General features: G+C 40.2%; 3 protein-coding genes across 4 annotated transcripts; 1 reads left to right on the top strand and 2 right to left on the bottom strand.

Annotated features, from left to right (window-relative positions):
• Positions 1-22,589: 22,589 nt before the first annotated feature.
• Positions 22,590-27,354, top strand: LOC124276748 (heat shock 70 kDa protein C-like). Its single transcript, XM_046712400.1, has 2 exons — positions 22,590-22,879; positions 23,922-27,354. Exons 1-2 carry the CDS (start codon positions 22,757-22,759, stop codon positions 24,555-24,557), a joined length of 759 nt encoding a protein of 252 aa, XP_046568356.1. The 5' UTR covers positions 22,590-22,756; the 3' UTR covers positions 24,558-27,354.
• Positions 27,355-28,620: 1,266 nt separating this feature from the next.
• On the bottom strand, positions 28,621-38,162 carry LOC124276747 (endoplasmic reticulum chaperone BiP-like). 2 transcript variants are annotated; one of them, XR_006898650.1, is made up of 9 exons: positions 38,000-38,162; positions 36,157-36,353; positions 34,456-34,687; positions 33,208-33,455; positions 32,364-32,518; positions 31,717-31,952; positions 31,208-31,357; positions 29,754-30,456; positions 28,621-29,398 (listed from the first exon to the last, which is right to left on the bottom strand). XR_006898650.1 is itself a non-coding variant. In XM_046712399.1 (8 exons), the coding sequence occupies exons 2-8, from the start codon at positions 36,306-36,308 to the stop codon at positions 29,812-29,814; spliced, it is 1,818 nt and encodes a 605-aa protein (XP_046568355.1). In that variant the 5' UTR covers positions 36,309-36,353; positions 38,000-38,161; the 3' UTR covers positions 28,621-29,811. The 2 variants fall into 2 exon arrangements, 1 of the variants encoding a protein (XP_046568355.1); XM_046712399.1 differs by having other exon boundaries at positions 28,621-30,456; positions 38,000-38,161.
• Positions 38,163-42,036: 3,874 nt separating this feature from the next.
• LOC124276749 (endoplasmic reticulum chaperone BiP-like) lies at positions 42,037-49,868 on the bottom strand. The gene is given in 8 exon segments (XM_046712401.1): positions 42,037-42,874; positions 43,362-43,438; positions 43,441-43,510; positions 45,223-45,458; positions 45,976-46,130; positions 46,974-47,221; positions 48,436-48,667; positions 49,674-49,868. Coding segments are annotated over 8 exon segments (1,986 nt in total). The 5' UTR covers positions 49,808-49,868; the 3' UTR covers positions 42,037-42,040.
• Positions 49,869-64,093: the final 14,225 nt, after the last annotated feature.

Raw genomic sequence — 64,093 nt, 5'->3', positions numbered from 1 at the left:
TTTCTATCAGTCGTAAGTGAGAGGGCAGGTTCTGTAAATTCTAACAAACTGCGGCAAATTGTAATAACAAGCGCGGTAAATTGTAATAAACTGCGGCAAATTGTAATAACTGGCGCGGTAAAATGTAATAACATCTCTGATTCCTTCTAATTTCCAAAGAAAGTCGAATTCCATTGTTTGTTTCCCTTCATTATGGTCAGATCCATCACTGAGATGTTAAATGAATGAAAAAAAAACCTGAAATATTTTGGGATATTTTCTGTCATTCAAACTGAGAGGCTTGAGCCGTAAATTCTAACAGACTGCGGCAAATTGTAATAACAAGCGCGGTAAATTGTAATAAAATCTCTGATTCCTTCTAATTTCCAAAGAAACTCGAATTCCAGTGTTTGTTCGACTTAATCATGGTGACATTCCACCACTGGCGTGTTAAAGAACGAAAAAGGCAATATTTGGGATTATTTCTATCAGTCGAAGTGAGATGCAGGTGCTGTAAAATTCTAACAAACTGCGGCAGAATTGTAATAACAAGCGCGGTAAATTGTAATAAACTGCGGCAAATTGTAATAACTGGCGCGGTAAAATGTAATAACATCTCTGATTCCTTCTAATTTCCAAAGAAAGTCGAATTCCAATGTTTGTTTGCCTTCATTATGGTCAGATCCCATCACTGGGATGTTAAATGAATGAAAAAAAACTGAAATATTTTGGGATATTTTCTGTCATTCAAACTGAGAGGCTTGAGCCGTAAATTCTAACAGACTGCGGCAAATTGTAATAACAAGCGCGGTAAATTGTAATAAAATCTCTGGATTCCTTCTAATTTCCAAAGAAAGTCGAATTCCAGTGTTTGTTCGACTTAATCATGGCTGACATTCCACCACTGGCGTGTTAAAAGAACGAAAAAGGCAATATTTGGGATTATTTCTATCAGTCGTACTGAGAGGCAGGTTCTGTAAATTCTAACAAACTGCGGCAAATTGTAATAACAAGCGCGGTAAATTGTAATAAACTGCGGCAAATTGTAATAACTGGCGCGGTAAATTGTAATAACATCTCTGATTCCTTCTAATTTCCAAAGAAAGTCGAATTCCATTGTTTGTTTGCCTTCATTATGGTCAGATCCCATCACTGGGATGTTAAATGAATGAAAAAAAACCTGAAATATTTTGGGATATTTTCTGTCATTCAAACTGAGAGGCTTGAGCCGTAAATTCTAACAGACTGCGGCAAATTGTAATAACAAGCGCGGTAAATTGTAATAAAATCTCTGATTCTTTCTCATTTCCAAAGAAACTCGAATTCCAGAGTTTGTTCGACTTAATCATGGTCACATTCCACCACTGGCATGTTAAAAGAACGAAAAAAGGCAATATTTGGGATTATTTCTATCAGTCGTACTGAGAGGCAGGTTCTGTAAATTCTAACAAACTGCGGCAAATTGTAATAACAAGCGCGGTAAATTGTAATAACATCTCTGATTCCTTCTAATTTCCAAAGAAAGTCGAATTCCATTGTTTGTTTGACTTCATTATGGTCAGATCCCATCACTAGGATGTTAAATGAATGAAAAAAAATTGAAATATTTTGGGATTATTCTTCTATCATTCAAACTGAGAGGCAGGAGCCGTAAATTCTAACAAACTGCGGCAAATTGTAATAACAAGCGCGGTAAATTGTAATAAAATCTCTGATTCCTTCTAATTTCCAAAGAAAGTCGAATTCCAGTGTTTGTTCGACTTAATCATGGTGACATTCCACCACTGGCGTGTTAAAAAGAACGAAAAAGGCAATATTGGGATTATTTCTATCAGTCGAAGTGAGATGCAGGTGCTGTAAATTCTAACAAACTGCGGCAAATTGTAATAACAAGCGCGGTAAATTGTAATAAACTGCGGCAAATTGTAATAACTGGCGCGGTAAATTGTAATAACATCTCTGATTCCTTCTAATTTCCAAAGAAAGTCGAATTCCATTGTTTGTTTGCCTTCATTATGGTCAGATCCCATCACTGAGATGTTAAATGAATGAAAAAACCTGAAAATATTTTGGGATATTTTCTGTCATTCAAACTGAGAGGCTTGAGCCGTAAATTCTAACAGACTGCGGCAAATTGTAATAACAAGCGCGGTAAATTGTAATAAAATCTCTGATTCCTTCTAATTTCCAAAGAAAGTCGAATTCCAGTGTTTGTTCGACTTAATCATGGTGACATTCCACCACTGGCGTGTTAAAAAGAACGAAAAAAGGCAATATTTGGGATTATTTCTATCAGTCGTACTGAGATGAAGGTTCTGTAAATTCTAACAAACTGCGGCAAATTGTAATAACAAGCGCGGTAAATTGTAATAAACTGCGGCAAATTGTAATAACTGGCGCGGTAAATTGTAATAAAATCTCTGATTCCTTCTAATTTCCAAAGAAAGTCGAATTCCATTGTTTGTTTGCCTTCATTATGGTCAGATCCCATCACTGAGGATGTTAAATGAATGAAAAAACCTGAAATATTTTGGGATATTTTCTGTCATTCAAACTGAGAGGCTTGAGCCGTAAATTCTAACAGACTGCGGCAAATTGTAATAACAAGCGCGGTAAATTGTAATAAAATCTCTGATTCCTTCTAATTTCCAAAGAAAGTCGAATTCCAGTGTTTGTTCGACTTAATCATGGTGACATTCCACCACTGGCGTGTTAAAAGAACGAAAAAGGCAATATTTGGGATTATTTCTATCAGTCGTACTGAGATGAAGGTTCTGTAAATTCTAACAAACTGCGGCAAATTGTAATAACAAGCGCGGTAAATTGTAATAAACTGCGGCAAATTGTAATAACTGGCGCGGTAAAATGTAATAACATCTCTGATTCCTTCTAATTTCCAAAGAAAGTCGAATTCCATTGTTTGTTTCCCTTCATTATGGTCAGATCCATCACTGAGATGTTAAATGAATGAAAAAAAACCTGAAATATTTTGGGATATTTTCTGTCATTCAAACTGAGAGGCTTGAGCCGTAAATTCTAACAAACTGCGGCAAATTGTAATAACAAGCGCGGTAAATTGTAATAAAATCTCTGATTCCTTCTAATTTCCAAAGAAAGTCGAATTCCAGTGTTTGTTCGACTTAATCATGGTCACATTCCACCACTGGCGTGTTAAAAGAACGAAAAAAGGCAATATTTGGGATTATTTCTATCAGTCGTACTGAGAGGCAGGTTCTGTAAATTCTAACAAACTGCGGCAAATTGTAATAACAAGCGCGGTAAATTGTAATAAACTGCGGCAAATTGTAATAACTGGCGCGGTAAATTGTAATAACATCTCTGATTCCTTCTAATTTCCAAAGAAAGTCGAATTCCATTGTTTGTTTGCCTTCATTATGGTCAGATCCCATCACTGGGATGTTAAATGAATGAAAAAAAACCTGAAATATTTTGGGATATTTTCTGTCATTCAAACTGAGAGGCTTGAGCCGTAAATTCTAACAGACTGCGGCAAATTGTAATAACAAGCGCGGTAAATTGTAATAAAATCTCTGATTCTTTCTAATTTCCAAAGAAACTCGAATTCCAGTGTTTGTTCGACTTAATCATGGTGACATTCCACCACTGGCGTGTTAAATGAACGAAAAAAGGCAATATTTGGGATTATTTCTATCAGTCGTACTGAGATGAAGGTTCTGTAAATTCTAACAAACTGCGGCAAATTGTAATAACAAGCGCGGTAAATTGTAATAAACTGCGGCAAATTGTAATAACTGGCGCGGTAAAATGTAATAACATCTCTGATTCCTTCTAATTTCCAAAGAAAGTCGAATTCCATTGTTTGTTTGCCTTCATTATGGTCAGATCCCATCACTGGGATGTTAAATGAATGAAAAAAAAACCTGAAATATTTTGGGATATTTTCTGTCATTCAAACTGAGAGGCTTGAGCCGTAAATTCTAACAGACTGCGGCAAATTGTAATAACAAGCGCGGTAAATTGTAATAAAATCTCTGATTCCTTCTAATTTCCAAAGAAACTCGAATTCCAGTGTTTGTTCGACTTAATCATGGTGACATTCCACCACTGGCGTGTTAAATGAACGAAAAAAGGCAATATTTGGGATTATTTCTATCAGTCGTACTGAGATGCAGGTTCTGTAAATTCTAACAAACTGCGGCAAATTGTAATAACAAGCGCGGTAAATTGTAATAAACTGCGGCAAATTGTAATAACTGGCGCGGTAAAATGTAATAACTTCTCTGATTCCTTCTAATTTCCAAAGAAAGTCGAATTCCAATGTTTCTTTGGCTTCATTATGGTCAGATCCCATCACTGGGATGTTAAATGAATGAAAAAAATGAAATATTTTGGGCTATTTCTTCCATCATTCAAACTGAGAGGCTTGAGCCGTAAATTCTAACAAACTGCGGCAAATTGTTATATCAAGCGCGGTAAATTGTAATAAAATCTCTGATTCCTTCTAATTTCCAAAGAAACACTGAATACCAGTGTTTGTTTCGCTTCATCGTCGTCAGATCCCATCGGTGGGATGTTATATGAGTGAAAAAAGGGAAATAATTTGGATTATCGCCTTGTGAAAACACGGGATTATTTACTATTTGTTGTATTGGTGTCGACACAATCTGTCGACAAGTGAAAAATAGGATGTTGCTAACCGTGGACAGAACAAAAGGGACCGAACAAAATACCTGGTGCGTCGACATCACGTGGTCAACATACCGTGACGGTGTTAATTAATGAAAGAGAATGTTTGCTTAGTGATTTGCAAGTGGCTGTGATGGTTATGTTCGATTCATGAGTAAATGAATTAAGTTAAATATAGAGAATGTCTTTTTTAACAATTTGTAAGACAAGGTTGCAAACAGACTAGTATTTTATGTTATGCGAGTGGAAGAATTACCATTTTGGAGTTTAACATGCAAAAAAAATACCCGAAATAAACAGAGAGCTTATACATTATTTTAAATTTTGGGAGTAGAAGGATTATCGAAATGCTGTTGAAAATATTTATTCGAATGTTTGGATTATGTTACTACCAACTTGATAGAAGGCCAATTGCAATGGACGCAGCCAACTTGGAATCATTTTGAAAATGATGGTCACAGAACTAACAATAATTTGGAAAGTTGGCACAACAAAATCTACAAGTATGCCATAAAGACACATCCCAATGTATTTGAGGTTGTGCGAATGCTGCAAAAAGAACAGTCAGCTACTGAAGTTAAAATTCAGCAGATCCAAGGACAGCAGAGAGAATCCCGTCTGTAGACGTCGCTACCGAATCATCGATGCTAGGATTCGATCTTTGAAGGCCGACCTTCTTGCCGAGAGACTTACTGACTTGAACTACACAGACCATGTGTCAAGAAGAAATATCTGGACTCATCTTTTGTACATGTATATTTACTGCTTATACACCAGCATAAATCACTTATTTCTATAACACACACACACACACACACACACACACACACACACACACAAATATATTGTGTGAGCTTTATGAAATATATGTACAAATATGTTATACTCAGTGACATATGATACATACATGTTGTTATATTGACTAAATAAATATATTGTCTTTTATATATATCGCACTCTGTTTTAATTGGTTTGTTAATATCGAGAACACTGGGAGTGAAGTCACTCATGTAGAACATCATCTCCCTTTGCCCGGACTGTCGACAAGTTGTTTGGACGGATTATTTGTTGTTGTCGACAGTCCGGGTATAAACTGTTGTATTCATACATTAATGTAATGGAGATGTAGTCAAATAAACCATTTTACAAATCCTTGATCAATGTGTTTTGAATAAAATATGCTTACACTATATTGTGTAATTATGCATACATCTTGACTACATGTTTTCACTCGATTTTACCCTTATAATTCTTCTGCAGCTCCATGGTTGTATTGTATTGTTCACTGTTAAAAATCATTTAGTCACTTAAATAAATTATATCTCATAAATCATTTGAGACGGTGAAAGAACTGCTCACCAGGGTATGGTATTCTCATTGTGTTTGTTTTTATTTTCAATAAAATAGCTCTTAAGATTTCAAATGGATTATTTCAGTTCTTTTAGCCGATGTCACGCTTTTGTGTTTCCTTCGACGGAGAAGTTTCTGAATAGGTTGTATATAAAAATGGGGACTTTTATCCACAGAGGCTTTTGTCATACACTCTTCCAAACTTCAAACAAATACTTGGTATCTTTTACCCTTATTAGTATAAATCCGTTTCCGGCAATAATTAGGCTATTAATGCGTGTTTAATTAATACCGCGTGCACACACACTGGTATGAGTAAAATTCATTTTCATTTCGGTACTAAGTTACTGCAAAACAACAGTAAAGGAATACAGAGACAAGGTTCGAGAGACGCTGGATGAGCACATACTTCAACGTCAAACCACATACATGTATACAAATTTCATTTAAACCATACGTGTCAATTTAGTTGACCATGCTCTTCCTATCGCCTGTCGAAACACATCAATTTACGATACAAACAATATATGGTTATGCCGTTTTAAACATAATTTATTCCTGAAAATATACAAGTCATGTTTGATTACCAACACGCTCCGAGGAGCTGATTTGAAGACCGTACCCAGATAGAAATACATGTACATGTACCACTAAATATATAATCAGATGACAAAGTAATGATACAGAAACAGAAGCTGTTATAACATTTGAGACATTTTACAACCCACCAGTATATATTATATTACTAGTACATATATTATTGTATTGTGACTTTTTTCCTGTGACTTTTGTTATCCGTGACTTTTTTCCTGCGACTTTCTTTCCTAAAGAAAAAGAATACCAGCGCCTTGAGCATGTACTAGTTGCATGGATATGTGTGCTTTATAAATATCTATCCTACTTAGTGCTTGTGAAGGAATAATGTACAGCATTTGAGGGTCAAATCACTTCAACGGAGCCTGAGGCGAGAATGGATAATTTGGCATTTTCTTCAGCTATTGTTTATGTCAATGATAATAGTTTTCCTATTAGGTCTGCATAGCGATGTTTTGAATGAGGATAAGGTATCAATATTTTGAACGTCAGGACTTGGTGAATTCCATAGTTTTCCATTTTATCAGGTAAAAAATGATGTCACATACGTCACCGTTCTACATTTAACGCTGAGCGCGTCACTGAGTTGGGTTTTACGCCTCTTTATCAATATTCCAGCAATATCTACGGGCGACACCAGAAATGGGCTTCACGCATTGTACCCACGTGGGAAATTGAACCCGGGTATACGGCGTGATGAGCGAACGCTTTAACCACTAGGATCGCGCTAATGAATTTCCTCTGAGGTTATAACCATTAGTAGGTAGTACAGGTAAGAGGTTACAGGTTTGTTCCACGGACAGCGCCGTATTGTTTTAATGGCATCTACATGTAGTGTTTATAAAGTAAGAGCTTGCTGCTCTGTACAGTTGTCCCAAATATGAGAGCAGTCGTCACAAATAAGAAGAATAGGATTTGTTCATAGTCTCTAGTGTTTTCCTAAACAAGCGGTGTTTGAAACGGATTAAACAATTAATCATGGGACTAACATCTCAGTATGTGGACCAAGGACCTTTCCATTCATCCTTGGAAAGGTCTAGTTATGTGATCTCTTTCCTGCACTAAGCATACTAAATTAAGTTTATTCATGTCTGAGTTGATAGAATGATCGTTGTTTGCGATCTCTATCAACGAAATAGCCAAAATTGCCTAACAGGTAATAAATGCTTTGTGTACGTAACGGTTGACGACCGTCGTGTCCGATAATTAGTAGGTGATTTATCCTTTGATCCAAGAATCCGTCGGGGTGCGAACGTACGATTTGCAGCTCAATCCTTTCATCTTGAATCAGCTCACTTGCATAATTACATCCGTATATACACAAGGAAGGGCAGTCCTGATTAAACAATGACCAGTGACACTGATTAGTGACAATATCTTAGGTACCAATATTTGATCGGGTAAGGGGATAAATACAACTCTATCATTCTAGAATACTATTGCGAGAGCCGGAGACACATCATACTTTCCACAGCATACTCCATAGACATCAGATAGTGCACAATTTCACCCAGAGTAGACAGGTTTCAAACGTACCACCAGCGATAGGAAAAGTTCTTAACCAGATGAGAAGAACTTTCAGTGAGAGAAAGCCAGTGAGCGGTACTTCATCAGGAATAAAGAACTTTTTGTCTGTCTGTCTGTCTGTCTGTAAGAGGTCAAATCAAGCATTTTATCAAGCAAAACTAGACGGTAAGCTTACAATCTTTACATATATACTGTGTATACTTATTGCTTTGTACCGATTATGGCTTTTCAGCAAATTTTGACATCCGTTATTGAAAAACACATTTATGATATTAATGTTCGGATCATACTGCTAGTTTTAAGCATTCACACAATTACAGCCTTCCGCTATAGAAACAGTGCCTTGCTAATGTTTATGTATAATGATATTAATGCTTCTAACCATTCTTTAGCAAAACGGCAGCCTTCCGCTATAGAAACAGTGCTTTTGCTAATGTTATGTTTAACGATAATGCCAATTTCTAACCATTCTGTAGCAAAGCGGCAGCCTTCCGCTATAGAAACAGTGTTTTTGCTAATGTTTATATTTAATGATAATGCTTCTAACCATTCTTTAGCAAAGCAGCAGCCTTCCGCTATAGAAACAGTGCTTTTGCTAATGTTTATGTTTAACGATAATGCCAATTTCTAACCATTCTGTAGCAAAGCGGCAGCCTTCCGCTATAGAAACAGTGTTTTTGCTAATGTTTATATTTAATGATAATGCTTCTAACCATTCTTTAGCAAAGCGGCAGCCTTCCGCTATAGAAACAGTGCTTTTGCTAATGTTTATATTTAATGATAATGCTTCTAACCATTCTTTAGCAAAGCGGCAGCCTTCCGCTATAGAAACAGTGCTTTTGCTAATGTTTATATTTAATGATAATGCTTCTAACCATTCTTTAGCAAAGCGGCAGCCTTCCGCTATAGAAACAGTGCTTTTGCTAATGTTTATATTTAATGATAATGCTTCTAAACATTCTTTAGCAAAGCGGCAGCCTTCCGCTATAGAAACAGTGCTTTTGCTAATGTTTATATTTAATGATAATGCTTCTAACCATTCTTTAGCAAAGCGGCAGCCTTCCGCTATAGAAACAGTGCTTTTGCTAATGTTTATATTTAATGATAATGCTTCTAACCATTCTTTAGCAAAGCGGCAGCCTTCCGCTATAGAAACAGTGCTTTTGCTAATGTTTATATTTAATGATAATGCTTCTAACCATTCTTTAGCAAAGCGGCAGCCTTCCGCTATAGAAACAGTGCTTTTGCTAATGTTTATATTTAATGATAATGCTTCTAACCATTCTTTAGCAAAGCGGCAGCCTTCCGCTATAGAAACAGTGCTTTGCTAATGTTTATATTTAATGATAATGCTTCTAACCATTCTTTAGCAAAGCGGCAGCCTTCCGCTATAGAAACAGTGCTTTTGCTAATGTTTATATTTAATGATAATGCTTCTAACCATTCTTTAGCAAAGCGGCAGCCTTCCGCTATAGAAACAGTGCTTTTGCTAATGTTTATGTTTAACGATAATGCCAATTTCTAACCATTCTTTAGCAAAGCGGCAGCCTTCCGCTATAGAAACAGTGCTTTTGCTAATGTTTATATTTAATGATAATGCTTCTAACCATTCTTTAGCAAAGCGGCAGCCTTCCGCTATAGAAACAGTACTTTTGCTAATGTTTATATTTAATGATAATGCTTCTAACCATTCTTTAGCAAAGCGGCAGCCTTCCGCTATAGAAACAGTGCTTTGCTAATGTTTATATTTAATGATAATGCTTCTAAACATTCCTTAGCAAAGCGGCAGCCTTCCGCTATAGAAACAGTGCTTTTGCTAATGTTTATGTTTAATGATAATGCTTCTAACCATTCTTTAGCAAAGCGGCAGCCTTCCGCTATAGAAACAGTGCTTTTGCTAATGTTTATATTTAACGATAATGCCAATTTCTAACCATTCTTTAGCAAAGCGGCAGCCTTCCGCTATAGAAACAGTGCTTTTGCTAATGTTTATATTTAATGATAATGCTTCTAACCATTCTTTAGCAAAGCGGCAGCCTTCCGCTATAGAAACAGTGCTTTTGCTAATGTTTATATTTAATGATAATGCTTCTAACCATTCTTTAGCAAAGCGGCAGCCTTCCGCTATAGAAACAGTGCTTTTGCTAATGTTTATATTTAATGATAATGCTTCTAACCATTCTTTAGCAAAGCGGCAGCCTTCCGCTATAGAAACAGTGCTTTTGCTAATGTTTATGTTTAATGATAATGCTTCTAACCATTCTTTAGCAAAGCGGCAGCCTTCCGCTATAGAAACAGTGCCTTGCTAATGTTTATATTTAATGATATTAATGCTTCTAACCATTCTTTAGCAAAGCGGCAGCCTTCCGCTATAGAAACAGTGCTTTTGCTAATGTTTATGTTTAATGATAATGCTTTTCTAACCATTCTTTAGCAAAGCGGCAGCCTTCCGCTATAGAAACAGTGCTTTTGCTAATGTTTATATTTAATGATAATGCTTCTAAACATTCTTTAGCAAAGCAGCAGCCTTCCGCTATAGAAACAGTGCTTTTGCTAATGTTTATATTTAATGATAATGCTTCTAAACATTCCTTAGCAAAGCGGCAGCCTTCCGCTATAGAAACATTACTTTTGCTAATGTTTATATTTAATGATAATGCTTCTAACCATTCTTTAGCAAAGCGGCAGCCTTCCGCTATAGAAACAGTGCTTTTGCTAATGTTTATATTTAAAGATAATGCTTCTAACCATTCTTTAGCAAAGCGGAAGCCTTCCGCTATAGAAACAGTGCTTTTGCTAATGTTTATGTTTAACGATAATGCCAATTTCTAACCTTTCTTTAGCAAAGCGGCAGCCTTCCGCTATAGAAACAGTGTTTTTGCTAATGTTTATATTTAATGATAATGCTTCTAACCATTCTTTAGCAAAGCGGCAGCCTTCCGCTATAGAAACAGTGCTTTTGCTAATGTTTATATTTAATGATAATGCTTCTAACCATTCTTTAGCAAAGCGGCAGCCTTCCGCTATAGAAACAGTGCTTTTGCTAATGTTTATGTGTAATGTAATACTGGTTCCTAAACGTTCCTAAACGCTGGTTTAGTGGTAACATGTGCATGGGAATAGCGTTTGTACTATTGATTTCACTTACTGTTGATTTCTGTCTTCAAACGTGATGTGTTATGGTAACAACTCAGGGGCGAGCGTGGCTAGACTGAATGAATGACAGGTTTATTCGCGGTGTATAAATTTTCGCGCTAAAACGTTTTGCGCGAAAAGCGCGAAAATAAAACCTGCGCGAAATATAATACGTTTACAGTAACTGGACCCACAGGTCCTAATTAGACATGTTGTTACTGATTCTGAACTTTAAAATACCTGATACAACTCTCCCCTACCGCAAGCAATTGAAAGGTCACCCAGACCTAATATGGGTCATCACCCAAGAGGGTTAATGTATAATGTCAGCTATTATTCACCTGACGAAAGGGCAAGGAATAGCCAAGAAACGTTGTGCATACAATAGAGAAGAAGTTGAGATCCATAATAGGTGTCGTATATCATTACTGCGTATATATCAGTTCTACCGAAGACAAAAAACCCCGCCAAGACAATATTTCGAATCGTTTAAAATAATGTTATCCCTCACTCCACATGGGTTAATCAATACAAATGGTGATGCACTGCCTAAGATGGTCCGGATCTATAGAGCAGAGTAATTTGTTACAAGTGCATTACTATTTCACAGACACTTGTCACTCTCACATTTACAACGTAATATCGGAGCATTTGGAATATTGTAGAAATTATTCAAAAGGCATATAGTTGAATCTTCATATTTTCATATATATGTGATCCATAATGTTTGGTGGAAACAACCGTACTCTGAACAGTTTTAGTAAACTCATTTGTGACTCTAACATAATAAGTTTGTGAATATGAAAACTATTATAACATATTAACGTTACTACTTTATCCGAATTGTTCTGCGCAGACACCCGTTTATGTTTATGATGCCATATGATTACATATTTATGTGTTTCTGAAAATACAGAAGTAAACGCTGCACCGACACCAAACAGAATCCAACCCATACCGACAGTGTCAAGTTACTTTACACATGAATTAACGTTCATTAAGTTCATTTCTGTCTTACCATCTTCTCGATGTTTGCACACAGACGGTGGGGTAGCCTAGTGGTTAAAGCGTTGGCTCGTCACGCCGAAGACCCGGGTTCGAATCCCCACATGGGTACAGTGTGTGAAGCCCATTTCTGGTGTCCCCCGCCGTGATGTTGCTGGAATATTGCTAAAAACGGGGTGAAACCAAACTCAGTCAGTGAGTTGCACACAGACAAAAGTCTATTTCAGTCTCTCTACTTATACATCTTATCATAAAAGGTATAGACAAGCATAAAAACAGCACCACTCCTTCGCAACATTGCCATGTTTGTCAGCTTACGCTTTCTGTAAACTAGATCAAAATACGCCTGTGTCTTTCTTTGATATAATTGATTTCTTATTTAATGAACGTATTCTTTCTCTTTATTTATCCAATGTCTTCTTTTATTCATGTTTTGTATTTTGCCAATTTCATTATATATATTACAAATGATTATTATTCCTGTCAGCATCCGCATGCAGGAGGGAGTAAATCTATTTACTATTATAAATGTAGAATCACTTGCATTCCTGACTTACCGAACATATGAATTCCAGACTTTCCGAACATCTTAATTCAGTATTCAATTCAAATTCACTAAATCTTGGTATGCTTCTAGAGGACTTGGTGTGGGGCAAGTGTATCGTGTACTTGATAACAATTGGTGACTAAATATGTTAATGAATCGCTCATAAACCCCTGGTCACATTGTAGAATATATGCATTTGCTTCACAGCAGTGGCATATCGAAAGTTGAGGTGATCACGTCACATAGAAGTGAGCAGAAGTAAAATATCAAATGCATGATTGCAATGAATATACTGTTCTGGATTGTGTCATAAGTAAGTACCTGTGTAGGCGAGAGGTATCAGTAGGCAGGGAACATGCTACAAAAAATTACTATATCAACAGTGCTAAGCCTTTCTCCCTGTACAATGTTCTCATAATTCCCTCAGGAAATGAACAGACTGACAGCGAATTATTTGATAATAATATATTGATATAATATATGTTGATTCTCTTTCGACATGCACTCAAATAATAATAGTTTGTAATCTGCAAAAGCCATAACATACATAACCAAGCTGACCAAAGTTCCATTTAAAACCTTGCATCTTACAAAGCATACTCCAAGTGACTCTTGCATTTTATTGGCAATCAAAGCAGCATCTTGCGTTAATGTATCAACAAATGCACAAGCGACCCTCTCCAGGAAACTACTTTCTTCGCGCTTTTACGTTTTCCATCATTGACCTGAACTGATTGGTTTCTCATTGTTGTGTAAAGTTGTTTGGTGTAAATGATATAATATGTGAAGTTATTACTGTTAAATTATTGTTTTACAAATGTCGCAGAGTTTACATCGGTCTTTTAAGCTAACCCCCTTAAATAATACTTCATAGATACTGTATAATCATACGCAGTTATATTCTTTGTCTCCATAAAATCTAAACTTAGATTTAAAGATATGTCTTCACTTATACGTTTGCATCGATGTATGTCTAAATTCACAAATAAGTTGTTGCTTTTTTCCAGTGATGCCCAAGTAGTCCAAATTTTGTTGGCGAAGGATATATATATTTGACTGATCTCGACTTTGTTCAAGGGGCGCGGACGTACATTTCCAACCATGCGAGCATTCGTTGTAGCAGTTCTGTGCTACCTGACTTTGAACTGTAACGCGGCAGGCAAGGGATACACGCATTGTTTTGACGAGGAAACGTATGATACTATTCTCTCACTTGTGCAAGGTAATTTTCAAACACCAGTTTCCGAAAAGAACCAGAGGTCAACGAAATGCCATTATTCGGTACTGGAGAAGGAAACAGGACTTCTCCATAGGCGCTGAACCAAACAATATACTGTACTTCAGAGGGAAGCCAGTTGTGAAACGAACGGATGTTGCTCAGGTTGTCGAACATGCATTTCACAGTCAGAAATCAGCAGGCTACAGAAGGTTATGGCATTTGACAGCTGATTCCATGTCAGGACTTACAGAGACCTCAATACGGAGAGAGCTACGGACGAAAGAGAAGTATTCCATTCACACCGCCAAGTTTACAAATAAAGCTATCATCAGACCAGTGAGAGCAAAGTCTGTGCAATCACATCATCAAGTTGATCTCGTAGATTTCAGCAGAAATGCTGTTAGATGGAAAGGGAAAACATATAAGTTTGTACTGTCTCTTGTAGATGTATTCAGTAGGTATACATGGCTTGTGGCGCTGCAAACAAAGAAGAGCAGGGGTGTAGCCACTGCTTTGCGCGTGATCTACGAAGAACATGGTCCACCTAAGAAGCTGCAGATGGACCAAGGTGTCGAATTTAAGGGGCATGTAAATGAACTTTGTAAAAGCCTTAAAATCAAACCAATACGCAGTAGACCGTATCATCCCCAGTCTCAAGGAAAGGTGGAAAGATCACACAGACAACTGAAAAGGAAAATAATGTATGACTTTGTAACTATGGGCACTAAGGGTGTAAACTGGGCATCACATTTGCGAAGATATGCCTCAATAATGAATAATGAAAAGAAAGAATGTTTAGGTTGGCAGAGTCCATTTGAAGTGTACTTCGGAAGAAAATCAAACAATGTTCTAGAAATAGATTCAGGTGACTTCAATACTGATATTGTAGATGAAAATATTCAACAACCTAATGCCAAGGACAGATTGAGGCAAAGTAAGTATGTTACTCGGACCAGAAGACGGGCTAAAAGTCGCGACAAAGAAATCAAATAGACGCAGTGTGCAGAGACAACGAAGACTACACCCCCGTCAGTGTACAACGTTGGCGACGACGTTTTATGCAAATATAGTTCAAAAAGGAAAACTGGCTCCTAAGAAACAGTACATTGTAAAAGGAAAGTACTTGCACGGAAGTTAAAATCATCGATGTATATGATTTCATTCACAAATCCCATAACAGGAAAGGAGCACACGTCTGAATGGATGTCAGTCGATAGGTTGTCAAGTTCCACAATTGATGCTGAGGTAAAACGAAAGCAACAGGCGTCGTCCAGACCACAGCGCAGGCATCACCGATCTAAGTATCGTATACCATTGTTGGATACCGAAAGACCATTTGCATCTCAAGGTCACATCGTTTATGATCCCCCAGGAAACGGCAACTGTCAGTTTGCAGCCTTGTGTCACCTTTTAGCTAAAATTGGTATATTCCGCTCCTTTAGAACACTTCGAGAGCAGGTTGTGAGTTATCTCGTTGAGCATCCCTACACGCCAGATGGATTCCCCTTGGAACTTTACACCGGTGAAGAATGGGACACATACATATCTGGTATGCTAGATGATGGTACCTACGGTGACCATATAACACTACAAGCAGTCTCAGATATGTTTAATATCAACATAATTGTACACTCATCGCTTGGCATCGATGCTACTGTTACCATAGTTCCCACGCACAGTGTAGCCATCGATACACTCAATCTTGGCCATTTTGCTGAAGAAGAAGGCGAACACTATGTTGCGCTTCAGCTGCATGAAACACAAGACGTACAGCAACTACATGAGGATCAGCTGCCAGTGGTAACAGAAGCAACAGATGTGCCAAGACAAGATCGTGTAAACAGCAGTGATGACGAAGAATTCATCTCCCGAGAAATACATTCACCATGTGATGATCGAAGTTCGTCTGAATTGGAAGAAAACAGAAAGAAAGAACCAAGACACAGCTTTTACAGAAGAAGTATCAGCGACGACGAACAAGGGCATTCTCCGCACATTGAGCAGGAACCTATAGGCACTGATGAGTCAAGACAAGTGTCTGATGACAACGGCAGCGATGAAGAATACAACTCTCTACAAAGTCATTCACCATTTGATGGTCCGAGTTATTCTGACTTGGAAGGGAAAAGCAAAGGAAGGGTCAAGAAAAAGCGATGAAGAGCAGGGTCCTTGTTCTGTAGACATGGAACATTCAACACAAGGCTCTGACATGACGATGAACGATGAAGAGCATAATGTACCACGACAAGAACGAGGTCTTTCGCCATGTGATGTTCAGGAACTTTTTTAGACTCGGAAGGAAGTGGAAATGAGATGTCAAGACGAGACGTTCAAAGCTCAAATAGTAGCGACGAGGAAGTGAAAATCTCACGTAGAAAAGATCGTCATATGGAAGGAATCGATTATGACGTTTCACAAGATGACCAGGTTACATTTGCTGACTTACCAAACGAAGTTGTGCTTCATATCATTGAGCTATCTTTACAGATAGCCCAGCAGTCTTCTGGCAGAGTACTATGCAAAACAATATTATCTTTCTTGCAAGTTTCACATCAATTTCAGGCATATACTAGGTCATTTCTCCATTTGAGACCGCGAATTTACTGCCCACATATCACCCTACAAAAGAATTGTAAGTGTGCGTAGACTAATAATGACCTATGGTAAAAGCAGCGGCGTTGCAATAGAACTCAGAAGAATTGTGAGTCATGTCAGGTGGATCAACGCATGGCTACTTATAGAACAAAATCCATGTGGGTGGTACACAATAAAGAACGTATTTTGGAAAAGGTAGTGTTCAAAAGACTCCACTATCATGTATTGAAATACATGTGTTTGGATTGACATGGCATGTTGAAAAAACACACACTATTTTTAGTTTTAGCCACCATTCGTTTGCTTCATCTAGTCCTATTGTTGACACATGATGAACATGTCATCATTACAAATTCCTCAAATGTAAGTATGAATGTCCGACTTCAGGAAATGACTTGGGTGTATTTTTCATTGGCGGTCCATCACTTGAATTGACGTTGTTATTGGAATATGAAGGCACTAGTCATCTGAATATGACAGTCTAACGAGATGAGTTTGAAGTCACGTAGGTTTGAACAGTTTTCAAACATTCATTCAGTGTCTTTGCGGCAGCATACTTGAAGGTTCTCTTCCAGTAGCTGGCCGCTGGTAATAAGTTCACTGAAAACGTTATACATGTATGTGCATTTATGAATTCAGTGTTTTGGAAGTCAGCTCACAATGTCCTTAGTCGCACATTATTAAGTTCATGTATGTTCCCTTGTAGCGTAGCAAATACATATAATTTTCATTACGATTCACCTCTGTCTTAAGCACCGAACATATCATTAAACTTAAAACCTGAAATAGAAAGGATTATTCCAGTTGTTTCCCAATTGAATTGATAGTGGTGGGAAATGGACATGTTAAAATCAAAGAAAGACTGGAGTTCCAACTACTAAGGGATTAAAAGGAATAAAAGCCATTATTACAACTTACCGCACTTGTTATTACAATTTGCCGCAGTTTGTTAGAATTTACGGCTCAAGCCTCTCAGTTCGAATGATAGTAGAAATAGCCCAAAATATTTCCATTTGTTTTCATTCATTTAACATCCCAGTGATGAGATCTGACCATAATCAGGCCAAACAAACATTGGAATTCGACTTTCTTTGGAAATTAGAAGGAATCAGAGAAGTTATTACATTTTACCGCGCCAGTTATTACAATTTGCCGCAGTTTATTACAATTTACCGCGCTTGTTATTACAATTTGCCGCAGTTTGTTAGAATTTACAGAACCTGCCTCTCAGTACGACTGATAGAAATAATCCAAAATGTTGCCTTTTTTTCGTTTCTTTTTAACATGCCAGTGGTGGAATGTGACCATGATTAAGTCGAACAAACACTGGAATTCGACTTTCTTTGGAAATTAGAAGGAATCAGAGAAGTTATTACAATTTACCGCGCCAGTTATTACAATTTGCCGCAGTTTATTACAATTTACCGCGCTTGTTATTACAATTTGCCGCAGTTTGTTAGAATTTACAGAACCTGCCTCTCAGTACGACTGATAGAAATAATCCCAAATATTGCCTTTTTTCGTTCTTTTAACATGCCAGTGGTGGAATGTGACCATGATTAAGTCGAACAAACACTGGAATTCGACTTTCTTTGGAAATTAGAAGGAATCAGAGATTTTATTACAATTTACCGCGCTTGTTATTACAATTTGCCGCAGTTTGTTAGAATTTACGGCTCAAGCCTCTCAGTTTGAATGACAGAAAATATCCCAAAATATTTCAGGTTTTTTTTTTCATTCATTTAACATCCCAGTGATGGGATCTGACCATAATGAAGGCAAACAAACACTGGAATTCGACTTTCTTTGGAAATTAGAAGGAATCAGAGATGTTATTACAATTTACCGCGCCAGTTATTACAATTTGCCGCAGTTTATTACAATTTACCGCGCTTGTTATTACAATTTGCCGCAGTTTGTTAGAATTTACAGAACCTGCCTCTCAGTACGACTGATAGAAATAATCCCAAATATTGCCTTTTTTCGTTCTTTTAACATGCCAGTGGTGGAATGTCACCATGATTAAGTCGAACAAACACTGGAATTCGACTTTCTTTGGAAATTAGAAAGAATCAGAGATTTTATTACAATTTACCGCGCTTGTTATTACAATTTGCCGCAGTCTGTTAGAATTTACGGCTCAAGCCTCTCAGTTTGAATGACAGAAAATATCCCAAAATATTTCAGGGTTTTTTTCATTCATATATCATCCCAGTGATGGGATCTGACCATAATGAAGCCAAACAAACATTGCAATTCGACTTTCTTTGGAAATTAGAAGGAATCAGAGAAGTTATTACATTTTACCGCGCCAGTTATTACAATTTGCCGCAGTTTATTACAATTTACCGCGCTTGTTATTACAATTTGCCGCAGTTTGTTAGAATTTACAGAACCTGCATCTCAGTACGACTGATAGAAATAATCCCAAATATTGCCTTTTTTCGTTCATTTAACACGCCAGTGGTGGAATGTGATCATGATTAAGTCGAACAAACACTTGAATTCGAGTTTCTTTGGAAATGAGAAAGAATCAGAGATTTTATTACAATTTACCGCGCTTGTTATTACAATTTGCCGCAGTTTGTTAGAATTTACGGCTCAAGCCTCTCAGTTTGAATGACAGAAAATATCCCAAAATATTTCAGGTTTTTTTTCATTCATATATCATCCCAGTGATGGGATCTGACCATAATGGAGTCAAACAAACATTGCAATTCGACTTTCTTTGGAAATTAGAAGGAATCAGAGAAGTTATTACATTTTACCGCGCCAGTTATTACAATTTGCCGCAGTTTATTACAATTTACCGCGCTTGTTATTACAATTTGCCGCAGTTTGTTAGAATTTACAGAACCTGCCTCTCAGTACGACTGATAGAAATAATCCCAAATATTGCCTTTTTTCGTTCTTTTAACACGCCAGTGGTGGAATGTGATCATGATGAAGTCGAACAAACACTTGAATTCAACTTTCTTTGGAAATTAGAAAGAATCAGAGATTTTATTACAATTTACCGCGCTTGTTATTACAATTTGCCGCAGTTTGTTAGAATTTACAGAACCTGCCTCTCAGTACGACTGATAGAAATAATCCAAAATGTTGCCTTTTTTCGTTCTTTTAACATGCCAGTGGTGGAATGTGACCATGATTAAGTCGAACAAACACTGGAATTCGACTTTCTTTGGAAATTAGAAGGAATCAGAGAAGTTATTACAATTTACCGCGCCAGTTATTACAATTTGCCGCAGTTTATTACAATTTACCGCGCTTGTTATTACAATTTGCCGCAGTTTGTTAGAATTTACAGAACCTGCCTCTCAGTACGACTGATAGAAATAATCCAAAATATTGCCTTTTTCGTTCTTTTTAACATGCCAGTGGTGGAATGTCACCATGATTAAGTCGAACAAACACTGGAATTCAACTTTCTTTGGAAATTAGAAAGACTCAGAGATTTTATTACAATTTACCGCGCTTGTTATTACAATTTGCCGCAGTTTGTTAGAATTTACAGAACCTGCCTCTCAGTACGACTGATAGAAATAATCCCAAATATTGCCTTTTTTCGTTCTTTTAACATGCCAGTGGTGGAATGTGACCATGATTAAGTCGAACAAACACTGGAATTCGACTTTCTTTGGAAATTAGAAGGAATCAGAGAAGTTATTACAATTTACCGCGCCAGTTATTACAATTTGCCGCAGTTTGTTAGAATTTACAGAACCTGCATCTCAGTACGACTGATAGAAATAATCCCAAATATTGCCTTTTTTCGTTCATTTAACACGCCAGTGGTGGAATGTGATCATGATTAAGTCGAACAAACACTTGAATTCGAGTTTCTTTGGAAATGAGAAAGAATCAGAGATTTTATTACAATTTACCGCGCTTGTTATTACAATTTGCCGCAGTTTGTTAGAATTTACGGCTCAAGCCTCTCAGTTTGAATGACAGAAAATATCCCAAAATATTTCAGTTTTTTTTCATTCATATATCATCCCAGTGATGGGATCTGACCATGATTAAGTCAAACAAACACTGGAATTCGACTTTCTTTGGAAATTAGAAGGAATCAGAGAAGTTATTACAATTTACCGCGCCAGTTATTACAATTTGCCGCAGTTTATTACAATTTACCGCGCTTGTTATTACAATTTGCCGCAGTTTGTTAGAATTTACAGAACCTGCCTCTCAGTACGACTGATAGAAATAATCCCAAATATTGCCTTTTTTCGTTCTTTTAACACGCCAGTGGTGGAATGTGATCATGATGAAGTCGAACAAACACTTGAATTCAACTTTCTTTGGAAATTAGAAAGAATCAGAGATTTTATTACAATTTACCGCGCTTGTTATTACAATTTGCCGCAGTTTGTTAGAATTTACAGAACCTGCCTCTCAGTACGACTGATAGAAATAATCCAAAATGTTGCCTTTTTTCGTTCTTTTAACATGCCAGTGGTGGAATGTGACCATGATTAAGTCGAACAAACACTGGAATTCGACTTTCTTTGGAAATTAGAAGGAATCAGAGAAGTTATTACAATTTACCGCGCCAGTTATTACAATTTGCCGCAGTTTATTACAATTTACCGCGCTTGTTATTACAATTTGCCGCAGTTTGTTAGAATTTACAGAACCTGCCTCTCAGTACGACTGATAGAAATAATCCCAAATATTGCCTTTTTTCGTTCTTTTAACATGCCAGTGGTGGAATGTGACCATGATTAAGTCGAACAAACACTGGAATTCGACTTTCTTTGGAAATTAGAAGGAATCAGAGATTTTATTACAATTTACCGCGCTTGTTATTACAATTTGCCGCAGTTTGTTAGAATTTACGGCTCAAGCTTCTCAGTTTGAATGACAGAAAATATCCCAAAATATTTCAGGTTTTTTTTCATTCATTTAACATCCCAGTGATGGGATCTGACCATAATGAAGGCAAACAAACACTGGAATTCGACTTTCTTTGGAAATTAGAAGGAATCAGAGATGTTATTACAATTTACCGCGCCAGTTATTACAATTTGCCGCAGTTTATTACAATTTACCGCGCTTGTTATTACAATTTGCCGCAGTTTGTTAGAATTTACAGAACCTGCCTCTCAGTACGACTGATAGAAATAATCCCAAATATTGCCTTTTTTCGTTCTTTTAACATGCCAGTGGTGGAATGTCACCATGATTAAGTCGAACAAACACTGGAATTCGACTTTCTTTGGAAATTAGAAGGAATCAGAGATTTTATTACAATTTACCGCGCTTGTTATTACAATTTGCCGCAGTTTGTTAGAATTTACGACTTCTGTCTCTCAGTTTGAATGATAGAAATAGCCCAAAATATTTCAGGTTTTTTCATTCATTTAACATCCCAATGATTAGATCTGACCATAATGAAGTGAAACAAACATTGGAATTCGACTTTCTTTGGAAATTAGAAGGAATCAGAGAAGTTATTACATTTTACCGCGCCAGTTATTACAATTTGCCGCAGTTTATTACAATTTACCGCGCTTGTTATTACAATTTGCCGCAGTTTGTTACCGTTTTCGATTAATGCCGATGTTTTCAAAGTCCGGGGTTTGATTTTTGTAAAGCTGGAATTCGACCTTCTTTGGAAAGTAGAATGATTTAGAGATGCCGATGTTTTCAAGGTCCGGGTAGGGATTTTTATAAAGCTTAGTCTCACATTTTAGCATCATGAATGTTTCCTTTGCATAATAGGCAATGAAATGTATTTTATTACATTTTACCGCAGGGGTTATTACAATTTGCCGCAGTTTCAGTTATTACAATTTGCCGCAGTTTTTATTACAATTTACCGCGGCTCAGTTATTACAATTTACCGCGTTTTTTATTACAATTTACCGCGGTATTACATTTTACCGCGGTGTTATTACAATTTGCCGCAGTTTATTACATTTTACCGCGTTATTACAATTTACGTATTGAGCAAAAGCTGCCTGATGTTCTCTGACCAGTCGGTTGATAGTCGATGGGTTACAAGCAGTATCTCTTAATACACAATAACTAAGGTATTGAGGCAGTTGAATGATGATGCATCATCATATTATATCTAATTTGTTTACTTTTTCTTTTGTCAGGACCTGTTCAAATCAACTTTGAATTATATGCAGTCGGCTTTGGATGAGGCATATCTGAACAGGACGGATATCCATGAGATTGTTATGGTCGGAGAATCAAGTGAGATACCCAAGATTCAACAACTGGTGAAGGAGTTCCTTGATGGGAAGGTGAGTCGACCTCGGTGATATTAGAATCACTTCAGTGTCAGTTAAATTCAATAACATAACACTGTATTGTGACTTGCAAGACTGGACGTGTTTTAGCTGTGTTCGTTATATAGGTTCAGGTAGGTTAAGCGATACCTATTTACAGTTAGAGTTGACGGATTTTGGTTGGTGGAATAATACTTGAAGGTCAAGATCAGTTCCAAGAAGTCTCATCCATCCACTCACTGGCCATCTAACGTGGTTCAGGTACTGGGTATGTGACGAGACACGACTGCCTTGAGTACAGGTTGAGCATTGCCAGCACTGTTAGGTTGGTGGAATAAATATTCCAAAGTAATGATCAGTTCCCTGTAGTCTCATCCATCCACAGACGTGGTTCAGGTACTAAATACACGGCTACCTTGTGTACAGGTAAAGCGGGCATGGGATGTAGAGGCTAAAATTAACTTGATGTCTGAATGGTCTTCGAGCCCTGAAACAGATTTCGAAGTACAAATGGGCCCAAAGTCATTACGTTAGGTCGTGCATTTCGATACCCTGGCAAACTGTAAAGTCTTTCCACATTAACCACATTCACATATCTTTTATGTATATTTTTCACATACCTGAGAAGCATACGTTTGACATATACGTATCCATAAGTCCATTGTGTATAGTACGCTTCACATGTCTAGTTTTGACACGTCCATTATGCAAGTATTTGACATGTCCATTGTGAATACTTTTACGTATGTATTTAACATACTTTTCACAAATCCATTATATATTTTTTGACATGTTCATTCTACATAATTTAACATATTCATTTGTGTACCATATGTGCCAACTGTTGTTTTTATTGTATGCACTGAAGACCATTGTGTTATACTTTGATATACCCGGCATGACATATGATAGACGGCAATTTTGGTTTGATATGGCCTGACACTATGTGTACGTACCTGCAGGTTGATCAATTATTTCACATGTGGGTGGGTTATGGGTGTGGTCTCTGTGGTGAGTCATTACAAGGGGGACGCTTACTCTCTGACTTGTATTCCAGGAACCAAACAGAGGCATCAACCCTGAAGAAGTTGTAGCTTACGGAGCCGCTGTTCATGGAAGAGTCATGGCTGAGGATGGCGACAACGACATCATACTCTGCGACTCCAGCCCATTGAGTCTCGGAATTGAAACCATTGGCGGCGTCATGGCAAAGGTCATCGGGCGTAACTCATTTATTCCCACCAGGAGAACAGAGCAGTTTACAACAACAGAACACGACCAGGATGAAGTGACAATTCGGGTCTATGAAGGCGAGAGGGCCATGACAAAGAACAACCTTTTCTTGGGACAATTTGACCTTACAGGTATTCAGCCTGCGCCTAGAGGGGTCCCTCTGATTAATGTTACCATTGAAATAGACGTGAACGGTATTGTGTACGTAACAGCTGAAGAAATAGGAACTGGAAATAAGAACAACATTGTCATTAAGTATGACGTAGCGGAGAGGCCTTCTCCTGAATATTTGGAGAAGATGATTCAGGATGCTGAAGAGTTTGCTGATGAGGACAAGGAGATGATGGGGAAGACGGAAGCCGAACTCAGAGCTGGGGATAAACGGACAAGCAGGAAGGCTGTGAGAAGGAAACCCATCTTACCAGGTGACCCGGAGATCGTGTCCCGTGATGAGCTCTGAGGGAAGAATCGGAACAGGAAGATGAGACAATAATACTGGAAACTAAAGACACATGGATGTCGTGCGGATGGAACCACTGCATCTTATAATATCGGACAACTGAGAGAATGTTTAACGTGAAGAGATTTAAATATCTTTGGAACTGAATCAATATGGAACTGGTAGGGATATAGTGTGTATTGCCTGTTGGTATATGTGTCTGTGCGTGTATGTGTGTCTGTGTATCTCCCGCTGTGTGTCTGTTGTGTGTGTGCGTGTATGTGTGTCTGTGTATCTCCCGCTGTGTCTGTTGTGTGTATGTGTGTCTTTGTATCTCCCGCTGTGTGTCTGTCGTGTGCGTGTATGTGTGTCTGTGTATCTCCTGTTGTGTGTTTGTTCTGTGTGTGTGCGCGCATCCCTTCATTTAAACTGTGAACTGATGAAATGTTTCACATGTCCTGGCTTTATATAGAATATATTGTTTGCTGAGACGACGCATAATTTAGTGGACCACCACACAAGAAATAATCATTGATAAGTAATGAATCAAGTAATGAATGAAATTGTGACATAATGAAAGAAGGAATAATTTAATTAATGACTGAAGTAATGACGTAATGAATCAAGTAATCAAAGACGTAATGAATAAGATAATGAAGAGTAAAGAAGTAATGAAAGAATGAAAGATGAAATGAAAGAATAAAGGCAGTAATGAATGAATGGATGGATGAGTCATGTTTATCTAAACATATAATTAAGTAACAAAGCGCAACATACACACAAACACATGCATATATACAATATGGGAATTGTTAGGTTTTTTTTAATGAAAGTGTTATCAGTTGTTCAAGCATGCACATAATATATTTTTATGTTTTTATCAATGAATGAATGGAGTAAAGAAATAATGGATGAATGAATGAAGTAAAGAAGTAATGAATGAAGTAAGGAGTAATTGATGCATGAGGTAAAGAAGTCACAAAAAGATGTAATGAATGAATGAAGTAAAGAAGTAATAAATGAATGGATGAAAGTAGTAATGAATGAATGAAGTTGAGTATGACGTCATACTGAATGAATGAAGTAAAGAAGTACTGAAGGAATGAATAAATGAAGTAGAGAAGTAATGAATGAATGAAATTACGTAGTAATGAATCAAGGTCTACCCTTCGATTGCATGCATGTGTACATAGATGAATTCCCTACCTGCAACTGTAAGACCAGAATTGGAAGATGAGACAGTAGTGCTGGAAAGTAAAGACACATGGATGTCGTGCGGAAGGACACACTTCAACTTATACTATAAGACACCTCTGAGAACGTTTAACGTGAAGAGATTTAAATATCTTTGGAATTGAATTCATAGGGTAGGGAATGAGTGTGGAATTGCTTGTGGGTCTATGTGTCTGTACGTGTGTATGTGTGTCAGTGTATGGACATCTCCCTTCGTTTTAAACTGTGAAGAAATGAAATGTTTCACATGTCCTGGCTTTGTACAGAATACATTGTGTTTGCTGAGACGACGCTTAATTTAGTGAACGAGTCTGATGGGTTCTAGCATCTAGCCTTACGCCAAATATGAAATAATTAAGTAATGAATGAAGTAATGAATGACGTAATGAATGAAGTAATCAAGTACAGAATAGAGTAAAAAGTAATGAAAGAATGAATGATGAATGAAGTAAAGAAGTAATGAATGAATAGATGGATGTATGTATGGATAAGTCATGTTTATGTAATTATATGATTACGTAGCAACATACTCAACATACACACACGCATATGCATTATACAATATGGGAAGTGTAAGTAGTTTTAATGAAAATGTTATTAGTTTTTTAAGTATGCACATGTATTTTTATGTTTTTATTAGTAAAATGAATATAGTACAATTGTAATGAATGCATGATATAAAGAAGGTATGAACGAAGTAATGAATGGAGCAAAGAAGTAATGGATGAATAAATGAAGTAAAGAATGAATATGTGAATGAACGAATGCTGTAAAAAAGTAATAAATGGATGAAGGAAGATGTAAATATTAAATTATGAAGCAAAGAAGTAATGAATGAGTGTATACCATTCAGGTCCGAATACCTGCCTGTCTAATAGAAGTTGCCACGTGATGTACCTGCAACTGTAAAACCAGCGTAAAACCTCGTTCAGTCCATTCCATAAAGCTGCGAAATATACATGAAGTTGTACAATACTCCAGTTGATCTTGCTATGTCATGTACTTTCATCGGTCCGTTCTGTGGTGTGCAATCCTCTGTTGTATATGTGACCTGGTAATTTGTATCAGTTGCAGGTGAAGCAGGGCGTGAAGTCATCCCACAGAAGAGATCATAACCTTGTCAGTATGCTGACTGGGTATACATTTGTGATATGATACATTTGTCTTAACTGTCCTATTTTCTGATAAAGTTCACGATTAGTGGTTAGCTAAATGGTGTTCTGTTGTTGATATCATCAGGTTGATTACAAAGCTAGCATTGTCTTTATGTACAACCACATACTGACAAGAGGGCACACGCATACGCACACGCACACACGTCCTTGTGAAAGTGCTTTAAGTTTAAGATCAACCTCTCTCCGACTCTCCCTACCCCTCTCAACCCCCCATCCCCAATATCCACCCACACCCCGATATCTCTGATGATGCCCAAAAGCAAACACACTACGCCATAAGAATAATAGATGTCTGTATGTCGTACGTACATACTACCAAGCTGCTTGTGAGCGTGTGTAAATTATCGTTGTCTGTAGTTTATCTTATGACAGAAGTTATTGTTCACGGTTTGTCCACACATTGAGTTATTCAAAAACTCAGAGCCATACGATGTGGCCAGAATATATTTTCTCTCTTGGTAGAGGAAACACACTCTTCTGTATGCAATAAACGTGTTTCCCATTTTGAATTTGCATGCCATTATTCATATAGGATCACCCTGCTTACTGAGTTCTGATTTTGAACGTAACATGGTTGACATGGCAGTCATCTTTGGACTACCCAGTTTTAGTGTCAAGGGAACCACGCTGCGCATGTCCTCAGACTACAGGCTAAACCTTGACCATAGACTGCATTTCTCCAAACTAAGGCTTCAGGCGAGATGGGTACAGTGTGGACAATAGGCTGCATTTCTCCAAGCTAAGCCTTCAGGCGAGATGGGTACAGTGGGACCATAGACTGCATTTCTCCAAGCTAAGCCTTCAGGCGCGAGATGGGTACAGTGTGGACCATAGACTGCATTTCTCCAAGCTAAGCCTTCAGGCGAGATATAGGTACAGAGTGGACCATAGACTGCATTTCTCCAAGCTAAGCCTTCAGGCGAGATGGGTACAGTGTGGACCACAGACTGCATTTCTCCATGCTAAGTCTTGAAACGAGAGGGGTTTAGTGTGGACCATAGACTGCCTATCTCCAAGCTAAGCTTTGAGGCGCGAGAGGTATAGTGTGGACCATAGTGTGTTCTCCTACACGACCCTTCTTGTTTAAATTAAATTCACAATCACCCTAAACTATTCTAGGCGTCTTAATAAAGAGGCAAATGATATATAGCAATGTAAACATCGTGACATGTAGACAGAAAGCTCAAACAGTTCATACAGCACTAGCCCACATCAGTTACACCAACACCCTAAAATGAAAATGACAAACATGAAGAACCCAGTCATTCAGTATCTTGTGTACCCTCCTTGCGCGTCCAAGACACAGGTGCACCTTGTTCTCATGATCCTTATCAAGTTCATAAAGAAAGCTTGGGAATCTCATTCCTATTCCTCTGCTAGAGCTCTGCGGAATCCTGGGAGATTCACTGGTCCTGGGTGACGTTTGTATACACGTCGACCGAGTTCATCCCTTCCCTCAATTGGGCTGAGGTCTGGCGAGCACACCGTGCTGCCTTAGGAATTCTGTGACAATCCTGGCCCTATGAGGCCTAGCGTTGTCGGCTTGCAGTTAAGAGGGTCGACCATAAAGGCCATGCATAGCTTGCAGGAATGGTACTGCTAACGCCCCGATGACGCTGTCCGTACGATTACACATGTGTATATTTTTATCATTTGTTTTCTACGTCACACACGTCTACATTTATAAATCTTTTATTTTGTTCCTGACACACTTGTAAATGTACACACTCATATATTTTCTACATCACACACGTGTAAATTTACAAATCATATAGGTTCTACATCATACACTTGTAAATGTACAAATCATATATTTTCTACATAACACACGTTTAAATGCACATATCTTTTATTTTCTACATCACACACTTGTAAATGTACAAATCATATATTTTCTACATCACACACGTGTAAATGTACAAATCATATATGTTCTACATCATACACTTGTAAATGTACAAAGTTTCTATTTCCCACATCACACACGTGTTTGTGTACTCTTCGTTATTTATATATCACACATGTCCAGGTGTAAATGAAGAAATATTTTATTTTCTATATTACACACATGTACATATACACTCCTTGTATTGTCTACACCTGTATACCAAAATCTAAATACACAAATGAATGTACAAAAAATGTATAGATAAACTCTTCTCCTGGACAAACATGATGATTCGTTTGACGGGCAGGACTGAGAAAGTGTTTCATTAATGGGAAGCCCCATACCATTCGTGACCAACTCGTGTTATTCCGGGACAAGCCGAACAGCGTCCTGGAGGTTACGGAAAGGGCCGAGTGGTGACGAATGGCCTCATACAACACATACACATATATCAACTGAGCTATCTCTCACCTTCGCATTATGCATAGCATATGTCGTCGGTACAGAGCTAGGGATATAGATAAAACTCTCAACCATCCATTATCGTTGTAGTGTGTCCTTCCTCACTCTCTCTCTCTTTATTCATGTGAATGTAGGCCATCGGCCCATGATACAAAGTTATATATTAGCAGCCTTTAAGCTGCAGCGATGACAATTATTAGCAGAGAAGATGAACATGGCAAGATTTCTTAAGACCAGTGGACTATCATTACTCATCAGGCGGTTAAACTGACACAGGGTTGGATGGGTGGAACATCGACAGGGAAATCATGATAAGAAGTGCATATCAATAAGAAGTCGTACTCATTTTCTACATAGTTACAGGAACACATTTCACACAATCTTATTCAGAAATTTCTTGATGATTCAACACCAAAACTTAATATACATTGAGAATATAAATAAGTTTCCCCTCACAACATCCATGCATCTTTAGTTTCCAGCATCATTCTTTCATCTCCTTGTTCCAATTCCTCCCTCAGAGTTCGTCACGGGAAACATCCTCCGGGTCACCTGATATGATGGGTTTCCTTCTCACAGCCTTTCTGTTCGTCCATTTATCCCCGGCTCTAAGTTCAGCTTCCGTTTTCTCCGTCATCTCTTTGTCTTCCTCAGCAAACTCCTCAGCATCGTGAATCATCTTCTCCAGATCTTCAGGCGAGAGTGCATCTCCGTGGAGGTCCTGAATGGCAATGCTATTCTTATTTCCCGTCTCTACGTCCTCGGCCGTGACCGTCAATATACCATTCACGTCTATCTCAAATGTAACATCGATCTGGGGGTCCCCTCTCGCCGCTGGAGGAATTCCTTTGAGTTCAAACTTCCCGAGGATATGGTTGTCCTTCGTCATGGCTCTCTCGCCTTCATAGACAAGGACCTCCATCACATCCTGGTCGTCCTCTATTGTTGTGAACTGCTGTGTCTTCTTGGTAGGAGTGACTGTGTTCCGACTGATGATCTTTGACATGACGCCTCCAATGGTCTCGATGCCGAGACTCAAGTGATTGATTTCTATGATATCAAAACATTCATCCTTGGTCTCGTCGTAGGTAGCATAAAATGCTGCAACAAGGGCTGCTCCGTAGGCTACTGTCTCTTCCGGGTGAATGCCTTTCTTTGGTGCCTGGAATACAGGAGCCACAGCGTTAGCCTTGACCCAGGGAACTCCCAGGCAATACACATGGGTGGTTATTCCCATGTATGTGAGACAGGAACTGTTCAAACATGACATTGCATCGCTGGCAATACAAGGTGATTGACGAGACAGTATTCTTTTCACCTGTCATCGGGGCTGCGTTCGAAAGAGTGAATTCATTATGAGGAAAATAATGAATTAGGAACATGAGATGATATATCTTGTTTCGTGAGACACTATGCTAGCAAGAAGTATAATCATCAGTCGATTTAAGTCTGTCTAGCCATCAGTACCTATGCGCCGGTTGGATATTTGTTTGTTTTTGTTTAACACCGCACTCAGCAATCTTCCACTTAAATCGCCACGGTATTGAAATAATCGAGTCTGAACCAAACAGTCCCGTGACTACTGATGCTGCACTCAGCAATGTCCCAACGATATCTGGTGGTCTGTAAATAATCGAATCTGGACCAGACAATCCAGTGGTTGACACCATGAGCATCGATCTACGCAATTGTGATCTATCTACGGAATGTGTCAACCAAGACAGCGAGTCTGACGACCTGATCCCTTGGGTCGCCTCTTAGCCAAGCACGGGTAAATAAAATGGTAAATACATGTAATTCTAACCCGGATCTTCACTGGTGTGGAGAAGTCACAGAGCTGTGCAACTTACTCCTCTACGTTTTGAACGTAGCTGATATGCGATTCGTTTTGCGAACGATGTTATGTTGCTCACCTTCCCATCAAAGAATTCCATGGCCAGTTGCTGAACCTTGGGTATCTCACTTGCTGCTCCGACCAGAACAATCTCGTGGATGTCCGTCTTGTTCAAGTATTCCTCTTCTAAAGCGGACTGCATGTAGTTTAAAGTTGATTCAAACAGGTCCTGACAAAAGAAACCGTTATTTTAAAAGGGTTCATATGTAAATGCAATTGGGACACGATGATATGTGTCAACCAAGTCAGTGAGCCTGACCACCCAATCTCGTTAGTGGATCCCTCTTTCGACAAGCATTGGTTACTGAAGATCAATTCTAACCCGGATATTCACGGTTCAAAAGAATGTCTGCAACTTACCACCACTGCAATACCTATGTTATACCTATGTTATACTTATGACAATATTGTAATACTCCACCTGTATGACCAAGCACCATAATAGTGCATGTATATCACCTCACACCTTAATATGATCTAGCATCTGCAAGCACGATTATGTTATTCTATCAGTATAGCTGTACGTACTACGTACAGTTCCTCCAGCTTAGCTCTAGTGAGGTGTTCGGAGAAATCATGGCCGCCCATAAGAGACTCGATCTCCACCCGAGTCTGATGCTGGGATGACAGGGCTCTCTTCGCCTTCTCCACCTCACGACGCAGTTTCTGGATGGCCCCGCTGTCCTCCAGTAGGTCCTGCCCCGTCCTCGTCTTGTATTGTTTGATAAAGTACTCTATCAGTCTCTGGTCGATGTATTGACCACCTGACAGAGAATGTATGGAAGACATGTAATGCCATATACAATATACGGCACTATGTTGTATTGTCTTAAAAGTGATGTTATTTGTTGATAGAATAGTTTACACAAGAGAATAAATGTAGAGCAAACAAATTGGTATAGCGATGCTACGACAAACAAATTATTGCATGTTAAATAGACATGTGAGGAATGTGCAAAGCAATGATGGTATTACTAGTGTTCACATTGGTCAAACTCATCTGGATGAATCTGCGATTCGATCATATGATCATAGGTTCCTTGCTCGCCTAAGGGAAGTAACTCTACACAGTGACCACGGAGGATCACCTGTACCTATCATGTCAGTAGCCATGTGTTGCAGTAGGATGAGATCCAGGTGAACTACGTCGGCAGCAGCACTGTCCACATCCTTACCTCGATGCGTGTCGCCATTGGTGGCCACCAACTCGATAACGCCATTGTCGATGGTTAGGATTGACCCTTCAATCGTTCCCCCTCCCAAGTCAAACACCAGTACGTTCTTTTCTCCATCTAACTTGTCAAGGCCGTACGCTATAGAGGCAGCAGATCTACAATATACATGTTTGTATTAGGATCATCAACATCATCATCATCAACATCAACATCATCATCATCATCATCAACATCATCATCATTATCATCATCAATTCATATCAATTTATTAATACAGATATTGATGTCTCAGATTAAATAATTTCACCATTTAACTGAACGAGTTAAATTACTTGGTCGCTACATGAATAATAGGCCTTGTGCCAGGAGCTGATAATTGACATATTTGTACCACTGAGAGGGACCAAAACTGTTTATATATTCCTTTATGACTCTATAAATAAAAAAAGTATGATGGCCATCTCAAATTGGTAGCTCAAACTCAAGAGGCTAAATCAAGATGGCCGCCAAATTTGAATGGTAAGTTAAACATCATCTGCCTCACTCAAATACTCAAATATATACTACCAGCGTGTTTATATGCACTTGGGAATTGGATTTCACCAAACTGTTAACAACGTTATCATAATGTTATATGGCCGAAAACAGTTCGCGAAACACTGAAGGCGAAGGGGTGGGGTGGGGGTGGGGGTTTGCACCAGGAATGGGCTTCACACATTTTCCCCATGTGGGCATTCGAACCCGGTTCTTCAGCGTGACGAGCGAACGCTTCAACCACTAGGCTACCCCACTGCCCCAGTGATATAGATGTAGCGTTGATAGGAATATACATCACAATACTGACGGTTCGTTGCTAACACGTAGAATGTTCATCCCAGCCATGGTGCCAGCGTCTTTGGTTGCCATTCTTTGGGCGTCGTTGAAGAAGGCAGGGACGGTGACGATGGCGTGGGTGACGTTTTCTCCAAGGTAGTTCTCTGCTATCTCCTTCATCTTCGACAACACCATCGCTGCGATCTCCTCGGGAGCGAACACTTTGCCCTCTGAGCCAACTCTTACTTCTATGTACGGCTTGTTTTCCTTGTTTATTACCTGGTGGATAAACATGCATTCTTCTTTGACCAAATCTGATTGTTAATCTCTTGTTTATTACCTGGTGGATAAACATGTGTTCTTCTTTGACCAAATTTGATTATTAATTTCTTGTTTATTACCTGGTAGGTAAACTTGTGTTTTTCTTTGGCTTTGGCCCGTGTTTAAAAACATGTATTCTTCTTTGACCCCGTGTTTATTACCTTTATTACCTGGTGATAAACATGTATTCTTCTTTGACCAAACCGTAACCTGGCTCACCTGTATATTTGTGAGTTAGTGAAAATGGTTTTACGCCTCTTTTAGCGATATTCCAGCAATATCACGGCGGGGGATACCAGAAATGGGCTTCACACATTGTACCTATGTGAGGAATCAAACCCGGGTCTTCGACGTGACGAGCGAACGCTTTAACCATTACGCTACCCCAGCGCCCATTTTTCATACAGTTCCGATAGGCATTACATGAAGCCTTGACACACATTACATGAAGCCTTGACACACATTACATGAAGCCTTGACACACATTACATGAAGCCTTAACACATTACATGAAGCCTTGACACATTACATTACACACATTACATGAAGCCTTGACACACATTCATGAAGCCTTGACACACATTACATGAAGCCTTGACACACATTACACGAAGCCTTGGACACATACTAATACATGAAGCCTTGACACACAGTACATGAAGCCTTAACACACATTACATGCAGCTCTGATATATCTTGGATTGTACTGATGCTGTGGTTTCCACTCGCCTTCCATACAAGACATATAAAACTCGCGTAAGTAATTACAGTTAGGTAGACCAGAGTGGCGCAGGTCTTATTTAACTTGAAGATTTCGAGGCCAAAATTTTGACAGGATAGTCTTGCGATCACCGTTCAAAATACGCAATTTTTTCTGTGAGATGAGCGTGAGCGCACGCACGCACACACACGCACACGCACACACACACACACACACATATATGCATATTCCACCTACCTTGAAAGGATATCGTTGTATATTGCGCTGCACGGACGGATCATCCCATGTGCGACCAATCAGACGTTTGACGTCGAAGATGGTGTTCTCGGGGTTTGTGGTCATTTGGTTCTTAGCGGCGTGTCCGATCAGTATCTCCCCATCCGGGGTGAACGCTACATACGAGGGGGTTACCCTGTTCCCCTGTTCATTGGGGATGATCTCAACATGATCGTTCTCACCCACAGCTACACTGAAAGCACAAAACGTTAACATTTCAATGTTTTTCACTTGAATGTATACCATTTCCTTGTTAAAGAGAATACGTTAGCTATGTATTTTGGCACACTGGTGATCAGAGAGTACAGTGAGGTTGTCCGTTTATTTATTAACCTCTGCCAGAATCTCATATGGTCGTGGTTCGAATCCGTGGGTGACCCCAACTATGATTCTGTGATTTTCTCACCATACTGGGCATTCGTCCATTGCGCAGGGTCATCTCAGGACAAATGATGATTTATAGTTTATTGTCAATAACATATCTTCGTATAGAAAAAAACAACAGGTTTTTTAACCATTATCGAATCTTACACATGACCATCCTCTATAATCTCCAGAGTATACGTTACGATCACTCTCCACTATACCCTGGATGCATCCACGGCTTGGTCCGATAATTATATTACCTCCGTTTGCTGGCTCAGCATCCAGGGTATAGTGGAGAGTGATCGTAATGACACATGACTGACGTTCGTTTGTTTGTTGCTCCAGCTACCGTACGTACGCTTCTAACATTTACGAAGATAGATGCGCGTGCCTGACGTCCATAATTCCCAAACACAGTGACGTGTCCTCGGAAAAATTAGTTTGGCGATTAAAATTACAACAAACTTTACTTCCGATCCTATTTTGGACGAGATCAATTTAACTTTAAGACACTTCATGTACTAATGGACCAAGTATGTATGGATGCTATCTTACGTTTCCTTCAGTCACAGCCTGTCGTTTATCTAGACAGACGTCCAGTGAAATGAAAGGAGAGGACAAAATGGCTGCTAGCCACACAGTCAATCCAAGATGAAATCAGAAATCAGAACTCAGAAATATTCCAGCAAAAAGACGGCTGTCTGTAAATATTCGAGTGATTGATATCATGAACATGATCCGACGTAATTTAAATACAATGCAATCATCAGAGTGACCCAGCCTAACTACAACATCACCTTTTGTCGCCTTTAACGACCAGCAAAGGTTGTTTTGGACCTATTCCTTAAGCCTACACATTCCGAAACCTATGAATACACAGTGGCAAAATGTAACATGTTTTATTTGGGATTACATTTTCTCAGTTAAGTACAGATTCTAATTAGTACGTTTTGGGTTGAATCCCATCAGGGATTCGAACCCACACCCTCAGAGTCAGGCGCCTAATCGCCGGTACACAAAGTCGGCTATCTAACCCACTCAGCCATCGCGGTTTCCACCAAACTGGAAGTCAGACAACTGTTAATATAACTAGAATCTCTTTTACTGAGAATGTGAATGTTACACTGAAATCTGCCTTTCTGGTGCCTGCCGTTGAGAACAGCTTTATGTGTACAGATGGGCGTATCGCCATAAAATTTATTCATTTATCCGAAGTGTTTTTCATTGGGAATGGTGCAAATGGATTTTGTTTAAAACAAAATACGACTGAGTGTGGACCAATCAAAAAGGACCTACCAGGTATAGTCTGTTCCAAAATCTATTGCTATTACAGTTCGTAACTTCTCGGTGTTGTCGTTAGTGGAGGGTGTTTCACTGTTTGTAACTGCTTGCACGGGACTGCATGTTGCCCCTAGCAACAGCGCCACGCACATAGCCTCTGCGTACATGTGACTGTTACCTTCACGTAGCTCGCAGTAACAGCTTCTTGTATTCTGAAAAAGATTTCCATGGTGATTATACATGTGACAGACAGTGTGCGAAATAGTTTCCAAATGTTGCTAGTCAATCAGGGTAGCTATGCCTGAAAGTTACTTGCCCACAAAATAATTCACTCGCCCGAAATGTGAATGTTGACACGGGTTTCATCATTAAGCTGCTAATGTGGATGATCATTTTTACCAGGCCATAATCTTGTACGATTTAAAAGTTTATTATATCCTAACAAGTCAGAGAGAGTGATATATTTCCAAAATGACCCCATGAAAATTCACTAGCTAGTCGGGCCAGTGACTGGAGATTTACTGGCCCGACTGGATTTTCACAAGTCACAGGCCAACGGGCTAGTGGCTATTTCGCACACTGGTTACAGTCGACATTTTGGAGAGATGCATGTCAAATAACATGAGACTACATCTTTATTTTGTTTTCTTCACGCAGAATTTAAATCAGCAATATTTCGCGTATTTCTGGAAATTGGATTACTAAGTCCAGAGTCGAAGGGGCACGATGGCCAATATTTGGAATATTAATTCAGTATAATAATGAAGGAAAATGGCGGAAAATACGTAGAGCATTTATCATCTGTGTTTTCACATGGATAATATTAACCGATTAAAGGAGACTAGGTTATTATTTCATATTTTCCAAAACACGAGTGATGCATTCTATTGATGGTGTTCCCATTACTGTTACCCTTTTAAGAAATAAATCCATCAAAATGTAACATACAAAATGCGCAGATTACCTTACGTTCATATTGTGCGTAGTGATGCATATCTCCTTGACATATTCATTCGTTGAGTGGGCGGTGGATCGGGAGTAGCCTAGTGGTTAAAGCGCGCGCTCATCACGCCAAAGACCCTGGTTCGATTTCCCACATGAGTACAATGTGTGAAGCCCGTTTCTGGTGTCCCCCGCCGTGACTTTGCTGGAATATTGCTAAAAGGGGTCTAAAACTAAACTCCCTCCCTCATTCATTCGTTGAAAAAATGTTCCTTTTACTTAAAAGACACTTGATATCCCTGTATCTCCGATCACTGATATCCCTGTATCCCTGATCACTGATATCCCTGATATCCCTGATCGCTGATATCCCTGTATCCCTGATCGCTGATATCCCTGTATCCCTGATCACTGATATCCCTGTATCCCCGATCACTGATATCCCTGTATCCCTGATCACTGATATCCCTGTATCCCTGTATCCCTGATCACTGATATCCCTATATCCCTGATCATTTATATCCCTTTTTATACATTGTCTCCAACATCAAAGTATACATGCTATTTGAATGTTAAAACAATTTAGTTCATCAATATCATCAATACACGACTAGTTTCACCAGTGTTGTATCCTCCCGTAACAAGGATGTAAACTGACTCAAGAGATTCAGTATCCACCGTTTCCGTTAAGGAAACTGCCTCGTGAAAATGTCGTTCATGCCGTTGGAGTTAGTTGTGATTGACAAAAGCGGGGTATGAGACAAATCCCGTAAAGCCCACATCCTCCCTAACAAATTATGATGAAGAATTACACAGTCCACACAGTCAACATATTTCTTTCGTTTCGGGTACGATCCTAATTTTCACTAGTACCAGCATAACAAGTCAAATGCCGCGTTAAAATTAGTACACTTACCTCTGCGAATGAAACACAACTGAAGATGGTGGTGACTGCTGCTTCGTACTTGCATCATCTGTGCGTTTTCTCCAAAGATATTAGATCACAAACGTAGCGCCACGGTTATTTCTACAAATTCATTGTCAACAATGAATAAACAGCAGCCTCTATAAGCTGAGCCTTAATGCGACTAGTTCTCCACACAACACACCTCTAAGCAGCGTGGCATACATCGATTGGCTAGCACGCCGGTCAGACGCTCTCTGATTGGTTAGTGACAGTCACACTTCCTGAAACAGCTAGTACCGCCTACTGGTTCACTGTTTGTAAACAACGTGTAGCAACTGACGAAATTATCTGTACAGCTGAAGCAATACGGGGACGTTTAACACACCGAGCGTGGCATATTTAGTTGTGTCAGCTGGTATTGTGAGACGTTATCGACTGTTCGTTGTTTGATGGTTGGTTAACGCCACACTCAGTAATATTCCAGCTATATGGAGGCGGTCTGTAAAAAATCGAGTCTGGACAAGACAATCCAGTGATCAACATCATGAGCATCGATCTACGCAATAGTTGAATCTGAAAAACAGCATCCAGTGATTGGCATTATGAAATTCATCTACACAATGGTAATCGGGACATTTGTCAACCAAGTCAGCGAGCCTGATCATGACTACCCAATCCCCCCCAGTTGCCTCTTACGACAAGCATGGGTTGCTGAAGACCAATTCTAACCCGGATCTTCACGGGTCGGTTACCGACTGAAGTATAGGGATAGTTGTTCATATCATATTACTTTGAGAGATACGCTGTGGTCCCGCCGCTTGTGTAATAGTTCAGTGGTATCTCGAAGTATCAGCTTGATATCAGAGAAAAGACAGGTTTAACACGCCAAATTGAAGCTTCGACGTAACTATTTTTTCATTCATAACAAACTTAAATGCATTGAGGGAATGTAAACATTGCGAACGTTTGCCGTGCCGCTGTTTAATTGTGAGTCGAACTGAGACAACATATCCGTCGAAAAACTAAAACGCAATGTTTCCACCAGTGATCTTAGCCGAATGAAGCAACTGCAAACCAAGAAACGGGGTGATACGGAGTAGTTTACTGTAGGAGGCTGTACGAGGCGATGACAACTGACATGCATCGTGACGTTTCGTATAATTTCGTATGTAATGTGACCGAGTGTGGTATTTTATCTATTACCCACGTCTTACATACATTAAATTGACAAAATAGCGTATTTTTTATATTTTTATGGTTTCAAACTGAACCAGTTTCATAAAGAGGTTGGTGGAAGAGATTTGTACTGTAGTACAATATTTGCTTGACGTCACTGCTCTTTGTAATGACGACACTGCCTTGGTGACCGACGTCACCCATGCATCAACTACCCCTAGCTCTACCCCTCAACCATTACCCTACCCCTAGCTCTACTGCTCCCCTTCCCCTAGCTCTACCCCAACCTCTACCCCAACCAGGGCTCGGCGGGGTACCCTAATGGTTTAAAGCGTTGGCTCAACTCACGCCCTAAGACCCGGGTTCTAACTCCCCACATGGGCACAGTGTGTGAAGCCCATTTCTGGTGTCCCCTGCCGTGATGTTGCTGGAATATTGCTAAAAGCGGCGTAAAACCAAACTCAGTCAGTCAGTCTACCCCAACCCTTACTCCTAACCCTTAGCCCTAACTCCATCCCCAGCCCTACCTCTCTACCTCAACCCTTACCCTACCCCCTAGCTCTACCCCAACCCTTACTCCTACCCCAGCCCTAGCCCTAACTCTATCCCCGGCCCTACCTCTACTCTACCCTTATCCCTACCCCTACACTTTTCTCTCCCCTAGCTCTCCTCCATACTCTGGCCCTGGGCCTCTTACTCCTTAGCCTACCCCCAGCTCCCTACCCTTAGCCCTAGCTCCCACCTCAGCCCCACCCCCCTCAAACCTTACCCTATGTCTACCGCAACCATCATACCCCTAGCTCTGTCCTGAGAGCTCAACCCTTACCCCTACCCCTAGACTAAATGGTCTCTGACGGCCAATCTCCTGTGTCTTTGCTAATTGTGTGTCATCGTCAACATAAACCCTATTGACGTCTCATCACACTATCAACCACTGGTCGGCCTGCTTACCACCTAGCTGCCCCTAGATTGAGAACATTTGCTGACTTGTTCTTTAAGAGTGAGTGAATCAGTGAGTGAGTGTGTGAGTATGTTTTAAGCATGTTTTACGCCGCCTTTAGCAATATCCCAGCAATGTCACGGCTGGGGACACCAGAAATGGGCTTCACACATTGTACCCATGTGGGGAATCACAGTGACAGGCGAGCGCTTTAACCACTAGGCTACCCCATCATCCCTAAACAAACAAGAAATTACTGGATGATGGTATCTTTGATTTGGTGGTCAGTCTCTCAGACCCTATATTTAAAAAGGGACCATCTCAAGTCTAGTGTGTGAGTGAGTAAGTAAAGCTTTTGCTGCTTTTAGCAATATTCTAGCAATATCACGGCGGGGACACCAGAAATAGGCTTCACACATTGTACCCATGTGGGGAATCGTGACCGGCGAGCGCTTTAACCACAAGGGTACCCTCCGCCCTAGTCTGTCTCACTGTCTCTCAACCACATTGTTTTCCCTACTGTCTAGCCCTCCCGGCAATGCTAAAGCCCTCAATTAAGCAAGTCTAGATTTCCTAAGGTTCTGAATCTCCGGTCTCCCTGGGGCTCCTTTTCAATTTAAATGGGCTTGTTTGTTACTATCAAACTTATGTATATTCAGAGACTAAGCATTAGTCTACATGTACCTACCGCCCCGATTCTTCAAGATAAAGCACGTAATGAAGGCCAAGCAGTAACAGCTCTGTTGACAGCGAAAAACATTTATTGTCGACAAGACATTGACATAGTAGACATTAGGGCTGGCTATCGATATAAATAATAGAGATCGATAACCGTTAGATAAATATCGATCGATTATCGATAAATATCGGAAATTTAGCAAAATTGCCAAAGAAGTGTGAAAGAAATTAATATATTTCACATCACTTGTGAGTGGTGACATGTTTGGCATTGCTTACTAACAAGAGTGAGTGAGTGAGTTATTATTTAACGTCACATCGTACTAACAAGAAGCAGACCATGAATAAAAAAACTAACCTTGTGAAAAAAGCTTTTTTCGACCACAAACGTGAGTGTATGATATCATTGATAACACAAACTTCATATCGATGTTCATTAATATTATTTTATTATCGACGACATTTCCGATTATCGATCTATTTTGCCAGCCCTGGTAGACATTCAGCTCGCATTCATTCCATGACATAATGTTACGTGTGTGTATGTACATATTTTCGCCACGCATGCTTGTGAATGGAACGAAATGGTTGGTTTCATATCAGACACTCTCAATAATAAACATGAAATCTGTAATTTGTCAAGAAATGGCATGAAATTGTCTCGGTAACTTCATCCTCATTACACATTCATGACTACTAAATCAAACGTTACGGATCGGAATGGAAATTTATTGATGTCAACTTTTGTAAAATGAGAAACATTTTTACAGAAGTTGACCTTTGAATTTTCCCTTTTTGTGTATCACTTCTAAATGTCGTTGAAAGATGTGAAGGATCAGAGGTAAAGATGTTCCTTGCGATAAAACAGGTAAGTCCATAAGTTTAAGATTTAACTAAATAATGAAAATATCTTATTCGCCTCTATCATGATATTTGAGTAAAGTATCGTGTCATTTGAATAAAGTACCGTGACATTTAAGTAAAGTACCGTAACATTTCAAAAAGCGATTAGAATACATATCATTCCGCATCATTCAGCTAAAAGGAACTAACTCTAAAATGCTTTCGTGACCAACTCGTGTTATTCAACTTCTTGGAGTTTACGGAAAGAGGCGAGTGGTGACGAATGTCTAAAATGCACCACCATTATCTGACATCTTTCATACAAACTCGTGCCTTTCCGTAACCGGAATGACACGAGTGTATCCGAAATGACGTTAAACAAGGTGTAAGGGAGATAACTCAGAAACACTCCGTTATAAGTCTTCGTGAGGGTGGGAAGACTTGTCTTCTTTCTCTTCTTCAGGCTCTTCTCCGGCTGCTTCGTAGAGCTTACTCGTGATCGGCCTGACGACATCCTCCAGTTCCGTCTTCTGTTTCTGATAGTCTTCAGCTGAAGCATCCTCGTGACTATCCATCCATTTAATAGATGCGGCTACAGCTTTCTCGATCGTCGATTTATCTCCAGTGCCTAATTTGCCTCCAAGTTTACTTTTGTCGTTGATTTGGTTTCTTAAAGAATACACGTAATGATCAAGATCATTTCTCGCGTCAGTCCTCTCCTTCACTCTCTTATCTTCCTCAGCAAATTCCTCAGCATCGTGAATCATTTTTTCCATGTCTTCTGGCGACAGTCTGTTTTCGTCATTCTGAATGACAATATTATTCTTGTTTCCCGTTCCTATGTCCTCGGCCGTGACCGTCAATATGCCATTCACGTCTATCTCAAATGTAACATCGATCTGGGGGTCCCCTCTGGCCGCTGGAGGAATTCCCTTTAGTTCAAACTTCCCGAGGATATGGTTGTCCTTCGTCATGGCTCTCTCGCCTTCGTAGACAAGGACCTCCAGCACATCCTGGTCGTCCTCTATTGTTGTAAACTGCTGTGTCTTCTTGGAAGGGATGGCTGTGTTCCGACTGATGATCTTTGACATGACGCCTCCAACTGTCTCGATGCCGAGACTCAAGGAATTGACGTCGAGGATTAGCAAGTCCGGAGTTTTGCTGTTTTCGTCAGTACCGAGGACTCCTCCCTGAACGGCTGCTCCGTAGGCTATAGCCTCGTCTGGGTTGATGCCCCTTGTAGGTTCCTGGAATATAGTGAGTGAGTGAGTGAGTGAGTTTAGTTTTACGCCGCACTCAGCAATATTCCAGCTATATGGCGGCGGTCTGTAAATAATCAAGTCTGGACCAGGCAATCCAGTGATCAACAGCATGAGCATCCATCTTCGCAATTGGGAACCGATGACATGTGTCAACCAAGTCAGCGTGCCTGACCACCTGATACCATTAGTCGCCTCTACGACAAGCATAGTCGCCTTTTGTAAAGCATGGATTGTTGAAGACCTATTCTACCCCGGATCTTCACGGGTCTCCTGGAATACAAGATTCTTGAGATAGTCAAGAGAAAAAAGTGAATATCGATTATTTACAGACTGCCGCCATATAGCTGGAATATTGCTGAGTGCGGCGTCAAACAACAATCCAACCTAGCAAAACTTGGTCAACTAAAGATGTCAGGGAGTGCTTGGTCAGTCGTGTTCATGGTCACTCCTAAGATGTGTTAATGGAACGCACCCTTCCACTAAAGAACTCCTTCACCAGCTGCTGAATCTTTGGAATCCTGGTGGAGCCGCCGACCAGAACGATGTCCTGATGTCCGACACCTTCAGGCTCCCATCCTCAAGGGCCGACCTCACGGGTTTCAGAGTCGATTTAAACAGATCCTGGTTAAAACACACAACAATAGCATTAGCATCAGAATAATAGTTCATCTGTATGATCTAACGCCAGTGTAGAAATCCCTGTGTGTATGACCAAGCACAGTGAAATGATTTCTTTATATAACCCAGGACAGTCTTGTAATCCCTATACATGAACTAGTACCAGTGCAATAATCCCTGTATACCATCAAGGGTGGTGTAGTAATCCCTATACATGAACTAGTACCAGTGCAATAATCCCTGTATATCATCAAGGATGGTGTAGTAATTCCTGCAGATGACCTAGTACCAGTGCAATAATCCCTGTATACCATCAAGGATGGTGTAGTAATCCCTATACATGAACTAGTACCAGTGCAATAATCCCTGTATACCATCAAGGATGGTGTAGTAATTCCTGCACATGACCTAGTACCAGTGCAATAATCCCTGTATACCATCAAGGATGTACCAGTGCAGTACTGTCCTGCACATGACCTAGTACCAGTGCAATAATCCCTGTATACCATCAAGGATGGTGTAGTAATTCCTGCATATGACCCAGTACCAGTGCAATAATCCCTGTATACCATCAAGGATGGTGTAGTAATTCCTGCATATGACCCAGTACCAGTGCAATAATCCCTGTATTCGACCCAGCACAGACAAATATAGACTAACATCTAGTCTCTGAAATGAACATATTTTACAGAAACAGTTCCTAAATGATAATCATAAAATATAATAAAAGGGTCCCACAGACTTTGGAAATCTAGACTTGCTACATAATCATTCTTGGATATATTTGTTTCTGTGCCTCTATGACAGCCTAAGTGAGATAATCTCTTAAATAACCCAGCACAGTCTTGTAATCCCTATATATGAAATTCCTAGTGCCTGTGCATTAATCCTTGTATACCATGGTGTAGTAATTCCTGTATATGCCCAGCACCAGTGAAGTAATCCCCAGCATCTAACCCAGCAGTGAAATAATCTTTCTATATATCCCTGCAGACACTCATAATACCTATACATGACCTAGTACCAGAGTAATAATCCCTGTATATGACCCAACACAGTGTAATAACCCCAATCTATACGATCTAGCTCCAGTGCAATAATCACTGTATCTCATCCAGCGCCAGTGTAATGATCCCTGAATAACCCTGCACCTGTATATGACCCGGCATTGTGGAATAATCTCTGTATGTGACCTAGCACCAGTATAATAATCTCTGTATATGACCTAGCACCAGTATGATAATCTCTGTATATGACCTAGCACCAGTATAATAATCTCTGTATATGACCTAGCACCAGTATGATAATCTCTGTATATGACCTAGCACCAGTATGATAATCTCTGTATATGACCTAGCACCAGTATGATAATCTCTGTATATGACCTCGCACCAGTATAATAATCTCTGTATATGACCTAGCACCAGTATAATAATCTCTGTATATGACCTAGCACCAGTATAATAATCTCTGTATATGACCTATGATAATCTCTGTATATGACCTAGCACCAGTATGATAATCTCTGTATATGACCTAGCACCAGTATAATAATCTCTGTATATGACCTAGCACCAGTATGATAATCTCTGTATATGACCTAGCACCAGTATGATAATCTCTGTTTGTATATGACCCAGCATAATGTAATGATCCCAGCATATGACCTAGTGCCAGTAAAATAATCCCTATATATGACCTAGCACAATTCTTACCATGTTCAGTTCCTCCAGTTTAGCTCTAGTGAGGACTTCGGAGAAATCATGACCACCCATGATAGACTCAATCTCCACCCGAGTCTGATGCTGGGATGACAGGGCTCTCTTCGCCTTCTCCACCTCACGACGCAGTTTCTGGATGGCCCTGCTGTCCTTATGTAGGTCTCGTTTGGTCTTCTTCTTGTACAGCTTAATGAAAAATTCCATCACTCTCTGGTCGAAGTCTTCGCCTCCTGGAATATGGATGGATGACAGTGTTTTGACGTTTTGTACTAGAGTGTGTATGATTTTACGCAATATTCCAGGAATATCACGCCGGGGACACCAGAAACGTGCCTCGTAAATTGTACCCATGTGGAGAATCAAACTCAGGTGTTCAGCGTGACGTGTGTGAGTGAGTATGGTTTTACGCCGCATTTAGCAATATTCCAGCAATATCACGGCGGGGACACCAGAAATGTGCCTCGCTTATTGTATCCATGTGGGGATTCAAACCCGGGTCTTCAGCGTGACGAACGGACGCTTTAACCATAAGGCTACCCCACCACCCCTCAGTAATAGATGTAACCATATATTGAGACAATGTTATATACTCAAAGTTAAACTTTAATGAGTAAAACAGCCCAGTGTAATGCGATTTAAAATAGCTTTGATGGGACTGTCGAAATTGCAACTGCGGTATAAATGGGATCATTTTGTCACGATATCATCTTTGACATAAAATATATTTTATGCAAGGTAAGAATTTACCTAGATGTGTGTCTCCATTGGTGGCCACCACCTCAAACACGCCATGGTCGATTGTAAGGATTGACACGTCAAACGTTCCCCCTCCCAAGTCAAACACCAGAATGTTCTTTTCACCGTCGGACTTGTCAAGGCCGTACGCTATAGAAGCAGCGGTTCTGAAACATCGAATATTTCTGTTAGCATCAACTAATCAGCATCAACAACAGCAGCAACAGCATCGCCATCAACATCAACATCAGCAACGGCATCTGCAGCAGCAGCAGCAGCGTCAGCATCAGCAGCAGCAGCAACACCATCGCCATCAGCAGCAACATCGGCAACAGTATCTGCAGCAGCAGCAGCAGCAGCGTCAGCATCAGCATCAGCATCAGCAACAGCATCAACATCACCATCACCATCACCATCACAATCACCGTCACCATCAGCAGCAACAGCATCAGCATCAGCAACAGCAACAGCATCACCATCATCTTCCCATCACCATCAGCAGCATCAGCATCTGCATCAGCATCAGCAACAGCATCAACATCACCATCACAATCACCGTCACCATCAGCAGCAACAGCATCAGCATCAGCAACAGCAAAAGCATCACCGTCATCTTCACCATCACCATCAGCAGCAACAGCATCAGCACTAGCAACAGAACCAGCCGCATCCGCGGCACCAGCAGCAGCAGCATCTTTTTAACGTGTACAGTCAAGAGACAGCTTTGTACAATATTAATGTGAAAACAACCCGAGAGGATCCGGGTTAGAATTGATCTTCAGTAACCTATTCTTGTCGTAAGAGGCGACTAACGGGATCGGGTGGTCAAGCTCGCTGATTTGGTTGACACATGTCGTATCCCAACTGCCTAGGTCGATGCTCATGCTGTTGATCACTGGATTATCAGGTCTAGACTCGATTATTTACAGATCGCCGCCAAATAGCTGGAATATTGCTGAGTGCGGCGTAAAACTGAACCCAGTCACTCTATGTGAAAACTTTTCACGTACGGTTCGTTGATCAGACGGAGGACGGTGAGTCCAGCGATGGTGCCGGCGTCTTTGGTTGCTCTCCTCTGGGCGTCGTTGAAGTAGGCGGGGACGGTGACGACAGCGTGGGTGACGTTCTTGCCCAGGTACGTCTCTGCTATCTCCTTCATCTTTGACAACACCATCGCCGAGATCTCCTCGGGAGCGAACACCTTGTCCTCTGACCCAACTCTAACCTTGACGTATGGTTTGTTTTCCTTCTTTATTACCTGGTGGATAAACATGTGTTCTTCTTTGACCAAACGTTTACCTGAATCTCTTGTTTATTACCTGGTGGATAAACATGTGTTCTTCTTTGACCAAACCTTTACCTGAATCTCTTGTTTATTACCTGGTGGATAAACATGTGTCTTCTTTGACTTTACTTTCTTGACAAAACATGTATTCTTTACCCTTTACCTGAATCTCTTGTTTATAACCTGGTGGATAAACATGTGTTCTTCTTTGACAAAACCTTTACCTGAATCTCTTGTTTATTACCTGGTGGATAAACATGTGTTCTTCTTTGACCAAACCTTAACCTCAATCCCTTGTTTATTACCTGGTGGATAAACATGTATTCTTCTTTGACAAAACTTTAATCTGGATCTGTTACATATTATCTGATGAATAACTGTTTTACCTGTCAATACAAATGAACCATAAACCCAACCCATAAACTGCATACTACCTTGATAAACATATAAATAAACTTCTAAATATCCAACTGATAACATCCGTATTATAAACTCTAATTCCAGCCATATATATTGTGCCATGACATTCCGGTTAACCACCACGTACCACTAAAGACAAAAGTAAAGAGCCTGTTGTCATTTTGGCAGAATATTGTTGATGAAATTAATCACTCACTCACTCAACCACAAACTCAACCACTCATTCACTCAACTTCTCAACTATTCCACTACTCAACCACCCACTCATGTAAGAATATATCGACTGATTTTGCAGAAGACTGTTAATGAAATTAATCATTCACTACTCATCCTCTCACTCACTCAACCACTCACTCACTCACTCAACCATTCAAGCTCTGAACCACTCAACCACCCACTCATGTAAGAAAAATATAGACAAACTGTTGTCACCTTTGAAGAATATTGTTAATGAAATTAATCATTGACTCACTCACTCAACCACTCAACCTCTCAACCATCCACTTAACCATCGACTCATCGGCCCATCCACTCATCCGCCCACTCTATAACTCAGTCTCTCACTCACTCACTCAACCACTCAACCTCTCAACCATCCACTTAACCACCGACTCACCCGCTCATCCACCCATTCTATAACTCAGTCTCTCACTCACTCACTCACTCGCGCAAAATCACAACCCCTTCATGGTGGGCACTTAACGAAACACTCAAATCCATAGACATGCAGCTTCCACGTCATCCCACTTGGATGATGAAATAATCACCTTGAACGGATAATACTGTATATCATGCTGCACAGACTTGTCATTCCAGGGACGTCCAATCAGACGTTTGACGTCAAAGATGGTGTTCTCGGGGTTTGTGGTCAGTTGGTTCTTTGCGGCGTCTCCTATCAGCCTCTCCCCATCCGGAGTGAACGCTACGTAGGAGGGGGTGATTCTGTTCCCCTGTTCATTGGGGATGATCTCCACACGGCCTCTCCGGTACACCCCCACGCTGAAACACGAAACAATATAACTGAAAACTCGGTATCACCCCAAAGCATAAATGTTTTTGCATAAATCCAGACCTGTGGAATCTTCCAAACTGGGACGAGTGAGTGAGTTTTAGTTTTACGCCGCTTTTCGCAATATTCCAGCAATATCACGGCGGGGGGACACCAGAAGTGTGCTTCACACATTGTACCCATATGGGGAATCGAACCCGGGTCTTCGACGTGACGAGCGGACGTTTTAAACACTAGGCTAGCCCAACGCCCCACCTGGGACGAAACTGGACCGACGTTGGTGTCACCTTCTGTGTCTAAAACATGCCTTTCTACTCGGCATATAGCTTTCGTCGTTACAATACATCGAGAGTATATTGTTACCCCAACACAGTGATTGAGGATACGCGTTAAGGACAGGTGAGGTGAGGTGAGGTGATGGGGTTTAACGTCGTACTTAAGGATATTTCGCTCATATGACGACGTGCATACGTGTGTACGAGTGGCTGCTTGTACCAGCCCAGACTTAAGCTGGTTTTATAGTGCTAGCTCACTAAGATAACATGCTGCAGTTAATCATAAATACCCTACTCAGACACATTATACTGACTCCGAGCCGACCAGTCCATGCTGTACCCATTAATGCCGAGCGCCAGGCAGGTACATTAAGGACAGACAGATAAACTGTTAATCAACATCGAAGCATAAAGATAGATGAGTGAGTTTGGCTAATGCTTCTATTACAGCTGCTACTACTACTAATACTACTACTACTGCTGCTGCTGCTGCTGCTGCTACTACTACTGTTACTACCACAGCTGTTCCAAATACTGCTGCCCCTCCGTCATAATCTTGCTGGAATATTGCTAAAAGCGGAGTAAAACCCCACACACTAAGTGGGAATCGAACCCGGGTTTTAGGCGTGTCGAGCGAACGCTTTAATCACGGACCTACCCCAAGATAACATACAACAAATGTAAGTAAATATTATATGCAAATTGCCACTTATGTACTGACCAGGAGTAGGTTGTTCCCAGATCTATTCCGATCACAGTTCCGAAGTTCTCAACTTTCGGCTCATTGTCCTCTGATTGTGCGTTCCTACATGTTGCCACTAGCAACAGGATGACGTATGTTGGTATCGTCCCCATGTTTCTGTGTATATGGTGGTACGGTTTGACTTGTGCCGTGACAATGACCGTGTATTAGAGCACGACGACACGGGTATCGTGCTGCTGTACGCTAACAGTATCTGCCCCGTTTGTTGAACGTGACGGAGGGTACAAATCTGGTGTATGTGACGCTGCTTAGTTCCGTGTCACGATGTTTGCTTGTCTTTCTGTCACACAGTGGATCACTCTGTTATACGTGACACCATGTATCACCCAGTCGGGTGGCTGTGTCTGATGGCCTGTGCGTAATAAATCAATGAAAACTTATTAATGAAGAAACGCTATATTGCTAAAACAAATTACTACTTCTACATCGATTACAGAAGCTACTACTACTACTACTACTACTACTACTACTACTACTACTACTACTACTACTTCCACCATCACCACCACCGCTGCTACTACTACAACAACTACTACCATCACTACTTCTACTACTACTATATATACTATACTATACTGAAGACCGCCTCCGTGGTGTAGTGGTTAGAGCGTCCGCCCGGAGAGCGGAAGGTCGCGGGTTCGATCCCCGACCGCGTCATACCAAAAGACGTTAAAATATGGTTCTTGTTGGTCCCTGCCTGGCGGTCGGCATTAATGGGTACAACAAGGACTGGTCGGCTCGGAGTCAGTATAATGTGTCTGAGTGGGGTATTCATGCTTCACTGTGGCATGGTATCTCAGTGGGCTAGCACTACAAAACCAGCTTAAGTCTGGGCTATTACAACCAGCCGCATATACACATACACACGAATTGCACGTCGTAATATGAGCGAAATATTCTCAAGCACAACGTTAAATTTCACCTCACCTCACCTCACCTCACCTACTATACTATACACTACACTACACTACACTACACTACACTACACTACACTACACTACACTACACTACACTATCCTGTTACTATATAACTACTATTATTACTACAGCTTTTTCAACTACGTATACCATAGCACCATTCCCACCTCTCTTCAAAATCCATGCCATAACTGTTACATATAGCCCATTGAAATGAATTCTCATAATCAGAATTCATTTGTGACAATTATTCGTTCCGTTTCCAACTCGATCCTTCTTATCATGGTATTGATTTGGTCAGCCAATGAAATACCGAGTTAAAAATAGCTCACCGGCGTTATGAATGAAACGATAGTATGGTTACCGAATAGCTTGAGCGTATCTATGCTGGAAATTGTTCGATCGTGCGGCATCAGCTTGGACGTTTCCACAGCAGGTAGGAGCTGCTATTACAAGTGTAGTTTGGAGAATATAACAGCTATAAATATATACTGCGCTGTTTGTATGCGTGGCCTGAGTTGACTGGTTAAAGTTGTCTTCACGTTGTTTAATTGGCTATCGACAGTTGTAGAGAACATAGTATCTGAATGACACGTAGCACTTGCCGCCAAATGACGACAGTCTGGTGAAATTTCATGTCTACATCATGTGACAATGGTCTATTAACTATAATATTGAGCAGTCATGCATTCTGGTTTCGTCACTTTAATTGTCACGAATATGCGATTTAGTTCACCAAATATTTATATTTTAGCCGTTAAGTATTATTGTCATATTTTCATTCTATATATCAAATATATTTTGTAATATTATTCCAATTCGTTTGCTCCCTTCAGTCGGGTCCAATCTAATCACATTTTTAAAGCAATGACCTAGAATTATTTTTTTCCTAGTAAGTCTATTTTTGTATACACACATATACATACATTTATTGTTTTGTACATAATGCGCGATTTGTAATATGGCTGAGTCTTGTATAAATTTTCTTCGTAAAAAAATAATTAAAATTAAAATAAATTATCTTCGTTAAATTTGATAACTACTTCTGTGGCTATCAGTACATTTAGTGTATTTCATTTTAGTGCACAAATAACCGGTTTTCAGTTTAGATGAAAATATTACCCGTGAAGGTCTGGGTTAGAATATTGATCTCCAGTAACCCATTCTTGTCGTATGAGGCGACTAACGGGATCGGGTGGTCAGGCTCGCTGACTTGGTTGACACATGTCATCGTATCCCAATCGCGTAGATCGATGCTCATGCTGTTGACCACTGGATTGTCTGGTCCAGACTCGATTATATACAGCCCGCCGCCATATAGCTGGAATATTGATGAGTGCGGCGTAAAACTAAACTCACTCACTCTCTCTCTAGTTAATAAAATCAGTTTGGAATTACAAATAACAGAAATATCCACCAAATCTCTAATGTTTGTACCCAATAATAAAATAAATGTCAAAATATACTCAAAAATCACAGCAAGTATGTAGATAGATGCTCATTCTGTTGATCACTGGATTGTCAGGTCCAGACTAGATTATTTACAGACCGATGTCATATAGCTGGAATATTGATGAATGTGGCGTTAAACAACAAACAAAATAAACACAGCTGATTCAGAAAATGTTTCATATCCATCAGAATATATAATAGTTGAAGCAGTTATAAAATCTACATCTCCAGGCCTCTTACAATACTTCCTCGTCACATTTTTTAACGATTGGGAATGCAAAACATTCTTATTATGTATGTTATACATCTTCGGAGGTTTTACACCCTAGGTTGCTGAGGATGTCTCCAGTTTAGTCGATGGCGGGTTTCAATTTACTTCGTATCTTACTTTGTCTTAAGTGCACGTGTACGCGGGCAGAAAGCGAGCCGCGTTTGCCAAGGAGAAACGAGGTGAGGTGAAATTGGGTTTTAACGTCGTGCTGGAGAATATTTCGCTCATATGACGACGTGCATGCATGCGTGTGTATGTGTATGTGCGGCTGCTTGTACTAGCCCAGACTGAAGCTGGTTTTTATAGTGCTAGCCCACTGAGATACCATACCGCACTGAAGCATGAATACCCCACTCAGACACAGTATACTGACTCCGAGCCGACCAGTCCTTGTTTTACCCATTAATGTCGAGCGCCAGGCAGGGACCAACAAGTACCATATTTTAACGTCTATTGGTATGACGCGGTCGGGAATCGAACCCGCGACCTTCCACTCTCCGGGCGGACGCTCTAACCACTACACCACGGAGGCGGTAAGGAGAAACGAAGAAAATCATGATGCATGTGTAGATGTTTGCGGGTTAGATTATAGGTCCCCCAGCACCCTGTGCTTTTCTCACCGTGGGGATTTAGGGTGAGAATATAGGCCCCAGGCACCTGTGCTTTTCTCACCGTGGGGATTTAGGGTGAGAATATAGGCCTCCAGCAACCTGTGCTTTGACTCACCGTGGGGATTTAGGGTGAGAATATAGGCCTCCAGCAACCTGTGCTTGACTCACCGTGGGGATTTAGGGTGAGAATATAGGCCCCAGCAACCTGTGCTTGACTCACCGTGGGGATTTAGGGTGAGAATATAGGCCCCAGCAACCTGTGCTTGACTCACCGTGGGGATTTAGGGTGAGAATATAGGCCTCCAGCAACCTGTGCTTATCTCACCGTGGGGATTTAGGGTGAGAATATAGGCCTCCAGCAACCTGTGCTTATCTCACCGTGGGGATTTAGGGTGAGAATATAGGCCTCCAGCAACCTGTGCTTATCTCACCGTGGGTGTTGTATATTTTTAAACATGAAGGATGGCTGATTCTCAACAGATTTAAATACATGTACACTGATTTTCAAAATATTTTTCGGAAAGAGAAACTTTATACACTGAACTGGACACCGCTTCTGAAGTGCGATCTGTCTCTATTTCCCAAAAATGAAACGTGATACCTCAAACATCATGAAATGAGAATAATATGTCTTTGAAAAATGAATCAATTACACTTTAACGCTATTATATATAAAATATTTAGCTTTAGATTTACACTTCACCTGCATGTTAACAGTATTACATATTAAATATTTAACATTAAAGTTACACATCACCTCTATATTAACAGTATTACATATTAAATAATTATCATTTAAGTTACACATCAATTACATGTTAACGGTATTATAAAAAACGGTATTATATATGAGTGAGTGAGTTGGGTTTTACGCCGCTTTTAGCAATATTCCAGCAATATCACGGCGGGGGACACCATAAATGGGCTTCACACATTGTGCCCATGTGGGTATTATATATGAAATATATAAAGTTAAGTCAATTACACTCGTCAAAGCAACTATACATCAATTAGTTAACCCTAAAGTTACTCTCAATTACACGTTAACGGTATGATATATCACAATTAAATGACCCCAAAACGTGCGAGATAAGATTACATTATCACATTTCTCTGAAATTGCCGTACATAATGCTACTTACCTTTTAAACCAAGCCTAAAGAATACTTCACGTGAGCGTCTACCGGCACGCTGTGAGAGCAACACGACACGCACCTGCTCATACGTGGCTGCATGCATTACACTTGTCGGTGGTATTTCTTCGACTAATTTAGCTGTTGACACCATATGTCGCATTCAAATTACAACCCATTGAGAATGAACTTACATACAGCTCAGTCTATACGGCAGTGATCATGTACACAAATTGAAATCGATGTTAGGATCTCCAGCTGTGAGCGCGACCGTTTACCGTGCTATAATGAACGTGGTTTCATAGACTTGAAATTGATCGGGAACGGAATAAGATACAAGTTTCGAGAAAACGTGTAAATGATACTTGCATTTGTGCGTTTAGCTTTTCTGTCAGAATATTTAAAACATGAGTTTGATATTAAACCAACATTTGGCTTCATTTTCATCATCACCAACTTCATCATCATCACCAACTTCATCATCATCATCATCACAATCATCATCTCCATCATCACAGTATATCTTCGCCATCTTCATCAGCGGGACGGGGTTGCAACATTTGAGTGCTGGCTTCGAATCACGCATACAACCAATTTAGATATATCATGACCCGGCATTATTTGATCATTTGAAATAACATCGTCATTTTCATCTTCATCGGGGCGGACCCGTGAAGTTCCGGGTTAGAATATTGATCTTCAGTAACCCATGCTTGTCGTAAGAGGCGACTAACGGGATCGGGTGGTCAGGCTCGCTGACTTGGTTGACACATGTCATCCGTTCCCAATTGCGCAGATCGATGCTCATGCTGTTGATAACTGGATTGTCGGTCCAGATTCGATTATTTACAGACCGCCCCATATAGATGGAATATTGTTGAGTGCGGCGTAAAACTGAACTCACTCACTCACTCACCTAACAAATTTCAAAAAGATATTAAATTTAAAAGAACACATCAAATCAAGCAATATTTAGTGAATAAGCTTGGTATAAGTTGAAACATGTCAATCAGTGGATTGTTTGGTCCAGACTCGATTGTTTAAAGACCGCCATCATGTATCTTGAATATAGCTGAGTGAAGTGTTTAACAAAAATCAATCAAAACTTCAAATGCAAGGTTTTTATTTGGCCCCCTGAATGTGTGAAACATACAGGCTAACTTGGAGTAAACCGTTCACCAAAATACACAGCAAAACTAAACTCACTCATTGGATCGGTGGGGTAGTCTAGTGGTTAAAGCGTCCGCTCGTCATGCTGAAGACCCGGGTTCGATTCCCCACATGTCCCCTGACGTGATATTGCTGTAAAATTGTTAAAACCATACTCACTCACTCACTCACTCTTCATCTTCATCAGTGAATTCGGGGAGCAAAATGTTTGGGGGCCATGGATGGCCTAAAGGTTTAATTTAAGGCAAGGCTTAACTTGGCTATGCGGAAATCTTTGGTGCTGGGTTCAAATCCAGTATTCAACCAATATACAGGTAACCCCTGCACCATTTCACCATTTGAAATACCATCGACCTCTTCATCTTCAAAAATGGTATTGGGAAAGCGAAAGGTCTGGGGAGTGGGGACACGACCGGAGTAAGGTTTAATATACAGCAATGCTTTTTCTAGGAATTGCATGATTCGTTTGGACTGGGTTCGAATCCCATATTTATCCCACACACACCATTCTCATTCTTTATCATCTTCATCAGTGGAGTTTCGAGAGCCGAATGAATTGAGGTTGAATTTAAGGTTAAAGGTTCAATTTAAGGCAATGCTAAAGTTGGCAAAGCGTGATCCGTTGGTACTGGGTTCGAATCCCGAATTTATCTCATATACATCATGCCTCGCGTCTTTTTTAAGTATATTCCGCAGACAGTCTGCCTCCACACGGCCATCTGACGGAACTCTTGTTTTGTCACAACGAATTCCCACCGGACCACTTACTCGTCATAGTCCTCTGTCATCGTGTCCGGCCAGAAAGACGACTTGCACCAACATTTATTGATTTATTCAGACAGACAGACAGACATTTTATTTCAGTAATGTAGGCCATTGACCCATAATACAACATAGTGCAAATATAAAGTGTGAGTGAGTGAGTGGTTTTACGCCGCTTTTAGCAATATTCCAGCAATATCACGGCGGGGACACCAGAAATGGGCGTAACACATTGTGCCCATTTGGGGGAATCGAACCCGGCCTTCGGCGTGACGAGCCAACGCTTTAACCACTAGGCTACCCCACCACCCCACAAATATATAGAATATTATACATGCTGGATATAGGATAACGATTGGAATACAGGGTCAATTAGTTGTAGTAGTGGGTTTACTTCTTAGCTTTAATACATTCGAGAGGAATGTAGTTAATGCTTTTAGATAATTTATGTTGTTACAAGTAATTAAACGCGCAAAGGTTTCAATTGTTGGAGGGTGGGTCTGGTGGGTTGTGAAACACTTATTTCTTGTTTCAGAATATTTGCCACAGATAAGTAGGACATGGAGCTCATCTTCAACATAGTTTAAACCAACAGAGTGGCAGTAAAGGCAGAGACGTTCATCATAGGGTGTATTTGTGTGTCGGCCGGTTTATTCATAATTAACAAGTTACTAATTTCCCTCGTATTGCTTATAAGAGTGAGTGAGTGAGTTGGGTTTTACGCCACCCGTGCCTCCGGCGTGATGGCCGAACGCTTTAATCACTAGGCTACCCCTCAGCCCCAAAACAAACAAGAAATTACTGGATGATGGTATATTAGATGGTCTCTCAGACCCTTGAGAATAAATTAAATAAGTGGTGCTGCTCAAGTCTAGTGAGTGAGCATGGTTTTACGCCGCTTTTAGAAATATTCCAGCAATATCACGGAGGGGGACACCAGAAATGGGCTTCATACAATGTACCCATATGGGGAATCGAGCCTGGGTCTTCGGCGTGACAAGCGAACGCTTTAACCACTAGCCTACCCCACCGCCCCTGCTTTACAAGAGCAGAACAGAAATGTTTTGATCCAACGTCGAGAAATTAACAGGTCGCTCAACTGACGGCTACTGACTGACTGAGTGAGTTTAGTTTTACGCCGCTTTTAGCAATATTCCAGCAATATCACGGCGGGGACACCAGAAATGGGCTTAACACATTGTGCCCATGTGGGGAATCGAACCTGGGTCTCTCGGCGTGACGAGTCGACGCTTTAACCACTAGGCTACCCTACCCCACCGCCCCAGGTCGCTCAACACGTGTAGCCCAAATGCCCTTACAGCTTGGTAAGAGATACTATAGAGACTTTGAAAAATATTTCATAAGCGTTCGCAATTTAAGCAAGTTCAATCAAATGCACGTCTAGGGTTGTTTGTCCGTATTTCCCGATGTATTCAACATGTGCCAATGCAGAAGACAGCTGTATATTGTTTAAATGTCCCTTGTGGATGACCTGTGACCAAACTTTGAGTGAGATCAGTTTTACGCCGCTTTTAGCAATATTCCAGCCACATCACGGCTGGCTACCACCCTATGAATAATTTTAACCAGGGTATCCGTTTTGTTATTAAGTCTTCAGATTCTTATGGACAGTTCATGACTTCCACACGGGCGGCCCAAAGACCCATTGCAGCACAAGATGACGTGCAGAGCTGCGTCTGTAAAGCCTGACAGAATCCAACGTTCTGCTGACATTCCAAGGTTCATAATCAGAGCAACGCTGGTATTCGAAGCCGAGAATCCTGGAACAGATAAGGGACACAACTCTGCACAGCTAATTGCCCCAAACATCGATGTATTCATGTGTAGCCATAAGACGTGACTGTTTGTACGAGCCCGGAACTCATTTTATTCATTCCCACATTTTGAAATAGTTTCCCTAACAGACAAAGAAACATAATCATGGAGAAACAGGATTCGTACAAGCGATGATCGGTTTCTGGTGTAACTAAGGGACGTAACTCTTAAGAGTGAATTGCAGCATTGTAGACAATCCGGTCACCCCTGTTCCCTCATATAGGCGACTTTCTTGAAAGTGATCAGGTTCATAAATCTAATGTTAATGCATGACTGACTTGAGCTCATATAGGATCATAATATTATAGTTGTTCACTGGTCTCGAACATGGGTTGATGTACACTCGATCGATATGTTTATGTTCCCTGAGCCCGAAGGGCGAGGGAAACATAAAGAAACATCGAGGGTAATATCAACCCATTGGCCCTGAGGGACCAGTGAACAACGTATGTATCTTTACCAAACACCTCAATGGTATATTTGAACTGTTTGAAGCACGGCATCGGATGATAATAGTATGCAGTACCAGGCGACAAGAAAACAAATTTAGAGTTATTTCCTTCCATAGATTTGCATTCGCAAAACATCGATAATTTCCGTACATCATACGTGATTCAATGTTATTCGAGATAAAGAATTACTACCACGAAGTACCAAATGAGTTCCGGGCTTATAGAAAATGCTACTTCGCTTGTGCTTTGGCTACCATAAAAATAATAGAAGACAGCTCAGCCAATCAGAAAGCAAGATGTGAGGCAAGATAAACTGTCTGAACTCGAGGAAATCTAGACTTGCTTTATTTAGGGCTTTAGCACAGCAGAGGGCTTGGCAGTAGGGAAATTAATGTGGTTCAGGACTGTGAGATGTACTTTATGGTAGAACCCTCCGTGGTTAAGCGTTCAATCCCCCGACCGTGTCATACCAAAAGAAGATAAAATATGGTACTTGCTGGTCCCTGCCTGGCGCTCGCATTCATGGGGTACAAGGTTAGAGTATAAAGTGTCTGAGTGGGGCATTCATGCCTAACCCGCGCATGGCATCTCAAAGAGCTAGCACTATAAAACGCAACAGCCACATGATCCGTGGTACGCCATGACAAATAATCTTAAACCTTAAACCCGATTTCACCACACCTCGGGCGTGGGGTAGCTCTAATGGTTAAAGCCGCTGGCTCGTCACACCGGTGACCTGGGCTAGAATCCCCACATGGGCACAATGTGTGAAGCCCATTTCTGGTGTACTTCGCCGCGATGTTGCTGGAATATTGCTAAAAGCGGCGAAACCAAACTCAGTCAGTCAGTCACCACACCTCACTAAATCTTAATTAAGCCCAACAAAGAGCAAGGTTGGTCATATCACTGACATCTACAGCAATGTAAATCCATCCCCAACACTTCTTGCTCACTTCCTTTGGTAGAATTGGTCAGTTGGGTCTTGTACAATCTGACCCGCGGAAGATTCAAGAATTGTCTTCAACCAGCAACCCATGCTTATCCTAACAGGCGTCTAAAGGGATGTGGTGGCCTTGTCTCGCTGACTTGGCTTGAAACATGTCATGGTGCATCCCAATTGGCGTAGATCGATGCTCATGCTGGGTTAATCACTGATTGCTCTGGTCCAGACTCCCGGATTATTTTCAGCCCGCCGCCATATAGCTGGAATACACTGAGTGTTGCCACAAAACCAGCCAACCATCATGATGTCACAATCTTAATATATATCACAATCTTAATATAACAAACATATACACTCTCAATATAAGTTTATTGTTATATTCTGTCAACAAATATTTACATGTTTATCACAGACTAGCAACTTGAGTGGCTCCCCTAATAACAATATATACCTAAACCGCTTGGCAAAGGAAAGCATAAACATTACGTCCACTGGTGGTTGAAAATGAAACAAACGAGTGAGTCCAGGCTTACGCTTGGAGCCTAGCAATATTCCAGCAATATCACAGCTGGGGACACCAGGAATGGGGCTTCACACATTGCGCCCATGTGGGGAATCACAGTGACAGGCGAACGCTTTAAACACTAGCTATCTCATCATCCCTATACAAACAAGTAAAAATTACTGGATGATGGTATATTTTGATTTCCACGGGTCTGTCTCTCAGACCCTAGAGAATAAATTAAAAAGTGGACCAGCTCAAGTCTAGTGAGTGAGTGGAGGAGTTTAGTTTTACATTACTTGTAGCAATATTCCAGCAATATCACGGGCTGGGACACCTCAGAAATGTGGCTTCACATTGTACCCAAGTGGAGAATCAAACCCAGGTCTTCAAGCATGATGGACAGCTGTAAGCTTTAACCACTTGGTTACCCTAATCAGACTCCTTATTTCCAGAATGATTGGGAAAGTCAAGATCTGGCTCAACTCTAGTTGTCCTAGGCCCCTTTTGGATTACTCTTTGAGATAAAATCATGGATTTTAATATATATCAACTTTTATTTCTTGGAGGAAATGTCAGTCTACTGATTTCAAAGTATCATTTTTGTTTGGGGGCTTTTTCACCTTAAGCTTGTAGTGATTGGACAACTGTTTTGAGCGTGAAAGTGCTGTTTTGAAGACATTTCAAACTCAAATTAATTTTGAAGAGTATACATTTTACCAGTATATGTTTTAATCTCCCACCACCTCTGTCATACAAAGAACAACATAACAACACGCATATTCTATGTCCCAAACAACAACTATATAAATACTACTATCACCTCTTGAAACCTACATCACTCATGGTAATGCAGTATATGAATACATTGTAATAACAGTCTGGGTACACACTTGCTGACCAGTAATCAGATTTGATGTCAAACATTTGACAAGTGAGCACATGGAGGAGTGAGTTGGTTTCAGATGATTTTCCGAAGAAAGATACACGAGAGCCTCATTTACAAGCTTGAGGCCACAAAAATATTTATATGGTTTTCATACATGTTTTGAAGATGTTAACTTTTTAAACAAACTTTAAAAAGGAAATTGTGAACATGGGCTGTCAACTAAAGGATATACATCTATATGATAGCCTGTCTCTTATGTGGACTTCTTTCAGGAAAGGCAAGCTGAGCTACAAAAGCATCTGATCAATTTCAACAGTATCAAATTTGTTATAACACCCCACTGATTGTTCATTTTACATGTAGTCCTGTTTGGTCCTATTTGGTCTTATTCGGTCCTGTGTGGTCCTGTGTGTGGACTGGATGCCAGAAATCGCAAATCAGGTGAAGATTCTGGCAGCTTCCTGGGCTCCAGTCCTGCATTAGACTCAAGAACATGTACTTTCAGGAATAACAGGGTTTTCTTTTTATAAATCTGGTCTGATTAACAGGGTTTCAAAATCCCCCAATCAGGTCCCGGATTAACAGGGTTTCTAGATCAATCAGGTCTGGATCGACAGGGTTTCTGGATCAACAGGGTTTCTAGGATCAATCAGGTCTCTGATCAACAGGGTTTCTAGATTTCAATCAGGTCCAGATTAAAAGGGTTTCTAGGATAAACTCAGTTTAAGGCTAACTGGGATTCATGATAAATTAGCTGGATTAACAGGGTTTCCAGATCAACTCAGGGTCTGGATTAACAGGGTTTCTAGATAAATCAGTTTTAAGGCTAACTGGGTTTCATGTGGATAAATTGGGTTAGGATGAAATGGGTTTCCAGATCAATCAGGTCTGGATTAACAGGGTTTCTAGATAAAACCAGTTTAAGAGTATCTGGGATCTAATATGATACATTAGTTGATTTTAACAGAGTTTCCAGATCAGTCGGTAACAGGATGAACAGGTTTTCCCTCAAAATATAGGACTGGATTAACAAGCATTTTCTGCATTGCTATGAATACATCAAAGGTTTGACAAATTAAAAATTTTAAAAAAATTCATCTCGATTATATTTCAACCAGATCGCTTTATAAACCCTTTAACATTAAGCACAGAAGTCAAATTCAGCATCAGATATCGAATTGATTTCTTTAAAATTGTTTTATTATAGCCCCATACAATTCCATCAAGCCAACTTACTACTGATCAAGACCGAAATAGGTGTGTATTATTCAACAAATTGATTCTATATCAGCAAATTACGATGGCAGTCATGTGGAATGCACCTGCATTCATGTGTGAAATTAGAATGCATTACACGTTAGGAAGGCTGAATCGATTCCCAACAAATATATCTCACTGAATATTTTAACGTTTTTAGCACTAAAATTTGAGGCAGTTTGGTTCAAAATACAATTATTCTTTAGATGTATGTTTTTCTTTGTGTTTTTTTTTCAATAAATTTAAAATCCCTCACTGTGCTTTGGAGCATAATGTATCCCAAGTATGGAAAAAGCGCAATGCAAATCAATCTATTATTATTATGGCTATTTACAAGTATGTTTAGATATTGCCAGATACATGTATGTTTGAAACTGACAGTTGTACACCCTGATGATGTAATTTATTTCCACAGGGGTGATTTCATTAAAAACATATTATTGCATTCTGATGCCATATTTGTTTGTCAAGATCCATAAGAGATCAAGGCAGGATCCATGTTTCCAAATTCTTGGGATGAGTAATTCAAACATTTATACAAGCATATTCCTAAATTGAATGTAATCAGACACTTCTGAATGCAAAAACAAAGACTGACTGACTGACTGAGTTTGGTTTTATGCCGCTTTTAGCAATATTCCAGCAACATCACGGCGGGGACACCAGAAATGGGCTTCACACATTGTGCCCAAGTGGGGATTCGAACCCGGGTCTTCGGGCGTGGACGAAGCCAACGCTTTTAACCATTAGGCTACCCCACTGCGCAGCAAAAACAAAGAGCCACACAATTACATTGTTGTGAATATTTTATACATTGTCTTGTTTCTGAGTTCCAAGGCAGATTGAACTATCAAGGGTAAATCTGTATATTTGTGTTCTGTAGTGATAGTCTTTAGTCAAGAGGAAATTTCCGAATTGAGATGAATAAAGAAATGAAACCGTATCAGATCAGGAAGCTCATATGTTACTGCAAGAACCAATGCAAAAGAATCTTGAAAACCCCTTAATAAACCCCTGACAACCTCCTCATATAAACCCCTGACAACCTCCTCATATAAACCCCTGACAACCTCTTCATATAAACCCCCTGACAACCTCCTCATTTAAACCTCCCGACAACCTCCTCATATAAACCACCCTGACAACCTCATATACATCTCGTGACAACCTCCTCATATAAACCTCCTGACAGCCTCCTCATATAAAACCCCTATCAACCTCCTCATATAAACCCCCTGACAACCTCTTCATGTAAACCTCCTGACAACCTCCTCATATAAACCTCCTGACAACCTCCTCCTCATATAAACCTCCTGACAACCTCCCCTCATATAAAACCCTTGACAACCTCCTCATATAAACCCCTGACAACCTCCTCATATAAACCTTCTGACAAACCTCCTCATATAAATCTCTCCTGACAACCTCCTCTCATATACATCTCCTGACAACCCTCCTCATATAAAACCCCTATCAACCTCCCTCATATAAACCCCCTGACAACTTCCACATATAAACCTCCTGACAACCTCCTCATATAAAACCCTTTGACAACCTCCTCATATAAACCCCCTGACAACCTCCTCATATAAAAACTTCTGACAACCTCCTCATATAAATCTCCTGACAACCTCCCTATATAAACCTCCTGACAACCTCCTCATATACATCTCCTGACAACCTCCTCATATAAACCCCCTGACCTCCCTCATAAAACCTCCTGAGAACCCTCCTCATATAAAACCTCCTGACAACCTCCTCTCAGCCCTCATATAAACCCCCTGACAACCTCCTCATATAAACCCTCCTGACAACCTCCTCCCCTGACAACCTCCCTCATATAAACCCTTGACAACCTCCCTCATATAAACCCCTGACAACCCTCCTCTCCTCATATAACATCTCCTGACAACCCTCCTCATATAAATCCTCCTGACAACCCTCCTCATATAAACCTCCTGACAACCTCCTCATATACATCTCCTGACAACCTCCTCATATAAAACCCCTATCAACCTCCTCATATAAACCCCTGACAACCTCCACATATAAACCTCCTGACAACCTCCCCTCATATATAAACCCCTTTGACAACCTCCTCATATAAACCCCTGACAACCCTCCCCTCATATAAACCTTCCTGACAACCTCCTCATATAAATCTCCTGACAACCTCCCCTAT

This window comes from Haliotis rubra, unplaced genomic scaffold, assembly GCF_003918875.1.
Source record: "Haliotis rubra isolate DU_JTF1 unplaced genomic scaffold, ASM391887v1 Scf2123, whole genome shotgun sequence".
In the NCBI taxonomy this organism is placed as follows: Eukaryota; Metazoa; Mollusca; class Gastropoda; order Lepetellida; family Haliotidae; genus Haliotis; species Haliotis rubra.
This window is presented reverse-complemented; position numbering and strand designations above follow the sequence as displayed.

Coding starts and splice junctions, on each gene's coding strand:
- LOC124276748 (XM_046712400.1), top strand. CDS start 22,757: ATGCAGTCGGCTTTGGATGAGGCATATCTGAACAGGACGGATATCCAT. Junction 22,880..23,921: donor AGGAGTTCCTTGATGGGAAG/GTGAGTCGACCT, acceptor CTTGTATTCCAG/GAACCAAACAGAGGCATCAA.
- LOC124276747 (XM_046712399.1), bottom strand. CDS start 36,308: ATGTACGCAGAGGCTATGTGCGTGGCGCTGTTGCTAGGGGCAACATGC. Junction 33,456..34,455: donor TACAACGATATCCTTTCAAG/GTAGGTGGAATA, acceptor TTTATCCACCAG/GTAATAAACAAGGAAAACAA. Junction 32,519..33,207: donor CTACGTGTTAGCAACGAACC/GTCAGTATTGTG, acceptor TGTATATTGTAG/ATCTGCTGCCTCTATAGCGT.